Genomic DNA, 72089 nt, shown 5'->3' on the forward strand with positions numbered 1-72089 from the left:
TCGGTTCGCAATAAACAACTGCACCTCCCAGTCGCAAACCATTTCCACTCCCCCTCCCATTCTTTAGATGACATGTCCATCATGGGCCTCCTGCACTGCCACAATGATGCCACCTGAAGGTTGCAGGAACAGCAACTCATATTCTGCTTGGGAACCCTGCAGCCCAATGGTATCAATGTGGACTTCACCAGCTTCAAAATCTCCCCTTCCCACACCGCATCCCAAAACCAGCCCAGTTCGTCTCCTCCCCCCACTGCACCACACAACCAGCCCAGCTCTTCCCCTCCACCCACTGCATCCCAAAACCAGCCCAACCTGTCTCTGCTTCCCTAACCTGTTCTTCCTCTCACCCATCCCTTCCTCCGACCCCAAGCCACACCTCCATCTCCTACCTACTAACCTCATCCCAACTCCTTGACCTGTCCGTCTTCCCTGGACTGACCTATCCCCTCTTTACCTCCCCACCTATACTCTCCTCTCCACCTATCTTCTTTTCTCTCCATCTTCGGTCCGCCTCCCCCTCTCTCCCTATTTATTCCAGAATCCTCACCCCATCCCCCTCTCTGATGAAGGGTCTAGGCCCGAAACGTCAGCTTTTGTGCTCCTGAGATGCTGCTGGGCCTGCTGTGTTCATCCAGCCTCACATTTTATTGTCTTGGATTCTCCAGCATCTGCAGTTCCCATTATCACTGATACAACATTTATAGTAAGTCCAGTTTCTGATCAATGGCAATACCTGGAATGTTGATGGGATTTGGGATGTTAGGTGCCAGGGTAAGTATGGTTGAGGGCACATGAGATAAGTTGGGCATCAGTTGGATAATTACTCTGGATTTCATCTAAGTATTTAATGCCCTAACTTTTCCAGACTACCTACTTACAAGGAGTCCCTAATTTACAAACATCAGACATATGAATGCTTGTGCCTACAAATGTGATCGCATACAGGGGTATAATTTTAAAGATCTAACATATGAATGATCCCTGTACTTAGAAACAAACTTTATATTGCCCTGCATTCTGTTCCAATCTGTGTACAAATTAATTTGTGAATTGACTAGAGAACAGAATCCATTTGCCTGCACCCAACTTCAGCAGGAACCCTCCAGATATTCAAAGGATGCCAAGCACAGAGGAATTGCCAGAAAGAATAATCAAATTCCCAGTCAATTCCTTCAGATTCTGCTGCAATGAAGATTCCACAGGGTTCCATATGCAAATCCCATCTTTGCTTCAGAAATGATCATCTGGCTATTGGGCAACCCAAGCCATTATTGCTCAGTTGAGAAATAGAACAAGGTATATGTTTCTTCAATTCCATTTTACATTTTGATCCATTATCAGATTTGCAAAATATAGTAAGGTAAAGCAAAAAGAATAAAAGGACACATTACTGACTTCACTTCAAAAACTCAATTTGTGACGACTATGACTCAGAAAAAAATTGCTTTAGTAGTAACTTTATAATTCACTGTATTCCTCAATGACTTAGACAATAGGGCCAAAAAGGACCTGTTAAAGACATTATAATATACAGCATTGAATGCAGTGTAACTTAAAGCATAACATTTCAAAGGAATATTGATGGAACAACTGAATGGGAAAAAAGAACTGGATTTTACCTTAGCCAAATGTAGGTCATTGCTTTCAGGCTGTAAATGAATAAGGCACTTTCTAAATAGCAAACAAACCCAGACAATGGAAGTCCAAGGAGACTTTTGGGTCCAGGTCAGCAAAATGTTACCATCCAATGCAGAAAATAATCTAAATGATTAAAGAAGCACTGGTCTTAACATCCATACGATTAAAACAAAGATAAAGGTTATGCTTCAGCATTTAAAAAAAACTGTTCATGGGATGTGGGCATCATTGGCTGACCAGTATTGATTGTTCATCCTTAATTGCCCTGGAGAAGTTGGTGGTGAGTTGCTTCCTTGAACTGCTACAGTGCTTGGAGTCGATGGATGCCCATAATGCTATTTGGAAAGAAGTTTCAACTTCTTTTCCCCCTCAGTAGGCATGGCAATACAGCTCCAAATTAGAATGGTGTATGACTTGTATTTGAATTTGTAGGTGCTGCATTGATCATAGAATCCCTACAGTGTGGAAACAGGCCCACAAGTCCACACCAATCCTCAGAGCACCCACCCAAACCCATCCAAGTATCACCCACCTAATCTACACACCCCTAAATACTACAGGCAATTTAGCATGGCCAATCCACCCAGCTTGCCCATCTTTGGACTATGGGCAGAAACTAGAGCACCCAAAGGAAACCCACGCTGACACGGGCAGAATGCGCAAACTCCCCACAGACATTTACCCAAGGGTGGGATTGAACCCAGGTCCCTAGCACTGTGAGGCAGCAGTGCTAACCACAGTGACACCATGTTGCTCTGTACTTGGCTATGAGCTGGTAGCGGTTCTGGGTTTGAAAGGTGCTGTCAATGGAGTCTTGGTGAGTTACTGCAGTACACCTTATAGATGATACACAAAATTGTAACTAAATTGTATGTCAGTGATGAAAGGCGTGAATGTTGAAAGGACTCTAATCAAGTAAGCACTTTGTTCTGGATCAACTGAGTGCTTTACGAGCTGCTTTCATCCAGGACAATGGAAAGTATCCCATCACACTCCCCATTAGTGCAATGTGGATGATGGACAAGGACTGAGGAGACAGGAAGTGAGATCGTCATTGCAGGTTTCCTAGCTTCTGCCCTGCTCTAGTAGCCATTGTATTTATATGGCCAGTCCAGTTCAGTTGCTGGTCAAGAATAACCACAGGATATTGACAGAGGGGAATTCAGGAGTGATACTATTGAATATAAAGGGGCATTATTTGATTCTCTCCTGGTGCAGATAGTCACTGCTGAGACAAGTTGACTCTGATTAGTCAAAATTTTGTCCTGAGAAATGAAGCAAGTTTCATCAACTCAGAGGTAACCATGCCCCTTTGTTTAATCTTTCTGCAATCCTTCCTCAATGAATTTCGGGCACAACATGGCATTCAACTGTTTTTCCATCACCTTCACCTCCATGCCCATGTTTTGGATGCGTTCTCTCCCCATCCAACAGATCACTTCACCCATCTCTAACACTCTGCCTCCATCTGGACCCCTCCTTCTGGTGCACTTGACCTGTTTATCAAGAACTGTCAACGTAACGTTGCTCACCTTAATTTCTCTGCCCCATCACCCATTCCAACCTATCTCCCTCTGAACTGACTGCACTCCTTGTTCTCAGATCCAACCCTGCCTTTTAATGAAGTCTGCCAATAAGGGTGTTTCTATAGTTGTCTAGCATACTGACCTCTACATTGTGGAGGATGAATACCAGCCGTCAGACACCTCATCCTATCTACTCCTGGACCATGATCCCACCATCAAACATCAGGTTATTGTATTCTTGACAGGAAATAATCTCGATTTATCGGGGGATCTCACCCCCTCCACAGCGCTCCAACCCCACAGCCTTCAAGCTCATAAACCCCAATACCATAGAGCGCTTTGCTACCTTCTTCCCAAAATCTGTAAACAGGACTGTCCAAGCAGACCCACTGTTTCTGCCTGCTCCTATCCCATGAAACTTACCTCTTCCCACCTTGACTCAATTTTTCTCCCCTTGTCCAATCCCTTCCCATTTAATCCATGATTAAGGATAATCCCTGGTATGGAGGGCGCTAGCTATGAAGAGAGGTTGAGTAGATTAGGATTACTTACATTAGAAAGATGGAGGTTGAGGGTGGGACCTGATTGAGGTCTACAAATCACAAGAGGTATAGACAGGGTGGATAACAAGAAGCTTTTTCCCAGAGTGGGGGATTTAGTTACTAAGGGTCACAATTTCAAGGTGAGAGAGGAAAGGTTTAAGGGAGATATGCGTGGAAAGTTCTTTATGCAGAAGCTGGTGGCTGCCTGGAATGTGTTGACAGCTGAGGTGGTAGAGGCGGGCACGATAGCATCATTTAAGATGTATCTAGACAGATACATGAATGGGCAGGGAGCAGAGGAATACAGATCCTTGGAAAATGCACGACAGGTTAGATAGAGGATCTGGATCAGCACGGGCTTGGAGGGCCAAAGGGCCTGTTCCAGTGCTGCAATTTTCTTTGTTCTTTGATTCTTGCATCAGTTTCAGAATTTCCAGTTGGCTGGCATAAGCTGCCTCTTCATCACTATGTATCCTTTGCACATTGATACCCATCATGATGGTCTTAAGGCTCTCTGTTTCTTCCTGGGAAGCATTCCCATTCGCCACCACCCTCTTCCACTTGGCTGAACTCATCCTGACCCTGAGCCTCTTCTTTAGCTCCTCTCACTTTCTTCAGGTCAAACATGATGCCATGGGTACCCACATAGGCCCCAGTTGTGCCTGTCTCTTTGTGGGCTATGTTGAACATTCTTTGTTCCAGTCCTGCTCAGTACCCTCCCCACAACTCATTCTCTGGTATATCAATGACACCATACGTGCTGCTTCCCTCTAACCATAATTGGAAAAATTTAGCAATTTTGCTTCCAATTTCCATCCTGATCTGAACCTGATATGGTCAATTTCTGACTCATTACTTACAGTGCTCAACATCTCTGTTTCTATGTCTGGGAGTAGGCTAGTCATCAACGTCCACTACGAGCCCATTGACTCCTACAGTTACCTGCCTATACATCCTCACGCCCTGCTTTCTGTAAAGAGTTTATTTTCTCCCATTTTCTCCATCTCCATCATATCTGTTCTGATGATGCCACCTTCAGTTAGGGGGTACCTCAGAGATGTCCACCTTCTTTCTCAACCAAGGATTCCCTATAACCCTAGCTAACAGAGCACTCATTCACGTCTGACCCATTTCCTGCAATTCAGCCCCACCCACTCTCTTCCCTCCCACAATAATGTTCTCACCTATCATCCCACCAGCATTTGCACACCAAAGGATTATAGCTGCCATCTCCAGTGCCTCCATCAAGATGTGATCACTGGACACATATTCCCCAACGCTCCCTTGTCAGCCTTCACAGGGACCATTCCCTTCAGGATACATTGGTCCACTCCTCCTTCACTCCCAACACATCCCCAGAGTCCCATGGCACCTTCCCATGCAATCTCATAAGGTGCAGAACCCACCCACTTACTTCCTTCTTCCTCAGTATCCAAGGCTCTAGACACATCTTCCAGATGAAGCAATCTAGTCTATTATATTCGTTCCTCACAATGTGGTCTCCCCTACATTGGGGAGATGAAACATGGACTGGATAATGCTTTGCAAATCATCTATGTTCAGTCCACAAACGTAACTCTGAGCTTCAAATTGCCTGTCACTTTGACACACCACCGTGTTCCCTGGCCAATATTTCTGTCTCAGAGTGCTCCAGTAAGGCTCAGCACAGGCTGGAACAACAGCATCTTATTTTCTGGTTGGGGGCCCTGAAACTGTTAGGAGTCAATATTGAGCTCAATAATTTTAGAACCTGAACACCTTCCTCTATATCATTTACCCACACTCACACCCCTGGCCCTGTCATGACATGGCTTGTTTTCTGCACAGTCAATCCATTTTCACCTACTAATGGCCCCTGCTATCAGCTTTTCTGTTTCCTTGGCTCACCAGTATCTATCCCAATGTCTGCCTGGCTTTCTGTCCCTCTCAGTGCCATCTCCACCTACTGCTTACTCATTCATCATGACTTAGCACCACCATCCACCCCTCTGTCTTCAGCATATACACCACATATTCCTAGCTAACATCAGTTCTGAAGAAAGGTTACAGGATCTGAAATGTTAACTCTGCTTTCTCTCCACAGATGCTGCCAGACCAGCTGAGTTTCTCCAGCAATTTCTGATTTCCAGCATCTGTGGTTTTCTGTTTTATTATAACGAAGCTGAGGTTATTCTCCCAACAGTCAAGAAGCCCAAAAGAATTTGATGGACATTGGAGATGCATAGAATTATGAAGGTTTAGATGAAATAAGTAGAAATTGTTACCGATGGTTGAAAGATAAATAGTTGAAGATAAATTGTTGAAGGAAAGATTATCGCATAGACCTGGTTTATCTAATTTAAATTAATTGCCGAAAGAACTAGTGAAGACATAAGGAAAAACCTTTACAAAAACAATGGTTAAAATTTAAATGTACTCCTCACAGAAACAGGTTCAAATTCGTGTTCTAAATAAAATTTGATAAATACTTGAAGCAAAGAAATGGGAAAGACCAGGTGACCAAACATACATTTCTTACATATGTTTCTATGTAGTTATAGTATTCACCTCAAATGCTTCTGGTGGCAGCCAGGTCTATATATTAACTTTTCTTCGGCAAAAATGTTTATCCTGAAAATCTTGTTCTATCTATTGGTGACTACCTTGTGTTAGGTATAATCCCACATTACAGGCAACATCTTCTCAATGTCTATCTTCTCAATACTTACCTGCTTCATAATTTTAAAAATCAGTATGAAGAATCAAGTCAGCACTCAGCTATCACTTTCCTGGAGAAAAAGAGCCCTAACTATTTAGCCTCTGCTGATAAGCAGATTCTTTCAGTTGTTCTGGTAAATCTGACACTCACATGAAGAATTCTTTTCATCTGGTTACCAATAATTTGAACATGCAGCTGATGTCGCTCTTTTCTGTTCAGAGTTGAGGTATTTCACAGTAGGAACTTGATTTGACACCTCCATGCTGATTGTTGCATGCAGCACTTTCAGAAACTCAGTGCTGCGAGAAAGCTCAACAGTGATCTCATTCTGCTGTCTCACTTCCATGTTAAAATCTATCAACTCCTCAACCATACTAAAATAGTGTCAGTTACTTAAGGGATACATGCCCAGTCTGCATCCTGAGTAGCATTACACAGATATTCTGTTGTTGTGCTTGAACTGCTTGTTTTAAATATTGAGTGTTTTCACAGTCACAGGTGCTCATCCATGGTTGAAATTTTTCAAGCAGTATTGACACAACTGCCCCATTCCCTCTTTGGTGAATTCCTCATCAGGGTACACATAGCGTAGGGCACTGTCCTCTCAAATGTTGTCTCCCTCTCCTTGCCTCCATCCTTCACTTCTGCTCTGTCAAGATATTGTTAATTCAGAATTGATTTGATACCATATACAGAATGTCTTCAATGGCAGCTGAAGGCACCAGGTTATTACAGGGAAACGTAGCCCAAATTGAGGTATAAAGAAAATGGAAATCACCTTAAATCCTTTTCAGTATTTCTTGAAAATTTCATCAGTCTAGAGCCATCAAAGTGAAGCACTTCTGGCAGTCTAAGCTTATATGGATAATAGCTTTTACATTTCATTCTAATTGGTCCTTGAGTCCAATGAATGTGCAACTCAAATCATTTGGGGAATCTAATGCCATTTTTGCTGAGTTTCAGATCTATTAGTGAGCATCAGGCAGGATCATTATAGGCCTCCAGTTGAACGAGAAATTGCTGTGCTGGATTTACAGGGTGGAACTCAGCAGAGAGAGATCCCATTCTAAATCCACCCATGAAACTGCAGCTAAATTATTGAATATCAGAAATTCTCTATTGAGATTTCCTCAATGTTGGGTACATTTTAAGTCATAACACCATGACACTGGTATCAGCAATTTGAGATAAACACGAGTTCATGATTAACTTGATTGTTCATCCTAAGATTTCATGGGAATTCACCTACGTAATTAATTTGAGTAGAAAGCTGGTCCAGTCACTATACAATTGCAATGTCCTGAGGCTCTGAGGTGTAATTTATCAACACATTTAGCTAGTAACTGATGAATGATACTTCGAGACCATCCAGGGATGATATCTTCTTGTCATTAGCATTATTTATGAGGGTATCTGGTGATGCAGTTGATGTGGCCCGACCTCTGGGCTAGAATGCTTGGGTTCAAACTGCATCTTCTCCTGAGTTGTGACAAAACATATCTGAACAGCTTGTTTAGAAATATCTACAATTGCAACATGATCAGATGTAGAATTCTCACTGGATGCCTGAGCGTCAGAACTGTTTCATCTTAACTGGACAAATATGTTTCGCTCTGTTATTTGTTTCCATGGTGATTGAGAAAACCATCCTCACTACTCAACTAGGTGCCACTAAACTTCCCTAACAGCCTACCTGTGTTTGTTATGAATTTGGAATATGGACAAGGTGAGTTTGTAATATGCGTCAATGTTAAGCGCACTATGTTCAATTGGTTAGAATTGAGATATGAAAGTAGCAATTGGGAGATGACAGTAAATTAACCAAGGGATGGCTTTTATAAACTAATCAATTAGAGGACCCCAAGGTTTCTATGCTATGTAAAGCAATTTGAGAGATTGCACAATGTAACAAGAAGCTAAATTGAAGCTACAATTTAAAATGTGATTAGGAACCACTTTGAAATGTGGCATATGTCATGATGACAGTTCGTAAACCTGTATCATTTATAAATATATTGAATTTTTAATTACAACATGTGCTTTTTTTAAAAAAAGAAGGACATAGAGCCAGAAACAAACAATTGAGGATGTAAATTCAGTGGCTGCCTGACAGTGAGACTCTGGAATCTCACACATGATGAGATGTCAAGGAAACTTCAAAGGAATGGACTTACAAAAGTAGGAAAGCACTGCAAACGGAACACAATTCGCCTGAGAGTCATGAATGTGTTGAGGGGAAAGACAGCAGTCTAGGTGGGAGATATAAATTAAAACAGAAATTGCTAGAGAAACTCAGCAGGTCTGGCAGTTTCTGTGGAGAGAGAAATAGAGTTAATGTTCTGAAAATAAAATTTACGGGGACTATTGCCAGCAATCCTGTAAAAAGGAAACCGGCGAAAGAATTTCAATAAATCTCCAATGTGAAGAATCTTAAAATTGATTGCACATCCAGGGTATTCCATCTGGTACCATAACAGTTAGACAAATCTTGCATGGGATCTGGTTGTATCACATAGTATTTATATGTATTATTCAGCAAACAGTTCTTTCCTCTACCAAACATGTAATATTTACAAGAGACTAATATTAATTCAAGGTCAAGTTACATGAAGTAGGAGAAATATATATTAATAAGTCCATTTACTTAATATCAATATTGTTAAGTATATTACATTGGTTATGCAAAGTGAATATATAACTGGTGATAGCCGAGCAACAACTCAATACGAATTATTTGCAAGTAATAATATCACAGCCAGTCATAACATTTCTGCTGCACTGTTTGAAAAGTCTAACACCACTTGGTACCTAGTCATCTTCCTGGTCACTCTATAGAGAGTGGACAGATCTGTGCCCTTCTGCTACCCCAACAAGAATAATTTCCTCCTGAGGATTAAAGAAATAAATCAGATTGGCAACTTATTTGGATGCCATTTCTTGAGAACCACAATTAATCATCCCATTTCACCACTGCCCCTCAACCCCCACCACCAGCAAGAATACACATCCACAATTTAAAAAAATTATTAGTTAATCTAATTTCACATGCTTTGACCCTCACTAACCTCAGTAGGTAGATAGCATGCAGGGCCCAAAGAAATCTGCACCCACAGAACCTGGTGTCCTCTATACTCAAGCCCTGTGATCTCTATACCAAATATATCCAATTTACCTATGTTCCTGCATACCCAGGTGACCTCTGTGCCCATGTACCCCATTGTCCTCTGCCCACACATAACCTGGTAACCTCTGCAATCACATGCTGTGGTTATTTCAGTGCATAGATTCTTCACATATGCAGCCTGTTTCCCATGTGCAGCCTGTCAGAGAGTTCTACACAGTGAACGCTAGTTCAGAAAACCCACTCTAACACCTCACTCTTTTACATCCAGTCATGAGAACAAGATAGCCTGACCAACAGACTTCTTTGAGGCAGCAACCTGCCAGAAGGAAGAAAGTTACGCCTGTGTGATAAAGAATGTTAGTGTTCACCTTCCTTGATATGGAGCATCTGCTGCTCTGAGGCATTCTACCTAATTGCCTGGCTGAGAACCGGCAGAAGTCATTTCTACTGTGTCGGGTAAATGTAGATGACATCTGACTGTGGGAATTAAACTGGCCATCATCTGGTGGGTGGTCAATGATGTAGCCATTAATACAGTAGATCACCCTTCAAAATTTATCTCCCTGTGATTTGAATTAAATTGTTTTGCCCCTTGAGATAAGAGCAATACAGAAATTTTGAACTTCTTTCTAAGCCATTTATTTATTTTTGCAAGTGCATTGATTTAGAGAAAATCTGCCATAGCAAAGCAGCAAGCAGTCTTTCCTCATGATGGGCTTTGGAGCTCACAAATAAAAGTACTGGACTGTCTCAGCTGCCTGTAGTAATTATTACAGAAAAACAATTCTCATTAGTAGAAAATGTAGTTAGTTGAGTATTCACATTCACCGTTCCTATTTAATCCTATAACTGACTGATTGTTTCCATGGCTCCTCAGTGAGAAAGCCATTAATGATAAAAGAAAAGAAGTCTCCGGGACAACTCGACATCACAGCCAAACTAATTCCAAGTTGCATTGTTATCACAGTGTGATTTAGCACACATATGAAAAGCATTTTCTCCTAAAAGAATTTTATCATATTTTTTAAAAATTTATCTCATTACAAGGAAGAGGAAATTTTCCATCAGGTTATATTGGTTCTTGAGCAGCAACAGTTCTTATCATAACAGAAAGACAAAATATTACAAATGTCAAAAATATGAAGTAAAAACAACATATCCTGGAAATACTTAATGGATCAGTCTGTTTCTCTCTGCAGGTGTTGAGTCATTCAGATTTCCAGAAACTTCTATTTTACTGCAATACTTATTACAGTATGTTTTTCTTAATTGGAGAAGCTTGTACGCATTTTGGATCAGGGCATAATTAATTTTCAAGAGTTCTTCTTGACTTGTTTCCACAGTTACTTTTTGATTTTCAGCTGCCACCATCTAGCTTTCAAGGATTTCCTTTATATTCTCACTAACTCATTTCTCAAGTGATGCATTCGAACGGTAACAATGACTAGAATCCTATAAGTTCCTGTTCAAAACAGCTATGATGAAATTTATGGCAGAACTAAAAGGCTGCTGCAAGACCAATTTGAAGGCAGAGACAGGAACCCAGCTCATGGCTTGGGCCAGGCTGTATTTCAGAGCTAAGATAATAAAATGTGAGGCTGGATGAACACAGCAGGCCAAGCAGCATCACAGGAGCACAAAAGCTGACGTTTCAGGCCTAGAAGGCCCGAAACGTCAGCTTTTGTGCTCCTGAGATGCTGCTTGGCCTGCTGTGTTCATCCAGCTCCACACTTTGTTATCTTGGAATTCTCCAGCATCTGCAGTTCCCATTATCTCTGTATTTCAGAGCTGCTCACTTGCTCTCTTTGTCCTCAATCAGTTAGCCCCTAAATGCATACTCACAGCATCACTGTCTTGCCTTACCTTATCTTGCCATGCGAATTAGCACAGTCATTCAACCAGGCAATTTGGCTTGCTGATCAGCAGTCATCAGTCAACAGGGCTTATATCTTGTTGCATGGCTGTGTACTATATCAATCTCACACCTGCATTTTGTATCAGCAAACAAGCAGCCCTGTCTCAAAATCTCAAAGAGGTTACCCCTGTAAAAGTGCATGGAGGCACTGTCAGTCAACTGATTCCAATACAGCAAGACTAGGGCAGCTTCCCATACCTGTCCAGAGAATTGATCACAGTTTGATTAAAGAACAAAGAAGAACACAGTGAAGGAACTGGCCATTTGGCCCTTCAAGCCTGCGCTGACACATTTTGCCCTTCCACACTAAAATGGTGTTTACTTACAAGATCCATATCTCTCTGTTCCCTTCCTATTCATGTATTTGTCCAGACGCTTCTTGAATGCTGCTATCGTGTCTGCTTCCACCAGTTTCTTTGGCAGCATGTTCCAGGCACCCACCAGCTTTTGTGTGAAAACATGCCTCACACAACTCTTTCAAACTTCCCCCCTGGACCATGAATCTGTGTCCCCTAGTAATTGACCCCTCCACCCTGGGAAAAAGTCTCATACTTTCCACTCTATCCATGCCATTCATAATCTTATGAACTTCTGTCAGGTTGCCCCTCAACCAGTGAACCAGCATTCCAGTGAAAACAGAACTAGTCTCTCCAACCTTTCTTCAGAGCTAAAATCCCCCATACCAGGCAACATTCTGGTAAAAATTTTCTGTTCTCTCTCCAAAGTATCCACACCCTTCTGGTCTGGCAGCATCTGTGAAGAGAAATCAGAGTTAACGTTTTGAGTCCAGTGACCCTCAGAACTAGTTCTGAGACTGAGTGTTGCAGGCTAGGAGGAAAGGGAGATGACAATTTTGAAGGGGAAGGCAACAGTGTTTGAAAGAGGGAGATATTGTGAACCATGGATGGGAAGCAGGTCGCAGGGGAAGGTATTTTGCCCACAGTTACGAGCACGGGCGACATGGTAGTTCAGTGGTTAGCACTGCAGCCTCACAGCACCACGGACCCGGGTTCGATTCCAGCCTTGGGTAACGGTCTGTGCGGAGTTTGCACATTCTCCCTGTGTCTGCGTGGGTTTCCTCTGGTGCTCCGGTTTCCTCCCACAGTCCAAAGATGTGCAGGCTAGGTGGATTGGCCATGCTAAATTGCCTGTAGTATTCAGGGGTGTGTGGGTTATAGGGGGATGGGTCTGGGTGGGATGCTCCAAGGGCGGTGTGGACTTATTGGGCCAAAGGGCCTTGTTCCACACTGTAGGGAATCTAATCACCCAGGCTTCAAAGGGCCATAGCGTATGACCACAACTGGAAAAATCACTTCATATGCCAATGGCTATGAAGGGGAAAACATGGGCAGATACAGGCTGATGAAATTTTAGGGATGTTGTAGGACAAAAGTGTCAGCATGAGCCGATACCTTGCACTGCTTTGTTCATCATGCTTCAACACGTTGCAGCCGGCTGTCAACACAGACATCTATAGATGGTACCTCCTGTATTAACTTGAAGAAGCCAGGCACTGTTTCTCTCAGAGAGTAGCAAACATCTGGAATTCTCTGGTTTTTGGAGGGTATATCACAGAATATATTTAAAAAGGAGATGGACAAATTTTTGAAATATCAGAGTTAACTGTTATGTTGAGCTGACACAAAAGAGGAGTTCGGGCCTATGGCAAGTCAGCCATGATCTTTTTGAATGGTTCTGGAGGCTTGAGGGGCCAAATGGCCTTTCCTTGCTCCTTTTTTATGTTCTTGTCAGACTGGCACACTTGTATTTGGGGCTTACAGATACTGAGACAAACAGATGTAGAGCCAAAACAATGACATTTATACAAATGTAGAATTGATATACTGTGCTCTGCCATTCATACCACCATAGTGTCCTCAATGGGTTTTCTACTTTGTTACAGTATCTAATCCCTGGTTCTGAAGCTGGGTGGAGGGAGCTTGCTCAGCAGTGGAGCCCACTGGCTTTGGAGGTTTAACCAAACAACCTGGGGGCATTTGTGTCTTGACAGCCCTGACATGCTGAGATTCTTCTTTCCAGAGGCAAGCGAACCTTCCTCAGTTTGAACTTACAAGGATCGATAAAGGCCCAAGAAGGGGGTTGTGGAAGGCCTGGCCACCTCTAGAGTGATCTGACAGGAGTTTTCTGAGGGTTTTTCTGCAGTTCCTCCTTTGGTTGGGTGCCTACTGGTGCTGTACTGTCACCTTGTGAGGATGGGGCATCTGCAGAGTTACACATTTCCCTGTCGCCATGTCTTTGGTCCATTGCCCCACCTATGGTGGGACAATGGAGTGCAGGTTAGCCTACCTCTCCAGCAAACCATAGGATACTAGATCTGGCTCCCCATGGCAGCCACCAACCTATTCATCGAAATATCCAGATAATCACACAAATTGTTACAGCTTCTGCCAATGAGTTGCATGCATTGCGCCCCACATGCCTAGCTGCTGCGCCTTGTCCCCCCTGTGCATTCTGATAATGTCCCCGAATGCCAACACTGTTGGGTCCTCCCCTCTCCAACCTGTTGCAGCAAGGTGCTCACCACATTCTGTTCCCAAAACCAATTTTTGTACCGTGGTGTTATACTTGAGCAGGTGGGGTGTGCAGGAGGCAGCCTTTGTGACGGTTCCTACAAAGGCCCCCATTCCCTCATCCTCAGGGGTGAAGGATTTGGCTTCTGCTGGATTTAGCCATGCCAGGGGGGAGATGGTGCAAATCCTAACACTACCTGCAAGACAGAGGACAGAGAAGGCATTGAGGTCAATGGCTCTGAGTGGTGTGTAATGAATGACACTGACAGAGGGGATACAGTAAGTGGTGCAGTGAACTGAAGAATAGTGCATACTCATTTGACAGGACATGGATCCCCGTTCTCTACTGCAATAATTGATTATTTCCTCATGGAGGATGAGGAGCAAATGTCGAAAAGCCACCTGTCCTGGCTTTTTCTGCCCTATTGTGTCCTATTCTCCTGGAATGGGAGAAATTTAGGTGAAGGTGCCACAGCTGTAACTGGTAGTCAAAAGGTGGTGGGGTGTTCTGGACAAGTGAGTTGGGAGCACAGAGGCCATGAATAGTTGGTGGAATGGAAGGTTGTTTTGCAGGATGTTGGAGGGAGGGGGAGGTGTGTATGTGGGGATCTTGACAGTGCGTGAGGAAGATGTTGCCAGTAACAGTGACATGCCAGAGCATGAGACTTAGAGGGACAGGAAGTCAATGCTGTGATCAGTGTTCCAATGACACTCACATTGCACCAGTCCTTGGATGAGGGAATGCTGCTGCCATCCAGTCTGTGGAAGCAGACAGACAGTCATAAGACAGGCAGCAAATCGATGGACAAGCTGCAGTGCTGCAGAGTCTGGACATGAACAGGCATGAAAGCTTCTCAGCAATAAGGGACAGTGAGAACTGAATGCCGGAAGTTTAAAAGAGATAAGTGAGGGACATTTTTCACACAAAGAGTAATGAATTACAAACCAGTGACTGGTAGAGGAGGTGGTGGAAGCTGACACAAGAGCAGCTTTCAAGAAGCACCTGGACAAATACATGAATAGGAAAGCAATAGTGAGATAAGGATCCTGTAAGTGAAGACAACTTTAATATGGAAAGGCAAAATGTGTCGGCGCAGGCTAGGAGGGCCAAAGGACCTGTTCCTGTGTTGTATTGTCTTTTGATCTTGCCTGCTCCTCCCTATGCATCTGCATGGAACTCCTCATTGCCAAGACCATTGAGTCATCTGCTGCCTGGGACCCAGCAGATTCTGCAGCACTACAGCCAGTCCATCATCATTCACTGCCAGGTTAACTGATCTGACTGCCAGTCATCAAAGACATTTCTCTCTCATCAATGTGTGGGGCTGCAGGTCTGAAAAACTCAGTGGGCAACCTCACAGAACCCAGTGGTATGTTGTTATCCGTGCTGCTGGCGTTGAGGAAGCAATGCCGACAATGGGTCCATCCAATACTTCCTCAATATAATTCAGACAAGTCAATAAACTCTCCTCTGCAGGAGCTGGCCCGGTCCTTTAGGAGGATGGTTCCATTTGTAAGACATAAGAGGCAGACAGTGTGGCAGCCACTGGTTAGTAATGGTGTTCAACACCTACTTAATTTGACTGCTGTTGTGGTATGTCAAGCAGTATTTATTTGAGATTAAAGTCATGGATATCTCCACATCCCTGCAGGAGCAGACTCTGTCTTCTCCTGCCAGGGCCAGAAACCTTTCCTTGGAGAGGGTAAGGACAAAAATGTCTGGCGCCGCACTATTTAGGCAGTTTCACTTAGCATGTTATGGGATGTCATATCCTGTAATGGGAGAAAGGTGCGAATAAGTAAGATGCAAGCAGGTGGCACAGCTGTTAAACAGTAAGGTGTCCTGAGGCAGTGAGGAGCCAGAATGGAGGCCTTGCAGGGTTTGTAGAGTGGGAGAATATGGTAATTAGACCAAGTGAGGGAAGGTGTTGCACATAATAGAGGAGATGTCAATTAAATGGAAATTAATGTGTTGGCTTTTGTAAGATATGCCAAGAAAACTTGCTTGACCTTGCAGAAAGAAGCACTGTATCAATCTTGACATAACTTGCACTTAGCCGAAAAAAGCATAAGAACCAGCCTAAGATAACATGGTGTGGAGCTGGAGGAGCACAGAAGACCAGGCAGCATCAGAGGAGCAGGAAAGTTGACATTTCAGGTCAGGACCCTTCTGAAGTCCCAACCTGAAACGTCAACTTTCCTGCTCTTCTGATGCTGCCTGGCCTGCTGTACTCCTCCAGCTCCACACTGTGTTATCTCTGACTCCAGCATCAGCAGTTCTTACTATCTCTGAATAAGATCCAGCCTATGATGTAGAAAGGGTCACAACTTCAAATGACAGCAGGTTCTGGGGTTCCGACTTTAAATGCCACTATGTTTTGGATTTCGATAAAAACTCTCTGAATATGAAACAAAGAATTTGGTGCAACACATTAAAAAAGGACGGGGCTAAGATCCTTAGAGCAAAGCCTATCATGTTTAACTTCATCATTAATGCATGCGAGTGTTTGCCCAATGAGACAGAAATCAGGATGAAACTCTGTTTTTTTTGGCTCAATGTGACCTTTCTGGGTGTTTGAATACCAACTCCGAGCTGGCTAGAAATATAAGAACAGTATAAGAGCTGCTGTAGACATTTTACAAAGAGTTAACAGAGTTAAAATTGGTCCTATGAAAAGTGATCATGGAGAAATAAAGGAATAAAATAAGGAGCCGTTGATAAATTGAACAGGTAATGGGATGGAGACAGAAACTCAGGAAAATTACAATCAACAGGTAACTAATACTGAGTAAATTTGGGATCATGGATTGATAAGTCTTCAGGTCCTGATGGACATCATCTCAGGATTTTTAAAAATGTGGTGGATAAAATAGTTGATGTATTGGTTCTAATTTTCCAAAATTCACTAGGTTAAGGGAAGGTTCTATTAGATTGGAAAATGGTGAACATAACTCCCTTATTCAAAAAGGGAGGGAGAAGAAAGCAGGAAACTACATGCTAGTGAACTTAAACATCTGTCAGCCAGAAAATGTTAGAAGCTATTATTAGAGAGGTTATAGCAGTCCATTCTGAAAACTTCAGGTAGTGAGGCAGGGTCAACATGATTTTGTGAAAGGAGATCATGTTTACTAATTTACTGTGTTTCTTTGAGGAAGTTAGGTGCTGTTGAATAAGAACCAGTAGATGTTCTCTACTTCAATTTCTAGAAAATATTTGATAAGGAGCCATATCAAAGCTTTTCGCAGAAAATAAAACCTCATGGTGTGGGGTAACATATTAGCATGGATGGAAAAATGGTTACCTAACAGGAAGTTGAACAGACATAAGTGGTTTATTTTCTGGTTGACATGCATGACAACTAGTATTCCACAGCGTACAATGTTTGGCCTCAACCCTTTATCATATATATAAATGATTTAGAACTATAGAATCATACAGCATGCAAATAGGCCCCTCAGTCCAAACAGTCCATGCTGACCATAATCCCAAACTGAACTAGTCCCACCTGCCTGTGCTTAGCCCATATCCTTACTCATTCCTCATTCATGTACTTATTCAAAATGTCTTTCAAATGTTGTAACTGTACCCGCATCTACCATTTCCTCTGGAAGTTCATTCCACATACAAACCACCCTCTGTTTAAAAAAAATTGCCCCTCATGTCTTTTTTAAATCTTCCTTCACTCACCTTAAAAATATGACCCCTATCCCTTGAACTCCTCCACCCTATTGAAGAGTTGAAGGGATTAAAATATGGTTGGTAAAGTTGCTGATGATACCAAAAGAGATAAGCAAGTATCTCAGAGATAGCAAGAACTGCAGATGCTGGAGTCAGAGACAACACAGTGTGGAGCTGGAGGAACACAGCAGGTCAGGCAGCATCAGAGAAGCAGGTAAATCATGTTTCAGTTCAGGACCCGACACAAAACGTTAATTTTCCTGCTCCTTTGATGCTGCCTGACCAGCTGTGTTCCTCCAGACAAACAAGTAAGTTGTGAGGAGGGGATAAGGAAACAGCAAAGGAATATAAATAGGTCAACTGAATAGGCAAAGATCTGACAAATGGCGTACGATGCTGGATAAAGTGAAATTATCCTTTTAGGCAGCAAAACTAATAAAGAAGCATGTGATCTAAATGATGAGAGATCACAAAACCCTGAGATGCAAAGGGATCTGAGAATACTCTGATGAATCACAAAAATTAAGTATACTGTACATCAAATAATTAGGAAAGCAAGGAGTATGCTAACATTTACTGTAAGAGGAATTGAGTACGAAAGTAGAAGGATTAGGCTACAGTTAAACAGGGCTTTGTACTGCAAGGTACAGTTCAGGTCTTCTTATTTAAGGAAGGATTTTAATGTATTGGAAGCAATACAGAGAAGGTTTAATGTACTAATACCTAGAATGAGTGTTGTTCCATGAGGAAAGGGGACTATGTAATATCTTTGTCAAGCAAGATTAAGGAAAATCCTGAGACATTTTATAAATATACAAGGAGCAAGAGAGTAGCTAGAGAAACAATAGGTTCACTCCAGGATAAAGGAAAGATTTTTCTGCATGAAGCCAGAGGAAGTTAGCAAGGTCCTTAAACAATACTTTGCATTGCTAATCACAAAGGAAAAAGACATTGTGGATGGATGTTTTGAGAAGTATTATAGTAGAAAAGTCCACAGGACCTGGTTTGGACCTATCCCAGAATGCTGAAGAAGGCAAGTGATGAAATTGTTGGGGCTTTGTACAAAATCTTTGTACCTGGTTGGTCACAGGAGAGGTCCCAACGGATAGGAGAATAGCCAAAGTTGTTCCTTTGTTTAAGAAGGGCAACAGGGCTAGTCAAGGAAATTACAGACCAGTGAGCTTTACATCAGTGGTAGGGCATTATTGGAGAAGGTTCTTAAGGATACGATTTGCTCATATTTGGAAAAATGTGGACTTTTTAGAAAAAAGCTGCATATTTAGTCTAGGAAAGTCATGTCTCAAACTCAATTGAGTTTTTTGAGAAAGTGACAAAAATGATTGATGAGTGCAGGCCAGTAGATGTTGACTATATAGACTTTAACAAGGCATTTGACAACGTACCTCATGGCAGGCAGATACAAAAATTGAAATCACATGGGATTCATGGTGGTCTGTAAGTAAGATACAGAATTTGTTTAGTCATAGAAGACAGAGAGAAGCAGTCTTGCTGGGCCGAAGGGCCTGTTCCTATGCTTTACTGTTCTTTGTTCTTTGAAAGATTGGAGAGTCTAGGATTGTATCCAATGGAATTTAGAAGCATAAGAAGGGACTTGATTAAAGCATCCTCAAGGGTCTTGACAGAGTGGATTTGGAAAGGATGTTTCCTCACATGGGAGAATCTAGAACTACAGGTCACTGTTTCAAAACAAGGAGTTACCAATTTAAGACAAGAAAGTGCATTTTCCACACAGAAAGTCATAAGTCTTTGGAACTCTGTTCCCACCACCTTTTGAGAAAGAAAGTCTTTGAATATTTTTGAGGCAGATGTAGATTGATACTTGATAAGCAAGGGGATCAAAGATTGCCAGGAGCAGGTGGAACTGATATCATCCATGATCGCATTGAACAGCACAGCAAATGTTCAAGGGGTCAAGTCGTCTGCTTCCTGCTTCTAAGTAATCGGGATTGATTTTATGCACTTGATTTGTATGTAATTATCTCCCACTCCCTGTATTTTGATAGCAAAACAATCAAAGGACTCCATTTGCTATTTGCTTACTAAATACACTTTGTTTGCAGTAAGCTTTGTCATGTAAGCCAAGCCCCACCTTCAACTCACTTGCTGAAAGCATGGTTTTGAGGTACAGTGCAGAAATTGAATGTCATGTTTTCCTACATTATGATGAATTAAAAGACCTTAAAATGCAACCATTGACTATGAAGCGTTTTTAGATGTCTTGAGGACATCATTGTATGTCATGTAAAGGCAACCTTTTGCTTTACAATATAAATACAAAAAATGGCAGCCAGGACCCAATTCCAGGATTCGCAATCCCATTCTCATTCTTTCCAATTTTCAGGAGTGCTTTCACAATTGCAAATTGACTGCTGGAAGCCAGAGTCAATAAATGTGGAGTTGGAAAAGTACAGCAGGTCAGACAGCATCCAACAAGCAGGACAGTCACATTTCAGGTCGGAACCCTTCTTCAGAGTCCATAGGCAAATGCTACTCCTCCACTGTTTTCATGTTCTTTTGGACCAGATTTTTAATGGGATGTGATTATTTGTTTCTCGTAGGTATTATGAACCACAGTCAGGAGAAGGGTCTAGACCCAAAACGTCAGCCTTCCTGCTCTTCTGATGCTGCTTAGCCTGCTGTGTTCATCCAGCTCTACACCTTGTTATCTCATGAGTCATAATCTGCCTGAATAGGTTGATTTAAAAACCAAAAATGTCATTATGTAGATATTTTATAATCAACTTGTTCAAAAATGTTGTTACAAAACCCCTGGAGAAGGTGGGACCCAAGCCTGGGCCTCCTGATCTGGGTAGCAAGACTACCACTATACCACAAGGACTCTTAAGCCTCATTCCTCCTTGTGTATTCTTGGCTATACTCCTCATTAAATGGCTAATACTATATATAGTCTCCTGCAGGCTAGCAAGTTACTTAGCTGTAAAAATATTATCAACCAGGATATGCAATAAATGCAACTTTGCCATCAGCACTGCATAAACAGTTTAATGGTATTATAAATTACATTGTAATATATCTGAGCTGATGAATAAATTATATTTTCACAAGGGTCTCAATTTTAATTTTATAAAACTTCTTGACAAATTCATTGTAAAATTGTACGTGCTGCTTTCTGATCGCTTCGTTCTGTTAAAAAATAGAAAGCCTTTCAGTGGATTAAATAATGTTTAAATCTGCAGTTTCACCACTTGTTTCGGGAAGGGAATGCTTTTGGAGCAGTGACTACCATCTAGTGGTGGGAGGACATTCAAACCAAGTGCTACGTGCTGTGGTTTTCATTTATCCTGCAGTCTTTTCATCAGATCCGATGGGAGTAACATTTAAAGACTGGGGGAGGAGGACTTTAGCAAGATAAATGAGGAAATGAACTTGTTACTGATCTTTCCCTTCAAAGGTTATATTGCAGTTCATATTCCCAGTAAAGCAGTAAAAGCCTTCGCTCCACATTTAATGTAAGCACATAAAGTAACATGCCAGTAACTAAAACAATGTGTTCTGATACAACTTAGCCTTTGAATGCCAGAAGAACATATTTTATCTGAATGATGGATAGCCCAAAACTGACATACCGGAATTAAAGGATGGCCTGATTACTTAACAAAAACAGGAAACATTGACTGAACAGCCTTAACATACTTCTTTTAAAATGGGAGAGCAATTCTACAACTAAATATTATTAATGATAACTATTCATACAGAGACCACTTCATGCATTTTGTTTTGCTTTTTAAAAAGAAACTTCCAAGAAATTCTTATTTGCCCAGCTCGTACTGTGTAATGCATAACGTCCATTTCATTCAGCTAATGCAGAAGAAGGAAGACAAAAAAAGGGATTAACAGTGAAAGAGTAAAATAACAGAAGAATGAGAGAATGAAACACAAAGTAGTGACTGTGAAAGATCATGTGCAAGATTGATTGCCAGAGAACAGAAGGGGAATAAGGAAAATGTCTAACCTACATTTGTATCTGTCTGAGCTCTGAAAATCCCACAGCACCTTAGGATGCTAAGCTGCAAAGTATTTTGCCTTTTACAAATTTAAACAGGCTCCAGGCACGTGGGATCCCAGAGAGCACTGGCCTGCAGCACGCTTAAGTGAATTGCACAAAATCCAGCATCACTCATAGGGTTGCAACATGCCTTTAAAGAGCAAGTTGAAGTGGCGACAAAAATGCTAATAATGCATGATGATACAGGGAAGAAAAATATGACAGAGGAGACACACATAGGCATCACTGCTCCCTTTAATGAATAATTAGAGGTTGTGTTCCGGGAGATGTACTAAAGAAAGCAAGGATTAAAATCAACCTTAAGGAAATGAATCTGTTGGATAGAAATGCTAACAGATCTTGCTTAGGTGCTCATGGAACTTGCTGAAATAATAGAAGTTGATAAACATGATAACCATCAACAGCAGCATTTTCTTAAAGGGGCCTCATCAAGATACAGCCTAAATTTCTGCACATTAGTCTGAGAGCTCGAAAGCTGCGCTGAACCAATAGTTTGCAATCAGATCCATGTGAGTGGATTGGAAAAGATATTTACCTAGAAACAGGTCAAACAGCTTTGAGATTGTAGTTTAATATCTACCTGAATTTAGTGCAATCTGGTTGCTGAAGAAGTGACACAGAAGCAACTGGGTACATTGCTGAAGAAAATTTCTCCTTCCAGGAGCGAGTATCCTTTGCAAAATTTCTTCTGCCTTCCTCCCTGTAATTGGCCTTCTCTTATGTTCTTTCTTCTCCTCCCCTGCATTCTGCGCCTTACAAGCTGTTACATATCGAAATACTGTCAGATCTAACAAAGGGTCAGTGACGTGAACTGTTAATTCTGTTTCTCTCTGCACATATGATGCCAGACCTGCTGTGTATTTCTACATTCTCTGTTTTTTTGACCTCCGGATGAGCTTACGACCATATTGCCTATTTCCAGCTCTGTAACATCACCCAATTTCAGCCCTGTCCATTTCGTCTGCTGCTGAATACACATTCATGCCTTCATTGCCTCTAGAATTGACTGTTTAACCCACTCCTGATTTGCTGCCGACTTTCCAATACTGAGCAAACTTGAGGTAATCAGTTGCTTATGTCTTAAGTTACCAAATCCATTCACCTATGATTCCTGTGATTACTGAACTGTGATGGTGCTTGGTCAAGAAGAACCTTGATATTAAAATTCTTATTCTTGTTTTCAAATCCCTCAATGGCTTTGTCCATCTTTATCTCAGTAATCTCCCAAGCTCAACATTCTCCAAGGTATCAGGGAACATCAAATTTGTGGCCTCTTGAGCAACCCTGATTTTAATTGTAATCAATTGGTAGCTATATTTTCAATTGCATAGAGCCTAAACTTTTGTGTATCCTCCCTGCACCTCTGTCCTTCACTCACCTCCTTTAAGACACTCCTTAAACTTACTTTGAATGGCACCTTTTATTATATTATATAAATTCATGGTAGCATTTTATTAAGGCTTTCCAATGGCCACTGTATTTTGACCATACATATGGATTTGGCTGAACCTTGAGGTAATTCTTATTAATTTCCTCACATTTAGCCATGAAAGTAAAAAAAAATCTCTGAAAGGTCCTTCACATTTTATACACACATCCTGAAGGGCAATGACAATTGCACAATTGTCCACTGCTAAAATTAGCAGGAAAGATTGAGAGGGTTATTGTCAGATTTTAACTTGGCATTCTTTGAGTTGATGGAATATGCTCAATTTTTAAGTGTAGATTGCCTGGTGGAGCTAACAAAGGGCCAGGAGAAAGCTAGGCTGGGCTTTCTGCTTTATTGTATCCAGAATGTGAACTGAGGCCTCTTTGGGAGCCATCTAACAAAGCACTTAAAGTGACTGCGTAGGCAGAGTGGAAAAGGACAGTTCCTGCTTTAGATGACACATCCATCCAAACCTAAAATATCTGTTCAGTGCTGCAAGATGCTTAATGTCTTGAAAAGGTCACACAAAATAACAAGAGTCAGCCATACTGCACTACAATTATGTCTGCCAGCTATAGCCACCTTCCTCTCACTGTGCTGAAGTGCTTTAAAGATTATCATTAATGCCTTACACCCCAATTTCTCTTGGAACTGCCCTGTCACTCTATCACTCACATCTATACCCTAAGCCTGATATGGAATGTAGTTGCTTCTTTTGAGCACTTGTTATCAGCTTTGTTATGGACTTCCCGCTTACATGAATTTTGTTCTTTCCTATAGTAACCAAGAGTGCATCTGGGTGATAGAATTAATGTCAGAAGAGAAGGAAGCCCATAATAGCAGAAATAAGTTGACAAATGATGTCACTTTCTCAACCTCTTGGCTTCCCAGCTTTTATAGAAAGGAAAACTTGGAGGCGGAGACAACAAAATGTGAGGCTGGATGAACACAGCAGGCCCAGCAGCATCTCAGGAGCACAAAAGCTGACGTTTCGGGCCTAGACCCTTCATCAGAGAGGGGGATGGGGGGAGGGAACTGGAATAAATAGGGAGAGGGGGGAGGCGGACCGAAGATGGAGAGAAAAGAAGATAGGTGGAGAGAGTATAGGTGGGGAGGTAGGGAGGGGATAGGTCAGTCCAGGGAAGACGGACAGGTCAAGGAGGTTGGGATGAGGTTAGTAGGTAGATGGGGGTGCGGCTTGGGGTGGGAGGAAGAGATGGGTGAGAGGAAGAACAGGTTAGGGAGGCGGAGACAGGTTGGACTGGTTTTGGGATGCAGTGGGTGGAGTGGAAGAGCTGGGCTGGTTGTGTGGTGCAGTGGGGGGAGGGGTGAACTGGGCTGGTTTAGGGATGCAGTTGGGAAAGGGGAGATTTTGAAACTGGTGAAGTCCACATTGATACCATTAGGCTGCAGGGTTCCCAGGCGGAATATGAGTTGCTGTTCCTGCAACCTTCGGGTGGCATCATTGTGGCACTGCAGGAGGCCCATAATGGACATGTCATCTAAAGAATGGGAGGGGGAGTGGAAATGGTTTGCAACTGGGAGGTGCAGTAGTTTGTTGCGAACTGAGCGGAGGTGTTCTGCAAAGCGGTCTCCAAGCCTCCGCTTGGTTTCCCCAATGTAGAGGAAGCCGCACCGGGTACAGTGGATGCAGTATACCACATTGGCAGATGTGCAGGTGAACCTCTGCTTAATGTGGAATGTCATCTTGGGGCCTGGGATAGGGGTGAGGGAGGAGGTGTGGGGACAAGTGTAGCATTTCCTGTGGTTGCAGGGGAAGGTGCCGGGTGTGGTGGGGTTGGAGGGCAGTGTGGAGCGAACAAGGGAGTCACGGAGAGAGTGGTCTCTCCGGAAAGCAGACAGGGGAGGGGATGGAAAAATGTCTTGGGTGGTGGGGTCGGATTGTAAATGGCGGAAGTGTCGGAGGTCGGATTGTAAATGGCGGAAGTGTCAGAGTCGGATTGTAAATGGCGGAAGCAACTCATATTCCGCCTGGGAACCCTGCAGCCATATGGTATCAATGTGGACTTCACCAGTTTCAAAATCTCCCCTTCCCCTACTGCATCCCTAAACCAGCCCAGTTCGTCCCCTCCCCCCACTGCACCACACAACCAGCCCAGCTCTTCCCCCCCACCCACTGCATCCCAAAATCAGTCCAACCTGTCTCTGCCTCCCTAACCGGCTCTTCCTCTCACCCATCCCTTCCTCCCACCCCAAGCCGCACCCCCAGCTACCTACTAACCTCATCCCACCTCCTTGACCTGTCCGTCATCCCTGGACTGACCTATCCCCTCCCTACCTCCCCACCTATACTCTCTCCACCTATCTTCTTGAATGAACTCCTCCCTCCGGACCAACCTCAGGGAATCTCTCTCCCATTCCAACTCTCCTCTCCACCTATCTTCTTTTCTCCATCTTCGGTCCGCCTCCCCCTCTCTCCCTATTTATTCCAGAACCCTCACCCCATCCCCCTCTCTGATGAAGGGTCTAGGCCCAAAACGTCAGCTTTTGTGCTCCTGAGATGCTGCTGGGCCTGCTGTGTTCATCCAGCCTCACATTTTATTATCTTGGATTCTCCAGCATCTGCAGTTCCCATTATCACTGATACAATTTTAACCTCACTGCAAAGCCTCTTCCAGGGATGCCTAACCTGAAGAAGTTACCCTCCTCCCTCCGGACCAACCTCAGGGAATCTCTCTCCCATTGCAACTCTCCTCTCCACCTATCTTCTTTTCTGTCCATCTTCGGTCCGCCTCCCCCTCTCTCCCTATTTATTCCAGAACCCTCACCCCATCCCCCTCTCTGATGAAGGGTCTAGGACCGAAACGTCAGCTTTTGTGCTCCTGAGATGCTGCTGGGCCTGCTGTGTTCATGCAGCCTCACATTTTATTATCTTGGATTCTCCAGCATCTGCAGTTCCCATTATCATTGATTTGATTGAGGGCTGCAATAACCATGACAAACTTCTGGGCTTTGTGTTTGCACTAAACGTAAGACATAGGAGCAGAAGAAGACCATTCAGCCCATTGAGCCTGCCCTGCTATTCAATGAGATCACGGCTGACCTGATCATCCTCAACTCCATTTTCGTGCATTTTCCCCATAACTTTACTGATTAAAAATCTGTCCATCTCAGCCTTGATTACAGTGAACAATGCAGTCTCAATAATCCTCTGAGGTAAAGAATTCCTCAGATTCATTACCTTCTCAGAGAAGAAATTCCTCCTCATCTCTTGTCTTAAATAGACATCTCCTTACTCTTAATTTACACCCTCTAGTCCTAGACTCTCCCTCAAAGGTAAACAGCATTGTCAAACCTACCATTTCAAGTTCTCTTAGAATCTTGTATGTTTCAATAACTAAAGCTCTGCACAGCTGCACAATGACCTGCCAATTTTTATACTCTATGCCCCAACCAATGAAGACAGTGTGCCATATGGACCTGTACGCCAAGATCTTTCACCATGTTAATGCTTCTAAGGGCTCTGCGATTTACTGTATACTTGACTCCTGCATTAGTTCTCCAAAAATCCGTGTATTTGTCCAGATTAAACTCCATCTGCCATTTCTCCGCTCAAGTCACCAACCTATCTATATCCTGCTGTATTCTCTAGCAACTTTCACTATCCACAGCTGCCCCAGTCTCTATGCCGTCTACAAACTTATCCATCAGACCACATACAATCTCCTACAAATCAATTATGTAGATTAAAAACAACAGGGGTCCAAGCACTCATCCCTGCAGAAACCACTGATCATAGATCTCCAGTTAGAAAGACACTCGTCTATCACTACTCTCTAACTTCCATGACTAAGCCAATTCTGTATTCATCTTACCAGTTCACTGAGGATCCTATGTGACTTCACCTTCTGTTTCAGCGTACCATGAGGGAACTTGTCAAAGGACTTGCTAGAGTCCAAGCAGACAACGTCTATCACCCTGCTCTCATCAATCATCTTTGTCACTTCCTCAAAAAGCTCAAGAAAATTTGTGAGACACGACCTCCACCACATAAAACCATGCTGTTTCTTGCTAATCAGTGCATATTTTTCTCTGACAATCTTGACCAATAATTTCCATTTCACTGATAAGGCTCACCGGCCTGTAATTTCCCCGATTATCCTTGTTGCCCTACTTAACAAGGAAACAACATTGGCTATTCACCAGTCCTCTAGGACCTCTCCTTTGACCGAAGAGGATACAAAGCTTTCATATAAGGCCCCAACAATTTTCTCTCTCACATGCCTCAGTATTCTGGGATAAATCCCATTAGATCCTGGGAACTTGTCTATCTTAATACTTTTCAAAACACACACCTCCATTTTTTTATAACAACATTATTCCACTGTGGTCTGACTACTGCCTTCTTTAGTTTTAGAAAAACTTCCCTACTTTTATATTCCATTCCATTTGAAAAAAAGGCCAATTTCCACTACCTTCCCTGTCATCTGCTGAATTTAGATGCTAACACTTTGCAATTCATGGACAAAGACTCACTAATCCCTCCATTCTATAGCTTTCTGCAGTCTTTCTCTATTTAAATAATACTTAACTCTTCAATTCTTCCTGTCAATATGCACAACCTCACACTTCCCTGCATTATTTTCCATCTTCTAAGCCCACTTGCTTATCCTTGTAATCCTACTTATTCTGCAAAACTGGTTACAGTGTGTTCACTTTCCTCCTCCAAATCTTTATGGCAAAACAAAACAAAATTAATGTGAGCCTGGTATCTCTAGCTGAAGAGGTAAGATGCAAAAAGGCAAGCACCTGGTAGGCACTAAGTGACAGGGCGTTATAAGGCTATAAGACCATAAGAAGTAGGAACATGCGTAGTTGCTTGGTCCCTTGAGGCTGCTTCACCATTCAATAGGATCATGATTGATCTGACAATTCTCATGTTCACGTTCCTGTGTTTTCCCTTTAACCCATGAGAACATGACAACAAGCACACAGGTTGGAGAAGCCTGGTCCACTCCTCAAGATGGTACATGTCCCTGATTGCACAGTGTCCTTGCAGCAGCATTGCAATGATAGCTGCTGGCGTTGCCTGAGGTGCAACATTAAATGCAGAAATGTACTGTTATTGGACATCAGAGATGTGCTTGAGAGTTCTTAGAGACTGGCACATGCTGGATGACAACATCCATGGGCGTGGGCCTTGAAATGGCACTATCCAGTATTCAATGAGGAGGTCTGTTGAAGCAAATAGCTAGCTGAAGTCACCAGGTAACTCCTCTACCTTCCATGTCAAGAATTCTAGGCATCTCACTTGACCCACACATTTGGTAAGATTGAAATTGAATATTATTGAGGTGAGTTGTGTCATCATTAAGGCATTTAGCAAGCTATAATCCCACTTCATTGGTTGTTGACTAATGAGAGACTCACCACGTCTCTTAACAAGTGTATAAAAGGTGCAGCAAGTTGCTCTGAGATAGCCCTTGTCAGGCTTCTCATACAATTCTGCCACAAACTGTGCCTTAGCCCACTTTTCTCAGGTCCTTGTAAGATTCCTCTTAGTGTGTCTGTGAAATGGGAAGGCAGAGGATTTGATGAAACAAATTAACAAGTCAGATTCAATAGCCAGCACAATTGTCATAACTTAGCTCCATAAAACAATAGGAAATCTCCAGTTACTTCCAGTCTCTCATTGTCCCAGTAGCTGGTAGCAAGCATCTTGTACTGAAGTACCATCAGAAAAAGTACACAAATATGCACAACTCAATAATTATCTAAAAATAGTGGCTGATTAATGAGAATAAAGGACTTAACTAATCATGAGGGAGGTGAATATGATGCAGACAAAGATCCTATAATATCTCATAATATCATGAAATAGTTTCACAATTAATGCTTTATTTTTGAAAAAAAATGACAACGTCTAAATACCATGCACAGCAGCCAATAGGTACACCGCAGCATCCTAGAATCCACAGCAAAATGCATCATTGTTCTCAGTTTTGCCAACGAAAGAACATTAGCCCTTGCTCTCCTATATTCAGTCGCTATTGGTTATTTAACACACGGCAGATTATCAGTTTAATGTGAAAACATTGTAGCTCTGAAGATACAGTATTTTCTAACAGTTACACTGAAGCTATCAGTTTCGATACTATCCTGAGAAGTAAAGGCACAACCTCAGCAATGTGAGTACATAAGAGCTGCCACATGATCCAACTGATGCAATGGTGTCAGATTTTCAATTTCTTTTCAGGCAGAATAATCACTTAAATTTAAGTATGTCCTCAGTATGTTCAAGCAGTGCAAATTAGATTAATTTGACAATATACAAAAGGCCATCTCAAATCTGAGGTTAAAAGCAGCCAGTGTTTCATCTTATGAGATTTTAAGGAAAAATTAATTACTTAATGGATTCTCATCTCAATTGGGAGCCAGAGTTTTCTATTTTCTTGAACTATTGCAAAAGACATTGTAAAAGTGAATCACCTTTTTAGGTGTGTTCAATGTTCTCATGAGATAAATATGCCAATCAACTTGCAGATGTTAACACTTGCTTCATTTACACGTAATTCACCATTAAAGGAAGTAGGTAATTGCACTTATATTGCGGTGTTCATAATCTCAGGTTGTGCCGAATGTTTCTCCTTGCATGATTGATTTTGACATTGTGTGATTGATTTTGATATTCTGTTGTCCCTTGCAAGCTATGCATTGAAAACTGCCATCTTCATGTTCAAACAAAAAAGCCTTAAAATGCAAAAATAATAAATCTGTAGGAGAAATATTTTAAACTGAGAAGTTGAAGGTGCAACATCTGGAATCATGGCTTTAAAGCTACAATGTCAATGTCTTCCTCATCTATTGTTCTAACAGAAAGTTCAGAGTAGATGTTAAGAAGAGGGGTAGACATGAACTTCTCTCATCAACCACCCAGCACCCATTTTAAAGCAAAACCAAGAAGTCATGAGCAGATAATAAAATGTGAGGCTGGATGAACACAGCAGGCCAAGCAGCATCTCAGGAGCACAAAAGCTGACGTTTCGGGCCTAGACCCTTCATCAGAGAGGGGGATGGGGGGAGGGAACTGGAATAAATAGGGAGAGAGGGGGAGGCGGACCGAAGATGGAGAGTAAAGAAGATAGGTGGAGAGGGTGTAGGTGGGGAGGTAGGGAGGGGATAGGTCAGTCCGGGGAAGACGGACAGGTCAAGGAGGTGGGAGATGGTTTGCCTGGTCCTTTGTTGGTAAAATGAAGGTCAAAACAAATACAGCAGAAGAAAAATAAGGAAATCCTACATTTAAAAAAAACTGCTATTTGTAAGTTTATTCCACAGTATGTTACTTCCAGCTAGAAACTGCCAGAACTGAAAATTCACCTCTGGACTAACATACTGCACACACTCAGTCTAGAGTTGGAACTGGTATGCTAACACTCTACTATATAAGGTGACATTGTGTGAAAGATGCATTCATCAGGGTTTTGAGCAACTGTAGAAGCCTCATTACTCTCTGTCCTAACACGATAAACAATAGTAGCTCGATAGAAGTTTGAGCAACAGCTGGAGGCATTGTAGCACATCCATGATGCTGAGTCATGTGGTTGCTACATTTAGAGAGGTGGTCACACCACAGCTTAAGGGAATTAAAGAAGGAAAGGAATGGGCACCAGTCAGACAGTCCAAGTCAAACAGTCAGGTATTGCAGAAGTCCCCTGGGATCACACTCACAAATTGGTTTTCCACTTTGGATGTTGGTACCTCAAGGGAGTGCCGATTGAGACATGGTTTTTGCGAAGCAAGAGGCTCCACTATACAGGAGGGAAGTAAGAAGGAAGCCGACTAGCAATATTGATAGGGAATTCATTAGTTAGGGAACTGACAGACATTTCTGCTGTTATCAGGATGGTGTGTTACCTCCCTTGTGCCAGGATCAAGCAGCTGCAGGACATTCTTTGAGGTGACAGCTGACATACATAGTTTGCGGTCCATGTGGGTGCCAATGACTTGGGTAGGAAGGAGGATGTAGCCCTGCATTCAGAATTTAGGGAGCTATGTTGAAAGTTAATAAGCAGAACCACAAATGTAGTAATCTCTGGATTACCCCGCCGTGTCATACATAAATGAGGACAAGACAGATGAATATGTGGCTGGGAAGATGGTGTAATATGGAGGGTTTTAGTTACCTGGGATATATTCTAGGGAAGAATAGGGTACGTATACAAACTGGATTGGTTGCACCCAAGCAAAGCTGGGACTGAACTTCTTGCAGGCATTTTGCTATTTCCATTGGGCGAGCTTTAATCTAACTTGTCGGGGTATGTGAACCAAGGAAGAATAGTAAAGGAGAATACTAGGTCTTGCAAAATGCCTTTGAATACAGCTGGCACTAGCATGGAGAATATTAAGTTATTTTATTAATTCAGAGAAGGGAAGAAAGAAAAGTCCAAAACAGAGTTAATGTGCCTATATACAAAAGCACAGAGTACTGTAAATAGGTTAGTGAGTTGCAGATGCAGATAGCAATGTGGAATTATGATATTGCGGCAGTGACAGAGATCTGATTTGAGGAAGGGCAAGACTGGATGCTAGATATTCCTGGATAAGTTGTTTGAGAAAGATAGAAAAGGAACGAAAGGAGTTGAAGTTGGTAATATTGTTTAAGGAGAGGAATGCAATATCAGAAAAGGAAGATGTCTCAGAGGGTTCAAGGACAGAATCAATTTGTCTAGAGGTACAGAATAAAAAAGGTGGAATTATTTTGTTCTGTGTAGCCTTTAAATGACCAACTGTAGGAAAGGATTTGGAGGAACAAATTGGCGAGGAAATTACAGAAAAATGTCAACATTATAGATTACTTATAACTAGACACTCAATTAGCCCCTTATAGACTAGGGTACTGGTAGTACAAGGTGCAGCAAAGGGCTAGTTTTTCTAGAGATAGAAGGAACTGCAAATGCTGGAGAATCTGAGATAACAAGGTGCAGAGCTGGATGAACACAGCAAGCCAAGCAGCATCAGTGGAGCAGGAAAGTTGACGTTCAGGGCCTAATTTCTAGATTGTGTATGGGAGAGTTTCGTACAGCAATATGTGTTCAGTTCAAAAAGGAAGAATGCATTATTCAAACTGATCCTTGGAAATGAGGTGGGTGAAGTGGATCAAGTGTCAGCGGGTGAACATTTAAGAGATAATGATCATTACATCATAACGTTTAGGATGCTGTTAGAAAACAACATGCAACAATCCAGAGTAAGAAAAATCAATTAGTTAACAGCTGATTTCAATGGAGCAAGAATAGAGGTGAGCAGGGGTGATTGGAACAAGGGATTGGCAAGAGAAACAGTAATTGAACAATGGGCCACCTCAAACAACACATAGTTCAGGCACAATTGAAGTATATTCCCTCAAATAGGAAAGGTAGTACAAACAGATCTGTGAATGACACAGAAGGTAGAAAATAACATTAAAAAGGAAAACAATCTATATCCATGAGTGTAAGACAAAAAATTACAATTGAGAATCAAAGGAATTACCAAAGGTTTAGTGGAGGGGGTAGATGAGAAAGCAATTAAGAGAAGCAAAGAGGCACTATGAGAAAAGAATAACAGCTAACCTAATGGGAAATCACAACGTCTTCTATAGGCATATAAACTGTTGTTAAAGAAGGAGTAGAGTTGATCAGAGACCAGAACGTGGAATTGCACCAAAAAGGCAATGGGCTGAGGTATTAAATGAATATTCTGCGCTTGTTTTTATAAAAGAGGAGGATGCCGCCTCAGCCATAGTGGCGAAGCAGGAAATTCTGCCACTAGAAACATTCAAAATTAACAAAGAAGAAATCTTGAGTAGATTGTTGACACTTAAAGTCGACAATATATCAGGTCCAAAAGAGGTGCATCTAAGGATTTTGAAGGAAGTGAGGGTAGAAATTGTTGGGGCACTGGCCGTAATTTTGCAGTTTTCCCTGGACTTGGGGACATGCCAGAAGATTGCAGAATTGCAAATATTGCAGCCTTTTCAAGGAATGTGGTAAGGATAAGCCTAGCAATACAGGCCTATCGGTTTCAATTCAGAATTTGGGCAATTTGGAGAAATAATTATTTGGGATCGAATTGGCAGTTAAGTAGAAAAAGGTGGGTTGATTAGGAAGTCAACATAGATTTCTAAAGAGGAAATATTGTTTTACTGACTTGCTGCAGTTTTTTGAAGAGATAGCAGAAAGAGCCAATGAGCTTGGCACTGTTTACGTGGTATACATAGATTTTTTTGACACAGTAGTGGCACAACAGACTTGTGAGGCAAGTTATAGGTCAGAGTACGAAAAGGACAGGACCAACATTCACATAAGAGTGGCTGAGGGGATAAGAAAAAATAGGTAAAGGTCAATGGATATATTTTGGGCTAGAGGAATGTCTGCAGTGGACTTCCTCAGAGTCGGTTTTGGGACCCTTGCTTTTCCTGATAAATATTAATGATCTGGATCTTGGAGTGCAGGGGACAATATTAAAGTTTGCAGACTAGGCTAAACTCGGAAGAATTGCAAAGTGTAAGGAGGGCAATATGGAACTCCAGAGAACATTAAAAAGTTAGTGGAGAGGGCAGTTAGGTGGAAGGTTAGATTCAATGCAGAAAAGAGTGAGATGACTCACTTTGGTCAGAAGAACATTGAGAAACAATATAAAATAAGGGATTCTAAAGGGTGTGTAGAAGTAGAGAGACCTGGGTGTATATGTGCACAGATCATTGAAATGGAAGGACAGATGGAGAGAGCAGTCAATAAAACATACAATGTTCTTGACTTTATTAGTAGGGGCATGGAGTTCAAGTGCAAGGAGGTGATGTTGAATCTGTGCAAAACATTTGTTAGATTTCATTTGTTATAATGCAGGTGCCACGTTATAGGAAGGATGTGAACACATTAGAGAGAGTGAGAAACTTCGGTTGTGAGAACAGATTGAAGAAGTTGGTGTGTTCTCCTTGGAGACCAGAAGACTGAGAGGAGAGTTGATAAAAGTTTTCAAAACCATGAGTGGGCTAGACAAAGTAGAATTGGAAAAGCTGCACCTATTCATTAAAGAAAAGAAACAACAGGGCATTGATTTAATATGATGTTCAAATGAAGCAAGAATGATATAAGAAAAATGCTTAATATAGCAATTAATTAAGTACTGGATAGATTGCGTGGAATTGTGGTGGAGGAAGATTTAATTGAGGCATTCAAAAGAGTAATAGATGATAATTGTGACAGAAATGGTGTGTTTGGAAACGGGAAAAAGGCAGCTAATTAGCACCAAGAAATAGAACCAGTGCAAGCATGATGGACCAAAAGGCCTCCTGCTGCACCACCACAATTCTGTGACTTTTTTAGCATATATATCAGCAGCAACACAGCTACTCAAGACACAACAGTGAGTGAATTCTTCAGAAGTTGCTATGAAAAGAGAATAGAAATGATTATTTCCACAAGTAACATAGGGAATATTTTTAAAAGATACAAATCAAGAAAGTAATTGTTAGCAATGTTGATGCAGAAAAGCCTAGCAAGTTGGTGTGACATGCTGTGAAGACAGGCCTGCAGTCATTATTTTTAAATGCATGAATGCACAAAATCACCGTCTAAAGTACTGTCATATGAGCATAATAGAGAAGTGCAGTATCTTCTCACTTGTTTTCATATAAAGGATTAACCAGATGTAGAGCAAAGAGGAATCTCACTCATGAGAATCATCGATTTCCTTTCCAAACCTCTTAAGTTATTGAATGGAAAAAACATTAGGGAGGGTCTCTATTCTGTGTGATTCTGGCACTGTAAACTGGTTCACGCTATCCAAATGCAAAATGATGGAAATCTTCCTTAATCTTGTAACTCGTTTGTAGGTTTGGTTTATAATTTGTATTGCTGCTGTGAAGCATGTTTTATTGTGTTAAAGTGATATAGAAATGTAAGTTGTTGGTGAAGGAGATAGTAGGAACTGCTGATGCTGGAGAATCTGAGATAACACAGTGTGAAGCTGGATGAACACAGCGGGCCAAGCAGCATCAGAGGAGCAAGAAAGCTTGACGTTTCGGGTCGGGACCCTTCTTCAGAAATGGGAGAGGGGAAGGGGATTCTGAAATAAATGGGGAGATGGGGGTCGCGGATAGAAGATAGATAAAGGAGAATTTAGGGAGAGGGGAGACAGGCAGGTCAAAGGGACGGAGTTAGAGCCAGTGAAGGTGAATGTAGTTGGGGAGTTAGGGGGAATAGGTCAATCCAGGGAGGAAGGACAGGTCGGGGGGGGCGGGATGAGGTTAGTGGGTAGGGGATGGGGGTGGGGCTTGAGGTGGGAGGAATGGTTAGGGAGGCGGGGACTAGCTGGGCTGGTTTTGGCATGTGGTCAAGGGAGGGGAGATTTTGAAGCTTGTGAAATCCACATTGATACCCTTGGACTGCAGAGTTCCCAAGTGAAATATGAGATGCTGTTCCTGCATCTTTCGGGTGACATCATTGTGGCAATGCAGGAGGCCCAGGATGGACATGTCGTCCTAGGAGTGGGGGGGGAATTGAAATGGTACGCAACTGGGAGGTGCAGTTGTTTGTTGCGAACAGAGCGTAGGTGTTCCACTAAGTGGTCCCCAAGCCTCCGTTTGGTTTCCCCGATGTAGAGGAGGCCACAACGGCGACAACGGACACAGTATATAACATTGACAGATGTGCAGGTGAACATTTGCTTGATGTGAAAAGTCTTCCTGGGGCCTGGGATTGGGGTGAGGGGTGAGGTACAGGGGCAGGTGTAGCACTTGCTTCGGTTGCAGGGAAAAGTGCCGGGGGTGGTGGGGCTGAAGGGGAGTGTGGAGCGGACAAGGGAGTCAGGGAGAGAGTGGTCCCTCCGGAAAGCACGTAAGGGTGGGGAGGGAAAAATATCTTTGGTGGTAGGGTCAGATTGCATATTGCGGAAATGTCAGAGGATGATGCGTTGGATTTGGAGGTTGGCCTGGTGGTACGTGAGGACGAGGGGGATTTTGTTTTGGTTATTACTGTGAATAGGGGGTGTGAGGGATGGTTTGCGGGAAATGTGGGAAACGCAGTCGAGGGCATTTTTGATCACTGTGGAGGGGATGTTGCAGTTTTTGAAAAAAGAGGACATCTGGGATGTTCAGGAGTAGAATGCCTCATCTCAGGAGCAGATGCGGCAGAAGCGAAGGAATTGGGAATAGAGAATGGCATTTTTACAGGAACACTTGTTGGTTAACTTCAGTGAATCTTCAGCTAAAGGCAATGGTTAACCAAAACATAGACCAGGAATGTTTCTAGTCAGTTCCCAGTTCATTCATCTTTGCTGAGCAAAGAGTATAATGCACCGCAGTCGATCTTGGGCTCCTTGGTTATGGTGAAGTCAAATGGAAGTGGAAAGAGTTCATAGTCTCAAAAAGTTACAATTAGGCACAGAAATAGATCCATATTAATTTGATTAGAGATGGTCCCATTATCACTCATACTCTAAGTTGTATAAGATAATAGCTCTGGAAGAGCACATATTAAAGCTGTCTTAACCTCTAACCAATTTAATGCTGTTACTCCAAGTTTGGGTGGAGAAAACACAGTCAACCATCAGGTTCTCTGAGGACATGGTGGCTTAGTGGCTAGCACTTCTGCCTCACAGCACCAGGGACCTGAGTTCAATCCAGCCTGGGGTGACCGTCTATGTGAAGTTTGTATATTCTCCCCATGTCTGGTGTGTTTCTTCTGGATGCTCCAATTTCTTCCCACAGCCCAAAAATATGCATGTTAAGTGGACTGGCCATGAAAATTGCTCATAGTATCCAGGGAGGGACATGCATGGATAGGGTAGGGGTGGCTCTGGGTGTGATGCTCTATAGAGAGTTGATATGGACTCAATATGCCAAATGGCCTTCTTCCACACTGTAGGGATTCTATGACAGACAATTCATTACTTTTGTCATCATGCCTAATTAGTCAGTGTAACTTGGCCCTATCATTCAAAAAACTACAACTTGTAGTTATGACAAGTGCCTCTTCTTGCTAAGATTCAGTTATAATTTATGTTCTACCACTAATAATTAAATAGGCTCATGGACTCTGCATTGTAAAGAAGGCTCAGAAGGTCTTGTGCATTTTGATACTGTTGTTGCCTGATGCCCAGATTAGGCTCCACCTGCCCCAAAAGCACCTTTTTTAAATATTTGTTCATGGAATGTAAGTGTCACTAGCGAGGCCAGCATTTCTTGCCCATCCTTCCTTCCCTAATAGCCCATAGAACAGTTAAGAGTCAATCACATTGCTGTAACTCTGAAGTCTGTGCTGGCCAGCCTAAAATGACAGATTTTATTCCCAGAAGGAAGTTAGTGAATCAGATGGGCTTTTATGACAATGGTTACATGGTTGCCATTACATCATGTTTCTACTTCAGATTTTATTGAATTCAAATTTCACCATCTGCGTTGATGGGATTTGAACGTATGCCCCCAAAACTTTTGTTTAGGGTTCTAGAATACTAGTCCAATGATATTGTCACTATGCTACCAGTCCCCCTTATAATAACCTGTAAGAACAGATTCATTTAAAATAATTGATTTTGTTGCACAATGGTAGTATCCTTATTTCTGGGCCAGATGTCCTGGGTTCAGGTCTCATCTACTCTGGAGGTGTGTCATAACACATCTGATTAAGATAGCTATAAAAAATGCTCAGATGGTCTTGCAACACAATAGTTTCCACACTTCCACTAACTGTGATCACTATATAATCCAAATTGATCCCTTTCACCTCTTCTCCAAAGCTGAACACTTCCTTAGACTTTTCACAGGATCGACATGTCCCCTTCTTGGTAGAGCAAGACTAATCTGACGCCATTGCATTTTACCAATTTCATTTCCATTCTAACCCCAGTCCCAATAGGTTACATAAATTTATGTTTATGAACAAGGAGCACTATTAGGCAACTCAGGCCCTTGAGACTGTCCTGTCTTTCAATAATATTGTAACCTCAGATCTGTATTCCCCCTACCCCTGATAACCTTTCACCTTTTTGCTTAACAAGGATTTATCTACCTCCACCTTAAAAAAAATTCAAGGAGTTGGCTTCCATCACATTTTCAGGAAGAGGGCTCCAGAAGCCACAATGCTCCAAGAAAAGGAGAAATATTTCCCTCAACAGTTTTAACTGGGTGAAACCTGATTTTTAAACTTGTTCTAGATTCTCCCATCAGAGGAAACATCCTCTCTACACCCCCCCAAGATCTTATATGTTTCAAACAAGTCACTTCTTACTCTTCTAAATTCCAGCAAATACAAATCTAGCCTGCCCAACCTTTTCGCATAAGGCCATTTACGCATTCCAGATATCAGTCTGTTAAGTCTTCTCTGGGCTCTTTCCAAAGCATTTATATTCTTCCTTAACTCAGATCTTAAATAAGCATTGTGCATTATATTCCAGATGTAGTGTCATCAGTGTGCTCCATAACTGAAACACAATCTCCTTTTGTATTCAATTCCCCCTGTGAGAAATGATAACATCACATTAGCATTCCTAATTATTTCTTGTACTTGCCTACTAACCTTTTTGTGAATTGTACACCCAGATCCTCCTGTGCTTCATCATTTAGATAACATACTTCTCTTTTATTCTTTCTGTCAAAATGGACAATTTCATATTATACTTCATTTGTCACATTTCTGCCCACTTTATAGCCTTTGTATGATCTGTTCACAAATTACTCTTTTTTGTACTATTTTTGTATCATCAGCAAATTTAGCAGCCATATCTACCATCCATCAACCAAGTGATTCATATAAATTGTAAACAGTTGAGGTCCCTACACCAATCCCTATGGCACAAAACACATTACAAATTGCCAACTTGAAAAAGTTTTATTTTTGCATACCCTCTAACTTAAACATACTCAATGATTGAACTTCCATAGTCCTCTGGGTTAGAGAATTTCAAAGATTCACAAACTTCTCAGTTAAAAAAACTCTTCAACTTAGTCTTAAATGGGTTCCGCCTTATTTTGAAATTATGTCCTTTGGCTCTACCTACAACTCAGGGAAACATCTTACCCACATTCATCTTGTTTGTCCTTTTAAGTATTACGCATGGTTCAATGAGATCAAATATAGATCCAATCTCTAATCATAGGACAATCCCACAATCCTAGGATGCCCTCTATGGCAATAACATCCAATAGTATCCCTCTATAGGACTAACGCCACTCAAGAGTATTCCAAGTACAGTATACCCAAGGTTCTATACCTCTGAAGTAAGACTTTGCAATTTCTAGATTCAAATGCTCTTGCAATAAAGTTTAACATTTGATTAATCCAGTCCAAAGATGTGCAGACTAGGTGGATTGGCCATGCTAAATTGCCCGTAGTGTTCAGGGGTGTGTGGGTTATAGGGGGGGTGGGTCTGGGTGGGATGCTTCAAGGGACGGTCTGGACTTGTTGGGCCGAAGGGCCTGTTTCCACACTGTAGGGAATCTAATCTAATCCAACTGCCTGCTATCTTGCATGTTTGCCTTCAGTGATGTATTGACATGGAAACCCAGGTTCCCTTCGCGTATTTATATATTCTAACCTCGTTCTATTTAAGAAGTACACTGCACCCTTCATACTAAAGTGGATAACCTTATATTTGTGCACGTTATATTCCATCTGTCATGTCCTTGCACTCTCATTAAGTCTGTATAAATCTTCTTGAAGCAGCCCTGCATCTTCCTCACAGAACATATTCACACCTATATTTTTGTCAGTTGCAAATGTAGAAATATGATCCTAACACCCAAATCATTGTTACCTGTCAAACACTTAAGTCCAAGTCTTGATCCTGTGGTACCCCACCAGTCATAGTCTGTCAATGTGTGAATTATCTGCTTATTTCTACACTGTTTTCTTCCTATTAGCCAATCCTTAATCCATGCCAATAAATTACCGTTTATCACATGTAATTTAATTGTGCTAACTGACTTCCTGTGGAGTCTTGATCAGAAACCTTCTGAAAACCAAGCATTTTACATGCACCAACTTTCTTTTATCTATTCAGTTAGCAACATCTGCTACAAGTTTGTCAAATGCAATTTCCTGCTTGTACATGCTGGCTGAATATGTTCATTTAGACCATCATTTTCCCAATGTCCATTTTTCCTACTACTGCTTTAACCACTGGGGCAGCAGGGTAGCTCAGTGGTTAGTACTACTGCCTCACAGTGCCAAGGACCTGAGTTCAATCCCACCTTTGGGTGACTGTCTGTGTGGAGTTTGCACATTCTCCCTGTGTCTGCGTGGGTTTCCTCCAGGTACTCCAGTTTCCTCCTACAGTCCCAACATGTGCAGGTTAAGTGGATTGGCCATGCTAAATTGTCCATAGTGTTCAGGGTTGTGTAACTTACATGGCTGAAAGGGGAATGGCTCTGGGTGGAATGCCCCAAGCGTCAGCATGGGCTAGTTGGGCTGAAGGGCCTGTTTCCACACTGTAGCAATTGTCTGATATCGATTAAGACTAAGAAGTCTGTAGTTCCCCATTTTGTCTCTCCCTCCATTCATAAATATTTACAACCATTTTCTTGCAGGAAGCATTCCAGAACATGTAGAGTTCTGGAAGATGATCACCAATGCATCCACTATCTCCATCTCTTTTATCACTCAGGGACATAGACTATCAGGTCCTGGGAACTTAATGACTTCCAGTGTCATTAATTTTCCAAAGTAACTTTCTTACTAATACTAATTTCCTTCAATTCCTCATCGCTCTAGTCGTTTGGATTTCAAATTCTGAAGATTTCTCACATTTTCCTTAGTGAAACAGGTTGAAAGTTATGATGTCTCTATTTCTCATTATAAATTCTATTGAATCTTCCAGAAAATAGAACTCCTTATCCCCACTCTCTGTTTCCTGCCCATTAGTCAATTCTCTATCCATGCCAATATACTGCCTCCAACTCCTTGGACTTAACGCTTTGCAAGCCATTTTGTCAAACACCTTCTGGAAGCCCAAATACACACAAGTACTTGTTCCCTTCTATCCATTCTGGTTGAGACTTCCTTGAAAAACTCTAAGAAATTAGTCAGACTACATTCCCTTTCATGAAGCCGTGCTGAATCTGGTTAGTTAGATTGTGATTTTCCAAACGTTCAGCTATTAATTCCTTAATAATTGATTACAGTACTTTGTTACGTATGGTCTCATTCCTTCTGCCTTTCTAAACCCTTTACAAAAAATATTTTCTAGTATTTATCTACTCCACTTTTAAAAGGGACTTTGTTTCTCTGTGTTACTCTTTTACTAGGGTATTGTACAAGTTTCCATTTATATTTTATAAAATCCCACTTGTTTTGCTCTGAGTTATGGTCTTAAATTTACATGATCACTAACATATGATATATCAAATATGCCACAATCATTACAAATTCAAAATTCCTACTTGACATCAACAACAGGTGGAAATAGTTTCCACTAATGTGGTTAAGAACTAATGAAATACATAATTAGAAAGGCAATTGAATGGAAAATATCCGGTTGAATTTTTAGTGGCAATGTGCCGAAAGAATTTTTGATGCAGTTTCATTTAAGATAATCTAAAGTTCAAGAGTGTTCAGCAAACTCTTTCATGCAAGATGAATCAAAATACGTCTTCATCCATGCCCATAATTCCACAAGCATTTCCAGTTTCGCAAATAAGATAATTAGGGCTGGAATCGTCCCATGTCAAGGGTATTGATGATTCATTTGGTAAAGCAAGATGAATTTGGATGTAACAAGATTCTCAATGTGGAGAAAAAATGCCCAATTCTGCAACCAAGGGCTAAATTTTAACAAACTGTCATCATTGGCAGTCCCTCGCAGACGAGGACAACTCTTCTCCACTCTGAGGATACGGCTGTAGGTGGCTGTCCAGACCGATAGAGCTACTGCTGGCTCTGTTACACTTGTAGCAGGTGGTAGTCATCTAAAGGCGTGGATAGGGTGTTGGTGTGGCAGTGCAATCCTTTCGCTATTTTCGCCTAGCTTCCATTCTTTCCCGATGGCAAGTCTCAAGGTGCTTGACGCCTTCCCAGATGCTCCTCCTCCACTTTGGATGATCTTGACCCAGTGATTCCTAGGTGTTTGTGGAAATGCCGTACTTTGCCAGTGAGGCCTTGCGGATAACATTGAAATGCTTCTTCTATCCACCTGGGGCTCGCCTGCTGTTTCCGAGCTGGGAGTAGAGAACCTGCTTGGGGACGCTCATGTCAGTCATTTGGACAATGTCCCCAGCCCATCGTAGCCAATCAAGGGTGGTCAGGACCTTCATGGTGGGGATGTTGGCCTGATCAAGAATGCTGGTGTTGGTATACCTTTCTTCCCAGTGGATTCACAGGATCTTTCACAGGCAGCATCGGTGGTATTGCTCCAGCACCTTGAGGTAGCAAATGTAGTGAAGTGACGATTTTGGTGAGTTTCATGGTGGGTTTCCATCAATGCTAGCAAGTTTCCTCAAACCATTCTCACAACTCACCTTATTAGCTATGCATCTCACTACCATGTCATCCTGTTTGTGCAACCTTCTGCTTAGCAAGATGGAAATACTCGCCACTGCTGGGACCTCCTGGGATTCCCGTCACCAATACATTTTTAAAACACAGATAACAAAGTGTGGAGCTGGACGAACACAGCAGGCCAAGCAGCATCTCAGGAGCACAAAAGCTGATGTTTCGGGCCTAGACCCTTCATCTCTGATGAAGGGTCTAGGCCTGAAACATCAGTTTTTGTGCTCCTGAGATGCTGCTTGGCCTGCTGTGTTCATCCAGCTCCACACTTTGATATCTTGGATTCTCCAGCATCTGCAGTTCCCATTATCACTTTTTAAAACACAGTTGTATGTCACATCACGCTGTGTCAGTTTGGAGCTGCTTTGCAAGGTTCCAGTGAATTCCACCAGTCAAAGCGGATAGAGGCGCGTTAGTTTCACATTTTGACAACATGGTCTTCAATGTCCTGATGAATGAGTGGGCACTCACTGCACATGGAGTTGCCCTGAGATGTTGGTCATTACTGTTCAAGAGGGAGGTCCAGAGGAGCACACAGTGAGCTGGAGTTCACCGATGTTGGTCAACTCCAGCTCACTGTGTGATCTTCTGGACCTCCCTCTTGGACAGTGGATGTTGACAAGTCCTGACATGAAAATCAACATCTAGTTTCTCTCCAGTATGTGGGAGAGTGGGAAAACATGTATCAATGAGGGAAATTGAAAGAAAATCTCCGTGAAACACATCAAAATTGGAGTTAGCCAGATTCTGGTAAAATTCAGCCCTTGCTTTCAGAAAGGCAAGGGAGCTCATGCAACTATGTACATATCAAAACCAAGGTGCATTGGGCGTCACAAAGCAAATGGTGATGTTGAGCCCAGAAACACAAGACATCAGTATATTGAATATATGAAAGACTTGTTGAACCATCTAAAAGAGCTTGGCATTCTGGTACAATCAGAAGCTGAAATTTAGGGTAACCTAGTGCTTTAGTTGCCCTCCTCATTGTTAAAAAGTAGAATTTCAGAACTTGCAGTCATGCAGCAAAATAAAAACAAGAAATGCACATCTATATACCACCTTTCAATCACGCAGGATATGTTGATGCTTCATGGCTAAATATTGACTTCTTTGAGTATCAACGTTTTCAACATTAGTATCATAGGCAAATTCAACAGCCAGTTTTCACATAGCAAGGTTCCATCAACAGCAGTGAGGTAAATGATCAGTTAATGTACATGTAACTGTCTCTGCTCTAAGATGAACAAGGTCACCTTCTTTAGATGTATTGAATATTTTCTAAATTGTGAAAATCTAGCAACTGAGGAGGTGCTGAGAAATTTCAAAGTTCAAATACAGAAATTCACTAAAACTGACAATTATAACAACTTTCTTTTAAAAGGTTAAAAATAAATTTTATTTCAGCAGTATTGAAATACAGAGATGAAAATTAATTAACTACTGAAAAGATGCTGTACTTAGACCAAATCTAAGATATGATATTTAGAGCTGGGCATAGCACCCCAATAAGAACATCTTGCCCATGAAGTGGATGCAATTCAAATTCACAAGAATGTTGTCAGGGGTAAAAGGGTTAATTTACAATGACTACTTGCATAGACTAAAAGCTTATATTTCCTTGGGTATTGAAGATTAAGGAGAAACTTAATGAGGTCCTTGATGATCAAAAGAGTTGATAGAATAGATAGAGCGAAATTATTTCCTTCAGTAATTGAGTCCGCAACAAGGCAGCATTAAGTTAGAAATAAAGCCTGGGTTGTTTCAGTGATATCGCAGAAGATAAAAAGGGATAAAAAAAGTTTGGAACTCTCGCATCCGAAGAAATCACTGTGATTAGGTCTATAAAAATTACAAAACCAAAAAAGATTCATTTTTGTTTGGAAAGGGCATTGGAGAACCAAGATGAATGGTTGGAATGAAGATACAGATCAGCCCAAGATCAAATTGAATAGCAAAACTAACCAACAGGCTGAATGGCCTACTCCTGTTCCTAATCTAATTCTAGAATTTTAGTCATCTAAAATGTTAGTGCCTTCTTAACTTGCAAGATTGTATTTTTGCTTAAGAACATAATGTGTAACTTTTGATTTCCAAGCTTTTTTCTGGAGCACAATAATCAAAAGAAATCCTAAAGTGTCATCATAAAGAAAGCATTAGCATAGATTACATTCTATAATCTTATTGCTTAAACCCATGACTTTCTAACTCAGGGCTGACGCATACAACAATGGAAAAGGTTAACCTGCCATTCCTAAAGCTATAACAGATGGCCGCACTGCTGAAAGCACCTAATCTGATTTAGAAATATCACACCCTCGAGTCCCAGGTTGCCTTCATGGCACTTGCAAGTTGAAGAAAATAGTTTGATGAAAAAAATTCCTGCAGAATTAATTTGCTTTGCCAGAGTCCATCATCTGGAAAAGTACAATGAGACATCCCCCAGGGTCAAAAACAAAATAAGGGCAGAAATGGCCCACAAAGCAAAGGCAATCCTTGAATTCCATTGGGACATTAAAGGGTTGGCAAAATATCCACCTCTCTTACATGACATCTGCAAGTATTTTCTGTTAATCCCTAATTCTGAATGTTGGAATGTACAATTGAAGAAACTTAGAGGAAGAACAAAACATTTCATAATTTACATAATACTAAGGAGTAAAACTTGCCTTTGAACATCAATGATGTAGTACACTTTTTCTGATGTCCAAAATTAAGTATGACATGCAACTCATGAGATGGCTTTAGCCATGGGGAGGCTAGAGAAACAGACATTTTTCATTAGGACAAAGGTTAAGAGGAAAGCAGTTTAAAATTATGTGATTGTTTGATCAAATAATTGTGAAAAATGATCCCATTGTCAATGAACTGAGAACTAGAATCATACAGAACAGAAGGAGGCCATTCAGATTTTAATACTTGTGCCAGCTCTTCAGAAGATCAATACAATTAGTCCTTTATTCTTGCTCACGTGGGCCATTTTTCCTTTTCAACTCATTTTTGATAGTTACTGCTGAATCTGCTTCCACCACAATTACAGGAATTTAAGACCATCAGAAGAAGGTTGGCAGAATAATTTGGGAGAGCAATTTTGTATACATGGAACACTATTAGGATGGGTTATGTGAAAATATGGTGAAAGCAGAATCCATAACATTATTCAAAAGGCAAGTTATATTAAATAGTTGCAAAAATGTTAAGTGCAGGCGAAAGAAGTCAAGTCCTTGATTCTTTTAGTGAAAGAAAGAATTAGCTGATTAGTCATCTCCTTTGCTGTGAAAGTCTACAATTCTATATGTAGACATGTTGCCAAACTTTTAAAAGTTTTTATTTTGCTTGTGTTTCCTTTGGAGTTATGATTATTTAATCTTTAGTACAATATCTAATTTTTGAAGCAATTTTTATTCTTTCATGGAATTTGAGCACTGTTGGCAAAGATAGTAAATGGTATACATCTTTGTGTGGTCCAAGTCAATGTTAGGCACTCCCTGGATCATTCCTTCCAGAACCTATACCACTGTGCTGCCACATTTGGTGGATCTGAACTGCCAGTGGAACTGGTCATATCCAAGAATGGAAGTGAAGAAGCCTGGGAAATTGGCTATAATGTATGTTTAAATGGGTCTGATTATCTTGGGTGGTTGTTTGACTAGTCTGTGGGACAACTCTCCTATCTTAACACAAAGTCCCAGATTTTAGTGGGAATAACTTTGCAAGATCAGCTGGGATTGTGTGGCCTTATCATTTCCAATATCTGAGTTGGTTCATGGCTTTCAATTGTTTTGTGGCTTGCTAGCCCACTTCAGAGGATAGTTAAGAATCAAGCATGTTGCTGAGGACCTGGAGTCACATTTAGGCCAGACTGGGTAAGGATGGCAGATTTCGTTCCTTAACAGGCATTTGGTATTTACAACAATCTGGTAGTTTCATGGCCAACACCACCAGTACTCCAGATTTATCACTCAGATCTGAATTCCATCAATTGTGAGGTGGGGTTTCAGCTTGTAATGCTGAAATATTATCCAAGTCCTCTGGACTCCTAATTTATTGACATTATGATCATGCTACTATCCTTATCCGGTTTTACAACGATTTGTAGCACAATGTGGAATGCGCATTTTGCCACTGCACATCGACAAATTGATCTTCAAACTGATCAATTCAGCCACTAACTGTGAGCCCGTACCCGATAACACAGGGTTGGCACCAGCCTTCTGGCAAAGTGAACTGCAACAAATCAAGGCTAGTGCACAGAATCCAGTTTTCAGTTTAAAAGATCTTATACAATCTCGCTAAATTTGTCACTGTAACAGGCCTTAGAACTGAGTTACCCAACAGGATCTGAAGGCTCACACTGTGATAAACTCGTGAGTCAGAGCTGCATTATTTCTAGAATGACATCACTCAGCTGTTTAGTTTTTGCTAAGCCACCAACCCCCATCATTTATTGTGTAGGCAATCTTTCCTTTTGCCTATTTTCAGGGTGCAGTTTTAATGTAATCACTGTACAAGCCAAGAAACATAAAACTGCACTGACTTTAACGATTTTTCAGCCCAAATGACAATTTAAATATTATATATCTGATAACATGTAGTTTATCATTTCAGTGATTAAAAAATATCTTTAAGGATTGGGTTTCAAATACATTAACTACCTGAATGGATCAATGCATATTAATGTGGTAATAACTATGTTAAAGGAGAAAAATCTGTTATGTCTGATATATCATGTCTGACTGAAAAATTAGCTTTAAATATTTCAATGTGTATGTACATAGATGAAATGAAGATGGGCCACAAATGACACATATTCCTGTTATGCCTCACTTTCTAGATCTATTTCCATATTTATATATTAATTCATCTCCATACTCCTTTCACTAATCAATTCCAGAGTATTGATATGGTTTCAAACCTTTCTCTGGTTTGGCATGTGCTGGCTTTGAATTCCAAGTGATTTAAAATACACCTTAATTCAGACATAAAAAAGATGTCAGGTGATTTAAAGATGGAGATGAAGTATGGTAGTCCTGCAGTTAAGGTCCTACAAATATAAACAGTCATGATTTCAAAACTGATCATAATAAGGTTACAATGTTGCATTTAATAAATGTAGCAATTTGGAACAGTGGTACCAAAATAAAAGGCCTGTAATGCCTCATATACAACTTCAGATGCTGGAAATTTGAATCAGAGAATGTTGCAAACACTCAGCAATATATGTGGAGAATAGGAACCAGTTAATGTTTCAGCAGGAGACTCTGTTTCGAAAGTTTTGATAAAGGGTCTGTACCTGAAATATTAATTGAACTGCTCTCTGATGCTGCCAGACCTGCTGAGTGTTGACAGTTCTGTGACTGTGAAAGTTGCTGGATTGCAATGAAGAAATACTCTAATCACTATGGTGACCTCTTTCTTTTCAGGCCCACATGTAGCTCTACTCCACATTACATCATTGATTCTTAATACTTCTATTGCCTCTCAGGAGGAAACAATCAGTTGAAATCACTGGAAAATACAACTGTGTGTACCTACCCTCTAACTAGAAAAACCAGTTTGAAACAGGACCAACTGAAAAACGTTGTAAATCTGATTCCTGGGATGGCAGGACTGACATATGGAGAAGAATTGAATTGCTTAGGGCTATATTCACTATAGTTTAGAAAAATGAAGGGGAATCTCACAGAGGCCTATAAAATTCTAACAGGATTAGGCAGGATGGGTGCAGAAAGTACGTTCCCAATGACCGGGAAGTCCAGAACGAGGGGTCACAGTTTAAGGATAAAAGGTAGGCCTTTCAAGACAGAGATGAGGAGAAATTTCTCCATCCAGAGAGTGGTGAGCCTGTGGAATTCTCTGCCACAGGAAACTATTGAGGTTAAAACATTGAAATCTTTCTTGAAAGCTGCATATATAGTTCTTATGGCTGTAGGGATCAAAAATTATGAGGAAAAAGCTAAAACAGGTTTTGTGGAGTAGGATGCTGATATTGAATGGTAGACCAGACTCAAAGGGCTGAATGGCCTAGTCCTGCTCTTATTGTCTATGTCTCTGTGTTTCTATGTTCCATTCAAGTCATTAAAAGAGATTGGAAATATTCACAGCCCAACAGATTTCAGATGTCAAAAGATGCAAAAGTAAAATATACAGAGCTATAACAAAGTGTGGATCTGGATGAACACAGCAGGCCAAGCAGCATGTGCTCCTAAGATGATGCTTGGCCTGCTGTGTTCATCCAGCTCCACACATTGTTATCTCAGATTCTCCAGCATCTGCACTTCCTATTATCTCTATATGGAGCTATAATCTGGAATGCACGACATAAAAGAATGGAGGTAACAGATTCAATTGTAACAATTGAAAAGAAAAATGAATAAATATTTGAATGGAACAATTTACAGGACAAGGAAAGAGTTCCATTGAAAAGCATAGCCTCAGTCTTCATGCTGCATAATTCTCTGAAATCACTGACATCTCAATTATTTAGACAACAGCAATCCTTGCACTACAGAATCGTAAAGCCTCCTTGGTCACCACACTGTGAGAAGGATATGGAAGTTTTGGAAAAGGTGTAAAAGAGGTCAACCAAGATGTTACCTGGTTTGGGGTGTATTAGCTGTCAGGAGAGGTTGGACAAACTTGGATTGTTTTCGCTAGAGCATCGGAGGCAGAGGGACGATCTGATAAAGCTGTATAAAATTACGAAAGGTATGGATAGGGTGAAGAGGGGGAGTTTCTTTTCTCAGGATGGAAATATCAAGTGCTAGGGGACATAAGCTTAAAGTGAGAGGGGAAAAGTTTAAAAAAGATGCATGAGGGAAGTTTTTTACGCAGAGGACAGTGGCTGCCAGGAACATGCTGTCAGGTGAGGTGCTAGAAGCAGAAATGATAGCAAAGTTTAAGGGGCTTTTAGACTGAAATATGGACTGGCACAGAATACAGAGATATGAGCCATGTGCAGGCAGGTGGGACTAGGTTAGAATGGCATCATGGTCAGCATAGGTATGGTGGGCCAAAGGGTCTGTTCCTGTGCTATACTGTTCTATATTCTTTGTTCTATGTCCAATGTTCTTCCACAGATACTCATTAAAAAGCCAGGAAAACACAAATCAGACACATTGTTTGTTATTCCAGTTTCATCCACACACTCTGTTTCATCACCGTATGTAAAGGTAAAGTTGCCATAGACCCAGAGGATCATATGACTGCTCTCTCATTAGAAAAAGAGACAATTGGTGGTGTTTTAACTCAAGGGTCACCATGCGTCAGCTGAGGGGCAAAGTCAGGAAGGCAGGATATTCACAGTGACCTAAACCAGAGTGGGAATTGAATTCAATCTTTCCTTAGATAAAGAGACCAAAACTGCTCACAATACTCTGGGTGTGGTCTTACTCATGCCAGTGTTGTCATCGCTCTATTAGTGTGGAGGAGTGAATCTTCAACCCCATCAAGTCAAATTTGGATATTCTGATGACATTTATTACATGAAACAATGAGAACAATTTATGCTGGGGCTTTGATTCCAGTGCTAATACCCATCAAAGGTGATAATAGCTACAAATTGTGCCCATCATTTGTGTGATTCAATTCATGCTATGAAGTTACTGGGAATAACCACTTTACACAGGTCAAGTTTGTAGTTCTGTTAGCCCTGAGACATTCAGACAAGCCAATCCTGGGTGTAATCTGCAGCTAATGCTCAATTTGCTCAATTCTTTTGGTGTCAGCAACAACTGACTTCATTATTCTGGTTTTGGGAAGAAGGGGGAGAGTGAAAGGGGGGAAAGACACAAACTTCCTCCTTGTCAGCATGATCCAAAGGACAAATGGAGCTAAGTTGCCAGAAAGAGGTCATTCAGATAATTCAGAGGTCAAACATTTGGATTCGTCTGTCAGTAGTATAAATAATGACATTCTGTTGGCATAACAAAGTCATCATGTGAATCAGTAAAGCTTCCAAATAAGATGACAAAAGATCAGATGTATACTTACCTACCACTAGAGAATCTCTTCTTTCTCCTCCCCTGCTTAAATTTGAAAGAAATGGAAAGAATTTGCATTCATACAGTTCTTTATCAGATCTTCATCTCAAAGTGCTTCAGAGCCAGTGAATTACTTTTGAAATGCAGTCATTATTGTTATGTAGACAGACTACAGATATAATAGATATTCAACACCATAGACTCAGATCCACACAACATTGTGACTCTATTAGAACTCAAGACATGAACAAAGAAACAGCAATAAACCACTAAGAACCCAGATGTATATCAATGTACCATCATGAAAATGTGCCACGCTGTGAGAAAGGTGAAAAAAGCAACTTTTTATTTGGAGTTGCAATTTTGTTTCATCATCCAACGACTAGCTACAGTGAATTTCTGGCTTACAAATAATAGCCACATGGGTCAACAGAGGGACTCCAGTCAACAAAAACCTCGATGTCTGTATGTGCTGTTATTTTTAAAGACATGGGCACTTTCAAATAGTGAATTATGTCAAAATTATATTTTTGGTTTCAATAATTCTGTCATAAGACTATTCACTCTGAGCTCTGTGAATCTTCAGTGAAATCTTTAGATGTGCAAGCAATACTGCGTTGGGTGTCCTCCTGTAACCTTAACCTGTTTTGCACATGGAGGAGAATTGACATTCATGATAAATTTTGTTTGATGGCTTGTGTCAGAGCCAGACTTTTCTTGAGTGTGTTTTAGTGGGCAAGGGTGGAAAATAGGACAGAGACCAGTTTCACCGATGCTGTTAACTAAAGAGCTGATCATTGATTTCAGGAAGTGAAGATGAGAACACACTTATATCTACATCAATGGAGCTCAGATGGAGATGGTCAAGAACTTGAAGTTCCTAGGAGCGACAATAACCAACAACCTGCCCTGGACCAGCCACGCTGATGCGAAAGTCAAAAAGGCAAAACAATAACTCTTGTTCCTCAGGAGGCTAACAAAATTCAGCATGCCCATAAGGACCTTGACTAACTTTTATAGACGCACCATAGACATCATTCTGTTTGGATATATCACAGCTTGGTACAGAAACTTCTCTATGTAAGTGTGTAAAATCTGTAGGAAGTTGCGAACACAGCCCAGATTATCACGCAAGCTGACCTCCCATCCATTAACTCCACCTACTCTTCTCATTGTCAAGGAAAGGCAACCAACATTATCAAAGACTGCTGCCACCTCAGTCACAATCTCTTCCAACCTCTTCCTTCAGGCAGAAGATATAAAAGCTTAAACACAGGTACTAACAGGTTCAAGAACAGCTTTGTCCCTGCTGTTATTAGACTGCTGAATGGACCTCTCAGATTTCAAATCTAATGTTGATCTTGCCTTTTGTACACCTTCTATGCAGCCATAACTTTGTGTGTCTCACTCTGCTCAATCACCCTATGATCTGTCCATCTTTGTGTGTTATGATCTGCCCGTACTGCATGCAAAACAAAACCTTTCACTGTACTTAGTTGCAGGTGACAACAATAAATCAAAGCAAATCAAATCAAATCACTCTTTTATGGCTATCAGAAATACCAGTATCATTTATGGTATACAATGGAAGCAGCCACCCAAATGCATTTAAACAAGCTTGTGTTGATAGTGTAGCATTAGGGGAAAGATTTTTGTCCTTGATTCCAATGAACTTGGGTAGCATTGCACTGGGGAAGAAAAACTTGGGTATTGAAGCTTACAACTGATTAACTACCATGACTGTGACTATGCTTGCCCTTTCACTCCCCACCAGGGCTGTGGCTGTTCAATTTTTCTCAATCCATCATAGGAAATAACAATGGCCAAGGCCTTTACTGGAATAGATCATCCAATATTCAGTCTCTAACTCTTTAAGGCTACACAGCTCCCCCTGCATAACCCACACGCCCCTCACCCACCCACACAATCTCTCTTGTACTGAAGCAGTGTCCAAATTCAAGCGTAAGGAGCCAACACTGGCAGCTCCTCACCCCCACCCCTTTTGGTAGAAATCTAACCTGGAACCTGAGATATTGCAAATGACCTTGACAGCCATTTTGGTAAGAATCAGATATGGAGATCCACTTTTTCAGAATTTATAGCCTGAGGAGGTGATATTCCAAACAACACGACATATTTCCAGCTATCGCTGTATCGGTAACACCGGAAGTAACATGCATTTGTTTATAACTAGGCGTGATTTATACAATTAAAAACAGGCTCTTGGGTTGTGTAGAGGAACAGAGAGACCAAGAGGTTCAGGTGCATAATTAGCTGAATTTTATCACATGTAGGCAGAGTGGTTAAGAAGGCATTTATCACAATTGCTTTCATTGCTCAGGCCTTTGAGTATAGGTGTTGGGAAGTAATTTTGAGGTTGTACAGGACTTTGCTGTGGCCTTTTCTGGAGTATTGTGTACAATTCTGGTTGCCCTGTTATAGGAAAGATATTATCAAGCTGGAGAGGGTTCAAAAAAGATTTCCCAGGATTTGTTGGAAGTAGAAGGTTTAGGTTATGGGGGGAGGCTGGATAGGATGGGATTTTTTTCACTGGAGCATAGGAGGTTGAGGGATGAGCTTATAAAGATTTTTTAAATCATGAGGGGCATGAATAAGGTGAATAGCAGTGCCCTTTCCCTATGGCGTGGGATTTCAAGACTAGAGGTCATATTTTTAAGGTGAGAGGAGAAAGGTTTAAAAAGGACATGAGGGGCAACATTTTTACTCAGAGGGTGGTTTGTGTACGGAATGGACTTCCAGAGGAAGTAGTGGATGCAGGTACAGTTACAACATTTAAAAGACATTTGGAAAAGTACAGGAATGAGAAAGGTTTGGAGGGATATGGGACGGAGCAGGCAGGTGGGACTAGTTTAGTTTGGGATTATGTTCGGCATGGACTGAGGGTCTGTTTCTGTTTTGTATGATTCTATAAGTGTTCAGTATTGTTAAACAACAGGAAATGCCAGAAGGTTAGGTACAAAGGTACATTACTGTGTCAGTTATGGACGCAGCCTTCTGTTAATTTATGTTGTTTCAGGTGTTGGAGCTCTGCTACTGTGAGCAAGTGTTCAGAACCCTGACAGCAATTACAACACCACTCATTATTTAAAGCAGGCTAACTCCAGAAAGTTCAATGGGGTTCGGTCAATTCAGTCACTCTGGCTAAAGGCAGTCCTTTCCTACAGCTTTTTATATGATAGCGATTCTAAAAAGGAATGTCTAGGCCCCTATTCCACAGCTATTTATATAATCATATGGCACATCTCCACCCAGTCGACCACTGCTCAAAATTTTGGAAAAGTTCTCCAGGAGGCTAGAGAAATAAACGTGAAAATATTTGGTCTGATCTCAGGTTACATTCAGTTAAAGAAAAATACTGAGTCCTTTAGAAATCATTCCTGCTGGAGAAATTCCTTGATAATTTGCTTGGAAGTGTCCTTGCCTCCTCACTCCCTAATTTGTGTGAGTTATATATACATCTTCACACCCAGTAAATGGGATAACCAAGCACTGTGTTCATTTATAAGCTCTGCTGGCCTTAAGGTATAAGCTTACAGACTTCACATGGATCTGTTCCAAAAAGTAAAATTTGAGTTCCTTTTTCAACATTTGGCTAGGTTCCGACACATGTTGAAGTTTACACTTGAACAGACTCCACCTCAACAAAAGGTTGAATCCCAACAGATATCTTACTGAGAAAGTGTCTCTGGTCAATTGCTTGCAGCTGATTTAAAAGCCTGGCTCAGCAAAACAGAATCTAAACATACGTGGTTCATTGTAATTCCCTTTATTTTCTGTTACCCAATCATCGCACACAAGTATTTTGTGGAATACTTTCTATTCATGATGAGCTCCAACTACAACATAACTGGGCCCTTTACCCAAAGCAACCAGGCACCCAGAGAAGACTGAGAGCAACAAAAAGGCAAGTATTTACAATAGCCCAATTCTGACACCTAAAAGTAGATTTCTCATAATCTTGTACAATAACAATAAGGTAAAAGTGTCCAAAATGTCAGACAAGTAATTTTTACATAAGCTCTTTCAAGGAACATTTCAGCAGCTGGTGTTCATTGCCATCTCCTTACAACTTGCTTGCTAATTATCCAATTTTCTCTGCAGTTGAACATAACAACGATTCAGGTGACACAATCTGAAATCAGATTTATTTAAGAAAACCCAATGCAGACTCCCACTCGACAGAGGAACAGTTGACACAGTCATGAAGAATCCAGCTTGTCCAATTAGCAGCCATCTCAATTATCCCGTTATTAGAATAAAAACAGAGTGTGGAGAAATATGGCAGATCTGGCAGCATCTGTAGAAAGAGAAACAGAGTTAATGTTTCAAGTCCAGTGTCCTTTTGTAATAACTGACAAGATTGCTGTCCCTCTCTGGTGATCATTGCAAGTGCCAGGAATTTCAGGTATGCCCTTGCCATACCCCTGTTCCTAGCTTCCAAAGACAAGAGGAAGGGCTGAAAATCAGCTAACTTCTGGCTTTCATGCATGAGGCCATCAATGCCAAGGATCTCGTCCCAATAAAGTGGATGAAGTTTCAGAAGAATTTTAATAACCTCTCACAATTGGTCAAGGCCACTAAATGCATCTTCACATGCCATATCCTAACTGCACCACTAGTCCCACACATTGCTCTATTCTTCAATCATCTGAAACATTACAGGCAGCACAGTGGCTCAGTGGTTGGCACTGCTGCATCATAGTGCCAGGGATCTGATTCAATTCCAGCCTTCAGTGACTATCTGTGTGGAGTTTGCACATTCTCCCTGTGTCTGTGTGGATTTCCACTGGATGCTCCAGTTTCCACAGGCCGAAGATGTGCAGGTTTGGTGGATTGGCCATGCTAAAAAAATTATCCAGTAGTGTCCAGGGATATGCAGGTTAGGTGGGTCACCCATGTGGGGTTATTGGGATGGAGAGCGTCTAGGCAGCATGCTCTTCAGAGGGTTGGCTTCTTTCTGCGCTGTAGGGATACAATGACTATATAAATATATTACATGAACATTTCAGCTTCATGCACGTAGCACAGCTCCCAGCTGCACACTCACATCTCATAGCTTGCATGGACTACCATTTATTCAACTGTGCCATACACATCATCTAAATACATTACATCCCGATAAACTTTATCCTCCCTTGCAGGACAAAGTGACCCATAATGCACAGCAGCAGCAGCTGACTGGTGGGGAAGCTAACACCCACATAGAGGAGACAGTGCCATGAATGATGTGAATGGCAATTACCAGGATGGTACAATATTCCTTCCTAATGCACCTCCCCAAATTTCACTTCTTCTTGATCCTACAGTTTCTTCTGCTTTATAGACGACAGATGATGGACCATTTGTTTTCTACCTTCCTTCACATAACCCTTGTGCTTTTACGTTTTCAGATACTCAAGAGGCGCTGCTTGGTAAGCAAGTGGTGCAGGAACCATAAGGTCCAGACGAAGGAGAAACTGAGATAGAAGAAATACCTTTACTCACTCTCATATTTACAATTAGTATATAAGTTACTGACATAGTTCCAGTGTTAAAGTGTAGAACAGATCTACATGGAAGGAGTTAATGAGCATGATTATACTGTATCTAGGTGAGAGAGAAAGTGTTATGGAGGTGCCAGTTCCTGGAATGTGAGGTTACATGCAGATTTCACTACAGAGGACTCAGATATGAATTTCAATAAGGTAGCATATAGAAAAGGCTGATGGTCATACATACAGAAATATTGGATGCAATAGTAAGCCTTTCAGAAAGCCTACCATCAGTGTTAAGGCATATGAAGGAGTCAAGCTCCAACTTAACACGACGTTTCACATAGAGATTGGAGCCCATCTATTCCATCATAGAAGTGACAGCCAACTGCATGAGAACCGAATTATCATTGAGCATTCAGTGCGCAATGTTTCTATTTCCAAAGCTGCACAAGCTGAAGCCATCCAATGTCCAAATGGACGCTCTGGTTGAGATCATGGAATCTCAGCATGTTGTCATGGAAGCCCATCCTTGCTGTGATAGACTGCTGCCATCAAGGTTGACATAGTTCCAGTGTTAAAGTGTAGAACAGATCTACATGGAAGGAGTTAATGAGCATGATTATACTGTATCTAGGTGAGAGAGAAAGTGTTATGGAGGTGCCAGTTCCTGGAATGTGAGGTTACATGCAGATTTCACTACAGAGGACTCAGATATGAATTTCAATAAGGTAGCATATAGAAAAGGCTGATGGTCATACATACAGAAATATTGGATGCAATAGTAAGCCTTTCAGAAAGCCTACCATCAGTGTTAAGGCATATGAAGGAGTCAAGCTCCAACTTAACACGACGTTTCACATAGAGATTGGAGCCCATCTATTCCATCATAGAAGTGACAGCCAACTGCATGAGAACCGAATTATCATTGAGCATTCAGTGCGCAATGTTTCTATTTCCAAAGCTGCACAAGCTGAAGCCATCCAATGTCCAAATGGACGCTCTGGTTGAGATCATGGAATCTCAGCATGTTGTCATGGAAGCCCATCCTTGCTGTGATAGACTGCTGCCATCAAGGTTGCAATACCAGTCTTCAAAGGGACTGTCAAGGTCTCATAGCATTCCAATAATCGGTCATCTAAAAAAATTACCAAGATTGCTGAGGCAACCCCCTTCCCCCATGCCAATCCCATTAGCACAGTGAGTGTGCAGTGCCAGAAACTCCATGCAGCATGGTCTAATATCCTCTCTGGAAATCAGTATTCATAATCCTTCCACTGACTCTTCATCCTAACCATTGCCTCTCAGTCAGCTTTTTGCTTCTCTCTCTGTTTGGAGATGTGACAATAAAGGCCCCTCTCCTGGCACACATATATCTGTTATCTCCTACATGCAATGATGATGTCAAATTAAAAGATAATTCTAGAAGAATGTACTCATGAAAATACTCAGGGCCACAGCCACCTATGCCCATACCTGCAGTCCTGTCCTCACCTTGCTCTGAGGCTAAGAGGTGCCTTAGTTCAGCACACTGTTAGTTTAGCAGTTGTCAGTTGTACCATTCAATCCTAGTCTGTGTCCTTCAGAATTCAGTCCAGTAGGATATATAGTCTTGCTCCTGTTTCAATTTTGGTGTTTCCCAGTTTTCTCTGAGCAAATTATGTTGATTAATGAAAAAGCATAAAATTGGATAAAGTTTGTCACGCAACAAAAGAAATTTGAGGAAAGTTTCACAAGCGAGTTAGCATTAAAATATCGAAACCTAAATCTTTTGGTCTGGTTGTCCATCTGTGATTTAGCCCTTCAGCCCTCAAATACATGAAAATATATTGGCATTGCATAATTGCTCAGTCTGATTCCTCAGAAGAAACATCTCTAGCTTTAAGTGGCTCTTTACCTAGTCTGTCTCAGGGACATAACAGTACCTAGATGTTCCATTATTATGGATTTGGACACTTCCTCAAGGCACATGTTGAAAGTTGAGTTATCTTAGGTTTGTCCTCTGTGGAAGATTGCTCCTTTGAATCTTTTAAGGTGTCCAGCTTCAAAATATTAAAATCACCCAGTTGTAGTACAATTACAGACATTGATTCATTCCATTTTTCTTCAATAATTCAAGAGATCTTGGGTAATAAATTTTCATGAGGTTTCCTCCTGAACTGTCCACTGTAACTTCATGAATGATTCATAGTGATCCTGGAAAGGGGGCACACTGTTTAATTTGATTTGAGACCACAACAGGAAGACACAACACAACCAGACTCACTAATCACACTAAAGACATTTCAGGGATGACCACAAGACTAATCAGATGAGCAGAGAGATCTCGGTGTCCATGTACACAGATCCTTGAAAGTTGCCACCCAGGTTGACAGGGCTGTTAAGAAGGCATACAGTGTTTTAGATTTTATTAATAGAGGGATCGAGTTCCAGAACCAAGAGATTATGCTGCAGCTGTACAAAACTTTGCTGCGGCCGCACTTGGAGTATTGCATACAGTTCTGGTCACCGCATTATATGAAGGATGTGGAAGCTTTGGAAAGGGTGCAGAGGAGATTTACTAGGATGTTGCCTGGTATGGAGGGAAGGTCTTATGAGGAAAGGCTGAGGGACTTGAGGCTGTTTTCGTTAGAGAGAAGAATGTTGAGAGGTGACTTGAGACATATAAAATAATCAGAGGGTTAGATAGGGTGGATAGGGAGAGCCTTTTTCCTAGGATGGTGACGGCGAGCACGAGGGGGCATAGCTTTAAATTGAGGGGTGAAAGATATAGGACAGATGTCAGAAGTAGTTTCTTTACTCAGAGAGTAGTAAGGGAATGGAACGTTTTGCCTGCAACGGTAGTAGATTCGCCAACTTTAAGTACATTTAAGTCATCATTGGACAAGCATATGGACGTACATGGAATAGCGTAAGTTAGATGGGCTTCAGATCGGTATGACAGATTGGCACAACATTGAGGGCCGAAGGGCCTGTACTGTGCTGTAATGTCCTATGTTCTATGTTCTATGTTCAGACCCCTAGGTAACAGAGTAGCCCACAAACCAACAACCACCCTACAACAACTACTGACAAACATAAAGGATCCCATTCCCAAAACCAACAAAACTGGGGTAATATACAGAATGCCATGCAAGGACTGTGAGAAACACTACATAGGCCAAACCAGAAGAAAATTGACAAATGGATACATGACACGACCAATTCTCACTTGTCTCACTGCACACAGACAACAACGGACACAAATTCAACTGGAACAACACAACGATAATCTCACAATCCAAACAGAGACACGCTGGGGAATTGCTGGAAGCCTGGTATTCCAACTAAAATTTCATCAACAAACACTTAGAATTAGATTTTGTGTAAAAACCACTGAGAAACAAAACCAGAGTTAGTACCCCAGCAATCAGAGACATTTAAGTAACAAGCAGGACAGAACACCAGAGGTGCACTGATGTTACTTATTAGATAACAAATCGTTTGCAAACAAACCCACTGGCTCGGCAAGCATGTCTACAACCATACATTGATTTTAGTTGGATTTTGTGACTTCTCTGCTGTCCTTATGGAAGTTAATCAGGAGAACCCCGATGGGCATTCATCTCTGTAGGCCTGCCGATAAACTTGACCAAAAGCTAAGATGTTTGAGACCAAGAACTTTGTCAGTGTCTTCAACCATATATGTGAGAGTGTGTGCTTGCCACATTTTCACCAGCATTAACTGCCCACCTTTCATATTAAACCTACCACTCATCATATCAAGAAACTGCAAAGGAGAAGAACAAGGCCATTAGCCAGTGATATCTTTATGCCATTTAGATTATGTCTCAACCAGATCTCACTCTATTCTGGAAAAAGTGTTCCAAAATTCCACTAACCCTTATGTGAAAAATATTCACTTCTATCTGTCCTTGTTCTAATTTTAAGGTTACATCCCAGCAGAAAATATATTCCCTCTGCTCTAAGTGCTCTATTGATTAGATGTAGATCTTCCTGGCTTTCAGGATGTACTCTTGTTGTCATCATTCATAATTATGTTAGATAGCAGCATGTAAACCAACCTGGTAAATAACATGACCCCATTTTCTCAGCACCAAAATTCGTGTTTCGACCTATACATATGGTATAAGTCATCGTTCCAATTTTTAGCTAACAAATGTATGCTTGCGGTACACGAACATTAGGAATTGGCCCCATTTCTTCAGCTCAAAGATGCCTGTTTGGGTTATACTCACCTGTTAATGGGATGAAGCAGGCCAGGACTGCCAGAAAATACACAAAATTGTGAACACAGCCTAAAGCATCACACAAGCCAAACTCCCATCCATTGACCCCATCTACTCTTCTCATTGCTGCAAAAAGACAGTGAAAATCATCACAGACCCCTCCCACCCGGTTATAATTTCTTGCAACCTCTTCCTTCAGGCAGAAGATACAAAAGCTTAAACACACATACCAACAAATTTAAGAACAGCTTCTTTCCCACTGTTAATAGACTGTCGAATGGACCTCAATTCTAACGTTGATCTCGCTTTTGCAAATTTCCTGTGCAGCCATAACTTTGTATGCCTCACTCTATTCAGTCATCAATGATCTGTACGTCCTTGTATATTATGATCTGCCTGCACCGCACGCAAAACAAAACTTTTCACTGTATTTAGGAACATGTGACAACAATAAATCAAATCAAATCAAATCAAACAATGTTGCCAAGAAAACAAAGTATGAAGCTGGATGAACACAGCAGGCCAAGCAGCATCTCAGGAGCACAAAAGCTGACGTTTCGGGCCTAGACCCTTCATCAGAGAGCTCTGATGAAGGGTCTAGGCCCAAAACGTCAGCTTTTGTGCTCCTGAGATGCTACTTGGCCTGCTGTGTTCATCCAGCTTCACACTTTGTTATCTTGGATTCTCTTGCATCTGCAGTTCCCATTATCTCTAATGTTGCCAAGAAGACATGTAGAAGATTAAGACATGCCACATAGAGCAGATCGCAAAAGGTAATCAATGAACAGAAAAAGGTCCTCCTGTGCCAACACCAGTAGCTCACACATTACACTTAGCATATAAGTCAGCCGCTGATTCTGAAAGGATCTTTCATAGCTTCAAGCAATCTACTCAGCACCAAGTGTCTCTATTTTAGCATTGCCAGTGAAGTTAAAATTATGGCAATCAACAATTAGAACCAAAACTGCACACAAAAGCCAAATTTTAAAACAGACACGTCTTATAAGCACCACAAACACCCCAAGATGACTTTCCACATCAAGCAGATGTTCACCTGCACATCCGCCAATGTGGTGTACTGCACCCGCTGTGGCTTCCTCTACATTGGGGAAACCAAGCGGAGACTTGGGGACCACTTTGCAGAACATCTACGCTCAGTTCGCAATAAACAACTGCACCTCCCAGTCGCGAACCATTTCAACTCCCCCTCCCATTCCTTAGATGACATGTCCATCCTGGGCCTCCTGCAGTGCCATAATGATGCCACCCGAAGGTTGCAGGAACAGCAACTCATATTCTCTTTGGGAACCCTGCATCCCAAGGGTATCAATGTGGACTTCACAAGCTTCAAAATCTCCCCTCCCCCCATTGCATCCCAAAGCCAGCCCAGCTCGTCCCCATCTCCCTAACCTGTTCTTCCTCTCACCTATCCAACTCCTCCCACCTCAAGCCACACCTCCATTTCCTACCTACTGACCTCATCCCCTCCCCTTGACCTATCCATCCTCCCCGGACTAACCTATCCCCTCTCTACCTCCCCACCTATACTCTCCTCTCCACCTATCTTTTCCTCTATCCATCTTCAGTCCTCTTCCCCCTCTCTCCATATTTATTTCAGAATCTTCTCCCCATCCCCCTTTTCTGATGAAGGGTCTAGGCCCGAAACATCAGCTTTTGTACTCCTAAGATGCTGTTTGGCCTGCTGTGTTCATTCAGCTCCACACTTCGTTATCACAAACGTTTAGAGTCTGTTTTCAACTTTCGACCAAAATAACCTGTTGAACTCCTCACTTTGATACTTGTTAACTCTTATCCTTCTGGGCAAAGTTGAAATTCAAAAAAGTGACACAGCAAATACTTCCATCTGCAATTACCGGACTCCTTAATGGAAGTTCAGATAGACTAAGTGCCCTCAAAGTCCATCAGAGCTCAGTTAGACCTTCCTCACAGTATTCCCAACATGACACCCCCTGTAAACTCTAAGATTCTATTTTGAGGATCTCTTTGCTCTGCCCAGCCACAACTAGTTTCCTGTTTTACAATTTCCAGAAGAGATCTATTGGTTTTATGTTAATAACCTATCCCCATTTTACATTACAGAAATGAAATACACTTTACGTTTGAGCAGTCAATAAAAATCTACAGTTACATTTAACACTGTTTTAACCTTCCCATGACGTCCTTGTCGCACAATGTTCTAATTTCCGTATCAAATTGAATGCTTTCAACAGAATCCAAAATGAACAAAGCTAATCTAACTGATGTCAGAATACTTCGAGAATATTTCTGGACCCCGTTTAAAAAAGGCATCATAGGCTATGAATATAAATGATTCTTGATAGAAAAATGGGTAATGCATTTTTTATTGCATAAGTGAGTTATGTATGGCTGTGCTGCATCATGTCACAAGGATAATTAAAAAATTATGCTGCCATGTTCCCCATCAAGTAGTAGGATAGTTCTTTTGACTTCATTGACTGGATAATAATCTAAATAAAGTGAAGTCCAGGTCATGTTCTAAACTACTCATTAAAATCTACACACTTAAGGAAAACATTTCCTCCAAGGTCTAAGATTTAACAAAGAGACAATTACAGGTCTTAGCCATCTGCTTCAGGAAAGACAACAGGATACCTTGAACCTTAGGAGCAGGCAAGTTTATTAACCATCAAGGTTATTGGAGATTGAAACCATTCTGCTTACAAGGTCATTCTAAGCCAGAACCAGTAATATCTGCAGAATTATCTAACTCGGGTGCATTAATGAATAAATAGATAATTGCAGCTGTATTAAGGAGGACACATTTCCTACTTTCCACTGATGAATAACTGGTCGGCTGCTTATACCATCAGCTTGCTGGCTCTCCCAAAGTACATGGGACAACTGACAGCACCATAAAGCAATCTTGTCATTGCCTATGTTATAACAGTTTATAGAAACAAAGAGGGATTTTGCTGCTGCATTAATCTATAATTGGTACACAATCACCAGCAGCGCAATACAGAGGTCAATATCTGTTTCACAGATAACTCACACAAACATATGATTCCATATCAATCATGTGTGTTGAAATTACTTAAACTCAAAATTGCTCATGGATGGGTACTTGCTTATCTTCCAATAATGACTGACTTGCAGCAAATATACATAAAACATGCTCCTAAGATGCTGCTTGGCCTGCTGTGTTCATCCAGCTCTACACTTTGTTAATTCGCACACCAAGGACAGGTAACCACTGCATTTTTTAGGGACCACTGCATTACACTATAACCCACTTAAGGAATGAAATTCTCCAACGAGACTCCAAACTTACACTCAACTGCTGCCATGTTGTAGCCAGCCACTTGCAGGTTTTAATCAGCTGTTTGCCGAACACAAGTTTCCACCAGTGTCCTGAAGCTCATTACATAAATGTCTGCTGTTATAAATATATAATGACCTACTGTGTACACGTTATATCAGGAACGCGAATTCAGATGGTAAATAATGTCAAAGCAGGAGACCGTCATAGACAATGAAGATGCAAAGGAAGATTAGACTGCTATATGAGCATACAGACTCATCTGTCACATGAGCCCTGCCCAAAGGAATGTCCTTTCCTCATTGCCTATTGATTCTTCATCCTAGACTATTCTCAGCAGGTTTTGTCAGCGGTAATTTGGCATTGCTTTCCTCACGCAGGAACAGGAGAAAGAAGCTGGTCTGAAGTTTATCTTAGCTGGAATGAAGTCAAAATGCATTTTTTAGGCTTATCCTGTACCATATGCTATCATCTAGCCAGCTGGGCCAAACAGCTCCCCTCATACAGAATATGTTTAATTATATCTTTGACACCTCTAATTAAGAACCCCAACCCCGGTAAAATTTTACAAATTAAGGCGCCCAAGAAATCTTTAGCCCATGCTCTTCCGTGTTTATTTGATCACCATCAACACCAATCCTTTTATGCTATCTGATACTGCAGCAAGACAAATAAAATCTCAACACAACACATCTGTCAAATGCAGACAATTTCCCTCACCTTCCAGGAAGTACTCGCATGGGCCCAAGCTATGCCAGCCTCTTTGTAGGTTAAGTGGAACAATCCCTCTTCCATATCTACACTGGCCCTAAACCCCACCACCTCCTCCTCCGTTACATTGATGACTGTATTCGCACCATCACGTGTTCCTGGGAGGAGCTCGAGCAGTTCATGCACTTCATCAACATCTTCCACCCCAACCTCAAGTTCACCTGGACCATCTCGAACACATCCCTCACCTTCCTGGACCTCTCTGTCTCCATCTCGGGCAATCATCTGGAAACCAATATCCATTTCAAGCCCACCGACTCCCACAGCTACCTAGAATACACCTCCTCCCACCCACCTTCCTGCAAAAATTCCATCCCCTATTCCCAATTCCTTCCCCTCCACCACATCTGCTCCCAGAATGAGGCATTCCACTCACGTACATCCCAGATGTCCTCGTTTTTCAAGGACCGCAGCTCCCCCCCCCCCGCAATGGTTGAAAATGCTCTCAACTGTGTCTCCCACATTTCCCACAACTCATCTGTCACACCCCGTCCCCGCAATAACCGCCAAAAGAGAATCCCTCTCGTCCTCACATACCACCCCACCAACCTTCGGATCCAACGCATCATCCTCTGACACTTCTGCCATCTGCAATCCGATCCCACCACCAAAGATATTTTTCCCTCCCCACCCGTGTCTGCTTTCCGGAGGGACCACTCTCTCTGTGACTCCCTTGTCCACTCCACACTCCCCTCCAACGCCACCACATCCAGCACTTTCCACTGCAACAGCAGGAAGTGCTACACTTGTCCCCATACATCTTCCCTCACCCCCATCCCAGGCCCCAAGATGACTTTCCACATCAAGCAGATGTTCACCTGCACATCTGCCAATGTGGTATACTGTATCCCCTGTACCCGTTGTGGGCTCCTCTGCATTGGGGAAATTAAGCGGAGGCTTGGGGGCCGCTTTGCAGAACGCCTACGTTCGGTTCGCAATAAACAACTGCAACTCCCAGTCGCAAACCATTTCAACTCGCCCTCCCATTCCTCAGATGACATGTCCATCTTGGAATCCTGCAGTGCCACAACGATGCAACCTGAAGTTTGCAGGAACAGCAACTCATATTCCACTTGGGAACCCTGCAGCCAAATGGTATCAATGTGGATTTCACAAGCTTCAAAATCTCCCCTCTCCCTACTGCATTCCAAAACCACCCCACCTCCCTAACCTGTTCTTCCTCTCACCTATCCCCTTCTCTCACCTCAAGCCGCACCCCCATTTCCTACCCACTAACGTCATCCCGCCCCCTTGACCTGTCCAACCTCCCCAGACTGACCTATCCCTTCCCTACCCCCCCCCACCTACACTCACCTCTATTGGCTCCATCCCCGCCTCTTTAACTTGCCTGTCTCCTCTCCACCTATCTTCTCCTCTATACATCTTTGATCTGCCTTCCCCTCTCTCCCTATTTATTTCAGAACCCTCTCCCCACCCCTGTTTTCTGATGAAGGGTCTAGGCCTGAAACGTCAGCTTTTGTGCTCCTGAGATGCTGCTTGGCCTGCTGTGTTCATCCAGCTCCACACTTTATTATCTCAATTTCTTTACCCTCACTGTGATGCGAATAATGTCGCCTGGTACTTTACCTTCGTACTGATAGTTTGTGTCTGCCTTCTAATACTGCTTCAATTGTTTTTCTTAAAGTGATCCCCTGTAGAATAAGGAAACATACTGATGAGTAGATGTTAGCCAAAATAACGCCATATCTCCTTGGAATAAGAACTTATTTTATAATTGAGCCTAAGTTCGTTATTGTAACTCTATGATAATTCATGGTGCACACTCCCAACATGCATAATATCCGAAACTACACTGGGTTTCTGTATGCATCATGATTCTTTGTTGTACGTTTATCTTTTGCCGCACAATTCTGATTTTGTTTGGACTGTTTTGTTTTCCTCGCCCAATGTTGCAAGGTATTTTAAACAGACTCAAGTGACTACTGTGGATGATCATTCTCAACATGCAGTTTCTTAATAGCAAGCTTTATAACATCAAGCCTCAGCAAGCTTCTTATTCAGGTGTTACGTCCTCAAAATCACTTTTTAAGCACCTATAATAATATACATCGTTGATTCTTTGCAAAGGTGGCTTCAAAGTGTTTTATCAATAACTGCACTCCATTATAAGGTCAAAAGTGAGGATTTTCACCAGTAGTTGCCCAATATTCGGCACCTTTCATAATGCCTCAACAGTAAAGCAGACCAGGTTCAAAAGCAACAAGCCACTCATCATCCTGACTTGGAAATATGTCACTGTTCCTCCATTGTTGCTGTGTCAAGATCCTGGAAGTCCTTTCATAAGGCATGTACTACAGCATGTGGACTCCAGTGGTTCAAGAGGCAGTTCAACATCACCTTCTCAAGGGCAGCTAGGGATGGGCAATAAACACTGGCCCAGCAAGCAATGCCCACATCCCACAAGTGAATAAAAGAAAATAAAACATCATGGGGTTGCTATCCTAGCATATTGCACTGGCACCAGGCGGAATGAGGGAATTGCTAGCTAGGCAGCATTTATTGCCCATCCCTAATTGCCCAGAGGGCAGTTAAGAGACAACCGCATTACTGTGGTTCTGGAGTCACATGTAGGCCAGACCAGGTAAGGATGGCAGTTTCCTTCCCTAAAGGATATTATTGAGCCAAATGGGATTTTCCTAACGATCAACAATGGATCCACAATCATCATTAGATTCTTAATTCCCGATATTAATTAAATTCAAATTCTACCATGTGCTATGGCAGGATTCAAACCGGGTCTACTGGGTCTACAGTACAGGCCCTTTGGCTAACGATGTTGTGCTGAACTTTTACCCTAATCTCTGGATTAATAGTCCAGTGATAATATTACTAGACCATCACCTGCCCCTTACTCTTAGCGGAGTTTTACAGGGAGTACATCTAATTAGTATTGAGACAGCCTGTATTGTGCAAATATCGAACATGGTGGTCAGTTGCAGTAGTAGGCAAGCAGAAACTTGGGACATTTCTGTATCAGGTCTGCTGCTGTGCTGTAGTGAGACTGAGCACAATCTGGAAGAACAGCATCATATTTTCCGCCTGGAGACTCTTCAGCCTTCAGAACTCAATATCAATTCAATTATGTTAGAACCTGAACACTTTCTTTTATGTCCTTTACCTATCTCTGGTCCTATCATGACCCAGGCTGCTTTCAACACAGCCAACCCATTTTCACCTACTCATTGTCCTCTTCACCCGCCTCCAACACAAGACCTCCTCCTGGATACCACCCTCAGGCCTGCTACCCTCCCTTGACCTCTTCATCTCCAACTGCCGTCGAGACATCAACCACCTCAACCTCTCCACCCCTCTCACCCACTCCAACCTTTCCCCCGCAGAACAGGCAGCCCTTCGCTCCCTCCGCTCCAACCCCAACCTCACCATCAAACCCGCAGACAAGGGAGGCGCAGTTGTAGTATGGCGCACTGACCTCTACATCGCCGAGGCCAAACGCCAACTCTCCAACACCTCCTCCTACCGCCCCCTTGATCATCACCCCACCCCCGAGCACCAAACCATAATCTCCAACACCATTCATGGCCTCATCACCTCAAGGGACCTCCCACCCACAGCCTCCAACCTCATTGTTCCCCAACCCCGCACAGCCCATTTCTATCTCCTTCCCAAAATCCACAAACCTGCCTGCCCTGGTCGACCCATTGTCTCAGCCTGTTCCTGCCCCACCGAACTCATCTCCACCTATCTGGACTCCATTTTCTCCCCTTTGGTCCAGGAACACCCCACCTATGTCTGTGACACCACCCACTCCCTCCACCTCCTCCAGGACTTCCAATTCCCTGGCCCCCAACACCTCATTTTCACCATGGATGTCCAGTCCATATACACCTGTATTCCTCATGCAGATGGCCTCAAGGCCCTCCGCTTCTTCTTGTCCCGCAGGCCCGACCAATCCCCCTCCACTGACACCCTTATCCGCCTAGCCGAACTCGTCCTCACCCTCCACAACTTCTCTTTCGATTCCTCCCTCTTCCTACAGACAAAGGGGGTGGCCATGGGTACCCATTGGGCCCAGGCTACGCCTGCCTCTGTGTAGGTTACGTGGAACAGTCCCTCTTCCACACCTACACAGGCCCCAAACCCCACCTCTTCCTCCGGTACATTGATGACTGCATCGGCGCCGCCTCTTGCTCCCCAGAGGAGCATGAACAGTTCATCCACTTTACCAACACCTTCCACCCCAACCTCAAGTTCACCTGGGCCATCTCCAACACATCCCTCACCTTCCTGGACCTCTCTGTCTCCATCTCAGGTAATCAGCTAGAAACTGATGTCCGTTTCAAGTCCACTGACTCCCACAGCTACCTAGAATACACCTCCTCCCACCCACCCTCCTGCAAAAATTCCATCCCCTATTCCCAATTCCTCCGCCTCCGCCGCATCTGCTCCCAGGATGAGGCATTCCACTCCCGCACATCCCAGATGTCCACGTTCTTCAAGGACCGCAACTTTCCCCCCGCAGTGGTCGAGAATGCCCTTGACCGCGTCTCCCGCATTTCCCACAACACATCCCTCACACCCCGCCCCCGCCACAACCGCCCCCAGAGGATCCCCCTCATTCTCACATACCATCCCACCAACCTCCAGATACAACGTATTATCCTCCGACACTTCCGCCATCTACAATCTGACCCCACTACCCAAGCCATTTTTCCATCCCCACCCTTGTCTGCCGTCCGGAGAGACCACTCTCTCCGCAACTCCCTTGTCCGCTCCGCACTCCCCTCCAACCTCACCACACCTGGCACCTTCCCCTGCAACCGCAGGAAGTGCTACACTTGCCCCCACACCTCCTCCCTCACCCCCATCCCAGGCCCCAAGATGACCTTCCATATCAAGCAGATGTACACCTGCACATCTGCCAATGTGGTATATTGTATCCATTGCACCTGGTGTGGCTTCCTCTACATTGGGGAAACCAAGCGGAGGCTTGGGGACCGCTTTGCAGAACACCTCCGCTCCGTTCGCAACAAACAACTGCACCTCACAATCGCGAACCATTTCAACTCCCCCTCCCATTCCTTAGACGACATGTCCATCATGGGCCTCCTGCAGTGCCGCAATGATGCCACCCGAAGGTTGCAAGAACAGCAACTCATATTCCGCTTGGGAACCCTGCAGCCCAATAGTATAAATGTGGACTTCACAAGCTTCAAAATCTCCCCTTCCTCCACTGCATCACAAAACCAGCCCAACTTGTCCCCTCCCCCGACTGCATCCCAAAACCAGCCCAGCTTGTCTCCGCTTCCCTAACCTGTTCTTCCTCTCACCCATCCCTTCCTCCCACCTCAAGCCGCACCTCCATTTCCTACCTACCACCTCATCCCACCTCCTTGACCTGTCCGTCTTCCCTGGACTGACCTATCCCCTCCCTACCTCCTCACCTATACTCTCCTCTCTACCTATCTTCTTTTCTCTCCATCTTTGGTCCGCCTCGCCCTCTCTCCCTATTTATTCGTTACCTCTCCCCATCCCCCTCTCTGATGAAGGGTCTAGGCCCAAAACATCAGCTTTTGTGCTCCTGAGGTGCTGCTTGGCCTGCTGTGTTCATCCAGCTCCACACTTTGATATCATTGTCCTCATTATCAGCTTTTCTCCTTCCTGACTTATTATCAACCATCCTTTTGTCTGCCTAACTTTCTTTCTCTCCCTGGGCTCTATCTCCACACATCCGTTCACTCCTTTTCTTTTCTCTCCTACCCCTATTGCCAGCAATTACACTACCTTTTTTCCTGGTTATTGTCAGTTCCAAAGAAGGACATAGAATGTTAACTCTGCTTTCTCTCCAGAGATGCTGCCAGTCCTGATGACTTCGTCCAGCAATTTCTATTTTTGTTTCAGATCTTCAGCATTTTTTTGTTTTATTTTATGGCAGTCAATGATAAAGATTTGAAAGGTAGTCTCTGTTGTGATATGCAAAGGCAGCATTACATTTTCACAAAGCAAGTTTTCATAAATAGCAATGAAATCATGAACAAATTGTCTGTTCTAAGATATTTCTTGAAAATTGGACAGGCAGCCAGAGAGAATGCCTAAGATCGTCTTCAAAATAGATCCCTGGTATATGTTACTTGCACCTGAGAGAGAAGATAGGGCCTCAGTGTAATGTTTCATTGAAAAGAAATGAAGAATATCGAAATGCCATACAACTACCAGTAAATGATTACAATTAATGCAATGTCAGTGGGAGAGCTAATTTCTGCACAGAATGATCCCACAAACACCAGCCAAGGATTAATAGGTATTTCATGTTTTAGTAGGAAACATAGAAACATATGGAAACATAGGAGATAGGAACAGGAGGAGACCATTGGCCCTTCCACCCTGCTTCACCATTCTTCACGATCATGGCTGATCATCTAACTCAATAGCCTAATCCTACTTTCTCCCCATAATCCTCAATCCCATTCGCCCCAAGTGCTATATCTAGCCACCTCTTGAATACATTCAATGTTTTGGCACCAACTACTTCCTGTGGTAATGAATTCCCAAGGCTCACCACTCTTTGCGTGAAGAAATGTCTCCTCATCTCTATCCTGAATCGTCTACCCCATATCCTCATACTGTGACCCCTGGTTCTAGACACACCCACCATTGGGAACATCCTCCCTGCATCTACCTTGTTCAGTCCTAGAGGGTTATTTTAGTTATGTTTTTAAATCCACTCAAAATGTGAGAGTCCACAGGAAGTTCACATATATTACACATCTCTAGTAGTATTGGACCTTCTTAAACTAAGCACTTCTGAGGTGATGAATGTCCCACCATGTGTAAAGTGGGGAATTCTATGATTTTAAACTCAGTGACAAGGGCAGAAGTGAGATTTGTGTTGAGGTCCAAAATGTATGTGACTTGGAGGGGGCTGTTCTATAAGAAATTTGTTCTGACAGGATTAATACTGAAGACTACATTAAGGTCCACCCAATCTGATGATGTCATAAAGACTTGTGAAGGAAAGGGCAGAACATCTCAGGACCTCAAAGGAGACAGCTACAATTCCTCATTTGTAAATGAGGAATTTGTAAATCATAATGATGTAACTTCTACCCGATTGCTATCATGCAATAAACTGCTCCTTAATTAGGACAAGAACCTCCTTTCTTTAGACTACGGGGGGGGGGTGGGGTTGCTCTGCCACTTTAGACAAAGCAGGCCTTTGATCTAAACTTGAAAAAAGAGTGGTGCGTATAAATCTTTATCTGATGATTAAGAATCCGGCTAGCTCATACAAAATGGTGCTGGGAGTAGTTTTCTAATGAATTAGATTGTACACACCATTTTAACAGGAAGAACTTATATTTTGTTGTCTGGCAGCAACAACTGAAGTTAGAGATAATGGGAACTGCAGATGCTGGAGATTCCAAGATAATAAAATGTGAGGCTGGATGAACACAGCAGGCCAAGCAGCATCTCAGGAGCACAAAAGCTGACGTTTCGGGCCTAGACCCTTCATCAGAGAGGGGGATGGGGGGAGGGAATTGGAATAAATAGGGAGAGAGGGGGAGGCGGACCGAAGATGGAGAGAAAAGAAGATAGGTGGAGAGAGTGTAGGTGGGGAGGTAGGGAGGGGATAGGTCAGTCCAGGGAAGACGGACAGGTCAAGGAGGTGGGATGAGGTTAGTAGGTAGCGGGGGGTGCGGCTTGGGGTGGGAGGAAGGGAT

This window comes from Stegostoma tigrinum, chromosome 2 (assembly GCF_030684315.1).
Source record: "Stegostoma tigrinum isolate sSteTig4 chromosome 2, sSteTig4.hap1, whole genome shotgun sequence".
Taxonomy (NCBI): domain Eukaryota; kingdom Metazoa; phylum Chordata; class Chondrichthyes; order Orectolobiformes; family Stegostomatidae; genus Stegostoma; species Stegostoma tigrinum.